Raw genomic sequence first — 72,089 nt, forward strand, 5'->3', positions numbered from 1 at the left:
GGGGGGTCACCAGGCCCCCAGGCACCTTGGTGGCGCGGCCTGCCCCCTGGCCGAGCTGGGAGGCTGCCTGGGTGGGCCCCACCCCCTCTGGTGCCCTACCTTGGCCCCTATTTTTACCACCGTGGAGGAAACCCTGTTTCCAGAACCCTTTTCTCCAGAAGCAATTTCGATCTCTGCCGCCATCGCCAACAAGTTTCGGAGGACCAGAATTCCTGTGTCCGCACCCTGCCGGGACAGGGAAGTGCCCCCGGATTCATCTCCATCGACGTTGCTTTCTCCCTCCATGAAGCGGGAGTAGTTCCTCCTCGGGGCTGAGGTCTTCTATAGTAGCTATGTGGTTATTTCTCTCTCCCATGATGTGATCTTGATTGTGATCATAGGCTATGTTAACCTAGGGTGATCCCATGATGTTTCCTCTTCTTCTATGTATTGGATTGATGTACTCACTTGATCTTATCTAGTATAATCCACGAGACCATGGTGACAGCGGTCTATTGGACATGGATTAGAAGAATATTTTCATGAGTGATTTCCTCTTTTATGAAATGATTGAATATTTAGAGTCTCTTGGTGCTTGTCTATGACTATCCTTGAGATACATTGTGGTGATTGTGGTACTCTCTTTGGATGGCCACAGTGACATTGGGAAATCCATAGATGAGAACTACGAACTGTGAGGTGTGCTTTTGTAGCCCTACATAATTCTCGTCCTCTCTTGATCACAAAGGAATGACCTCCGAGTACGTCTCCGCATGTTTTAGTGGAAATATCATGTGATTAGACTATGTTAATGTTGTTCGGAGTTGCCACTAGTGAAAGTATGAAGCCTAGGCCTTGTTTTCCACCATTGAACACCGTTTACTTTCAGTTTTTTTTTTCATGTTTGCTTGCTGCCATTTTTATTTCTGATTTACAATACCTTGTTTTACCATCCATATCACTTGCCTTTTAACATCTATTCGCTGAACTAGTGCACCTATACAACTGACAATTGTATTAGGTGTGTTGGGGACACAAGAGACTTCTTGTATCTTAATTGCAGGGTTGCTTGAGAGAGACCATCTTCAACCTCTACTTCCCTGAGTTTGATAAACCTTAGGTCGTCCACTTGAGGGAAATTGTTGTTGTCCTACAAGCCTCTGCTCTTGGAGGCCCAACATAGTCTACAAGAATAGAAGCGTGCGTAGACATCAACGGTCCAACCTGCACCTTGTATAAGCCCCCCTGCAACCTTCTTCTCCCAAGTCCAGAATCGCCTCGTATAGCCAATATCAAGCAGCCTGCAGACGCCGAGTGCCTCTCGAAAAGTTTGCATTTGGGCTCTGCCGCGTGTACCAGTACCGTGATGTTCATTCTGGTGTAAGACTTCATTAAAGTCGCCCATGCACACCCATGGTTAGTTGCTCAATGTGCTAATGTTCTTTAGAACGGTCCAAGTCTGATGTCTTAGGTGGGTCTAGGCCTCACCATAGACACATGTAAATCTCCATTTATCACACACAACTTCCTCAAAAAACACATCCACATGATAGCAAGAATAACCTAAAACATCAACTTGTTTTTCATTGTTCCAGAAGATCCCTAGACCACAACTTCTACCTTGACAATCAATAGTGAGAGAATTATCATGACCCAAAGTGCTAGCTAAAGTTTCTACCCTAGACCCTTCTATTTGTGTTTCAATGATATGCAAAAGGGTAGGGGCAAACTTCATTGCAAAACCGCGAACTTCTCGAACTGTCGTGGCATTACCCACTCCGCGACAGTTCGAGCATAAAGCACTCACTGGGCTGGGCGGCGCTCCTCGAAGGTGCCCGCCAAGTTTTCATTATGTTGTTCTACTCTAGCTTCTATTCTTCCCCAGTTTTGGTACATTTTGAGTCTGTAACACATGGAGGGATGATGTCTACTACGCAACCTTCTTCTTGTAGACGTTGTTGGGCCTCCAAGTGCAGAGGTTTGTAGGACAGTAGCAATTTTCCCTCAAGTGGGTGACCTAAGGTTTATCAATCCGCGGGAGGCGTAGGATGAAGATGGTCTCTCTCAAGCAACCCTGCAACCAAATAACAAAGAGTCTCTTGTGTCCTCAACACACCCAATACAATGGTAAGTTGTATAGGTGCACTAGTTCGGCGAAGATATGGTGAAACAAGTGCAATATGGATGGTAGATATAGGTTTTTGTAATCTGAAATTACAAAACAGCAAGGTAACAAGTAACAAAACTGAGCACAAACGGTATTGCAATGCGTGGAAACAAGGCCTAGGGTTCATACTTTAACTAGTGAAGTTCTCTCAACAAAGATAACATAATTGGATCATATAACTAGCCCTCAACATGCAACAAAGAGTCACTCCAAAGTCACTAATAGCGGAGAACAAACGAAGAAATTATTGTCGGGTACGAAACCACCATAAAGTTATTCTTTCTGATCGATCTATTCAAGAGTTCGTACTAGAATAACACCTTAAGATACATATCAACCAAGACCCTAATGTCACCTAGATACTCCATTGTCACCTCAAGTATTCGTGGGCATGATTATACGATATGCATCACACAATCTCAGAATCATCTATTCAACCAACACATAGAACTTCAAAGAGTGCCCCAAAGTTTCTACCGGAGAGTCAAAACGTGTGCCAACCCCTATGCATAGGTTCCCAATGTCACGAACCCGCAAGTTGATCACCAAAACATACATCGAGTACTCACATCAATCCACGTGTGCCAACCCATATGCATAGGTTCCCAATTGTCACAAACCCGCAAGTCGATCACAGCAGATAGACCCGTGCAAGACATACATCAAGTTTCAAGTGTTCTCAAAGACTCAATCCGATAAGATAACTTCAAAGGGGAAACTCAATTCATTACAAGAAGGGAGAGGGGGAAGAACATCATAAGATCCAACTATAGTAGCAAAGCCCACAGTACATCGAGATCAAGACATCTCAAGAACACTAGAGAGAGAGATCAAACACATAGCTACTGGTACATACCCTCAGCCCCGAGGGAGAACTACTCCCTCCTCGTCATGGAGATCGCCGGGATGATGAAGATGGCCACCGGAGATGGATTCCTCCTCCGACAGGGTGCCGGAACGGGCTCTAGATAGGTTTTTGGTGGCTATAGAGGCTTGCGGCGGCGGAACTCCCGATCTAGGTTTCTTTCTGGAGGTTTCTGTATTTATAAGAATTTATGGCGGTGGAATTGCGTCAGTTGGGCCCACGAGGAGGTCACAAGCCCGCACGGTGCGACGAGGGGCGTAGGCCACACCCCATGGGCTTGTGACTCCCTCGTGGCTCTTCTGGCCTTCTTCCAAAGCTTCTAGGGTCTCTTTTGGTCCAAAAAAATCATCGTAAAGTTTCATTCCATTTGGACTCCGTCTCAAAAAGGGTCAAAAACACGGAAAAAGCAGAAACTGGCACTTGGCACTGAGTTAATAGGTTAGTCCATAAAAGATATAAAATAGCATATTCATGCATATAAAACATCTAAAGTTGACAAGATAATAGCATGGAACCATAAAAAATTATAGATACGTTGGAGACGTATCAAGCATCCCCAAGCTTAACTCCTTGTCGTCCTCGAGTAGGGAAGTGATAAAGAATGAATTTTTGATGTGGAATGCTACCTAGCATAGTTGTCCTTTGCAACTTCTTTCACGTGGCATGAATGTTCAGATCCGTAAGATTCAAAACAATAGTTTGCTATTGACATGAAAACAATAATACTTTAAGCAAACTAGCAAAGTAATCATGAACTTTTGAAATAACAAGGCCAAAGAAAGTTATCCCTACAAAATCATATAGTCTGGCTATGCTCCATCATCCCCACACAACTAATTTAAATCATGCACAACCCCGGAATTGGCCAAGTAATTGTTTTCGCACTCTTACTTTCTCAAACTTTTTATAACTATCACGCAATACATGAGCGCGAGCCATGGATATAGCACTATAGGTGGAATAGAGTGTGGTGCTGGTTGTGAGACAAAAAGGAGTAGATGGTCACATTCACTTGGCGTATCAAAAGGCTATGGAGATGCCCATTAATAGATATCAATGTGAGTGAGTAGGGATTACCATACAAAGGATGCACTAGAGAAGTATGTGAAAGCTCAAAAGGAAAACTAGTGGGTGTGCATCCAACTTGCTTGCTCACGAAGACCTAGGGCAATTTTGATGAAGCCCATCATTAGAATATACAAGCCAAGTTATATAATGAAGATTCCCACTAGTGTATATGGTGGTGACAAAACGAGAGGCTCTCAATCATAAGAACATGGTGCTTATTATGAAGCACAAGTGTGGAAAAAGATAGTAGCATTGTCCCTTCTCTCTTTTTCTCTCTTTTTCATTTGGGCTCTTATGCCTCTTTTTTTCTTTTATTTTATTTTCTCTTTTTTGGGGGCCTCTTTGGACTCTTTTTTTCCTCACATGGGACAATGCTCTAATAATGATGATCATCACACTTTTATTTACTCACAGCTCAAAGATCACAATGATGATGACTCCATAGGAAATGACTCCGGCAATGTACCGGGATGTGCAACGATCTAACATGGCGTATGACGTTGAAACATCTCGCTAGCTACCTTACGATCATGCAATGGCAATATGAGAGTGATGGCACAAGTCATGAGACGGAACAGTGGGAGTTGCATGGCAATATATCTCGGAATGGCTATGAAAATGCCATAGTAGGTAGATATGGTGGTTGTTTTGAGGAAGGAATTTGGTGGGTTTGTGCACCGGCGAGAATTGCGCGGTACTAGAGAGGCTAGCAATGGTGGAAGGTGAAAGTGTATCTATACCATGGGCTCACATTAGTCATGAAGAACTCACATACTTATTGCGAAAGTTTTTATTAGTAATCGAAACAAAGTGCTAAACGCATACTCCGAGGGGAAGGGTTGGTAGGTGTTAACCATCGTGCGATCCCGACCTCAACACAAAGGATGACAATCAATAGATCAATTATGCTCCGACTTTCTAACATAGCGGTTCACCATACGTGCATGCTACGGGAATCACCAACTTCAACACAAGTATTTCTAGATTCACAACACCCTACTAACATAACTCTTAATATTACCGAATCCACGTCTCAAAACTAATTGAGAGGAATCAAAACTTCTCTTTCTATTCAATGCACATGAAGATAGAGGTTTTTGTATCCTCTTTGGGTACCTATCACATTTGGGACTATTTTCATAGCATAAGCCAACTACCAAGTCATGCACCGCCGTGCTCTAAAAGATATAAGTGAAGCACAAGAGCAAAAGTATCTAGCTCAAAAGATATAAGTGAAGCACTATGAGCATTCTAGCAAAATCATGATGACTGCATGTCTCTCTCTCTCTCAAAAAGGTGTGCAGCAAGGATTATTGTGACACAACAAAAATAAAAGACTCCTATAATACAAGATGCTCCAAGCAAAACACATATCATGTGGTGAATAAAAATATAGCTCCAAGTAATGTTACCGATGGATTGAAGACGAAAGAGGGGATGCCTTCCCGGGGCATCCCCAAGCTTAGGCTTTTTGGTGTCCTTGAATTTGGCTTGGGATGCCTTGGTCATCCCCAAGCTTGAGCTCTTTCCACTCCTTATCTCTTTGTCCATGAGAACATCACCAAAAACTTCAAAACTTCACAACACAAAACTTAAACAGAAACTTGTGATAACATTAGTACAAGAAAACAAACTACCACTTTTTTTGGTACTGTAGAAAACTTGAATTCTATCGATATTGATGATGGGCTACTGTATTCTCACTTTTCCATGGCTATTACCCCCTGATACTAACCATAGTTTCATCAAAACAAGCAACCAACTCAACAAAAATAGAAACTGTCAAAAACAGACCAGTCTATAGCAATCTGTATACTTCGTATACTTCTGGTACCTAAAAAATCTGAAACATTACGACGGCCTGGGAAAAAAGCATATCAATCAGAAGAAAAAATAATCAACTCAAAAGTTCTTCCTGAATAAAAATTAAAAATCATCTCGTGAGAAGAAAGTTTCTGTCTTTTTCCAGCATGATCAAACAACTATCACCCAAGCTATCATAAAGGCTTTACTTGGCACAAACGCTAATTAAAACAAGAAAAACACAATCATAATAGAATTATGATGGTGCGGAAAAAGTAAAACAGAAATAAAAAAGAAAAAATAAATTCACTGGGTTGCCTCCCAACAAGCGCTATCGTTTAACGCCCTTAGCTAGGCATTGATTCCAATGATGCTCACATAAAAGGTAAGGACTGAAACACAACGAGAGCACATGGCTAGCACATTTGAGTCTAACCCACTTCCTATGCATAGGGATTTTGTGATCAAACAATTTATTGGAACAAGAATCAACTAGCATAGGAAGGCATAACAAGCATAGCCTCAAAAATTTCAACACATGAAGAGGAAGCTTGATACTATTGCAATAAGTAGAAGCATATGATCCTCTCTCATAGTAATTTTCAGTAGCATCATGAATGAATTGAACAATATAACCAGCACCTAAAGCATTCTTTTCATGATCTACAAGCATAGAAATTTTACTACTCTCCACATAAGGAAATCTATTCTCAAGAATAGTAGTGGGAGTATCGTAAAAGACTTGAGTACTACAAACTGTGTCCACAATGAAAAAGCAAGGTTTTCGAAAGTATACCTCTTCTTTAAAGCATAAGTATCCTCACAATAATCATCATAGATAGGGGGCATGCTTTCATCAAAATGATTTTGATCATTCAAAGTGGAAGTACTAAAAAGATCATCTTCATCAAATATAGCATCCCAAGCTTGTGGCTTTGCATATCATTAGCATCATGGGTATTCAAAGAATTCATGCTAAAACTATTGCAATCATGCTCATCCGTCACATATTCTATGCCAAGCATTCTATGTAATTCTTCTTTCAGCACTTGAGCACAATTTTCCTTCCCATCATGCTCATGAAAGACATTTAAAAGATGGAGCATATGAAGCATCCTCAATTCCATTTTATTTTTGTAGTTTTCTAGCGAAATAACAAGAAACAAAAAGATTCGATTGCAAAATCTAAAGATATACCTTCAAGCGCTAACCTCCCCGGCAACGGCGCCATAAAAATGCTTCGTTGACGGGATGTTAGTGCCGCTTACCTAGCCTCCCCGGCAACGGCGCCAGAAAAATGCTTGATGTCTACTATGCAACCTTCTTCTTGTAGACGTTGTTGGGCCTCCAAGTGCAGGGGTTTATAGGACAGTAGCAATTTTCCCTCAAGTGGTTGACCTAAGGTTTATCAATCCGCAGGAGGCGTAGGATGAAGATGGTCTCTCTCAAGCAACCCTGCAACCAAATAACAAAGAGTCTCTTGTGTCCCCAACACACCCAATACAATGGTAAGTTGTATAGGTGCACTAGTTCAGCAAAGAGATGGTGAAACAAGTGCAATATGGATGGTAGATATAGGTTTTTGTAATCTGAAATTACAAAAACAGCAAGGTAACAAGTAACAAAAGTGAGCACGAACGGTATTGCAATGCGTGGAAACAAGGCCTAGGGATCATACTTTCACTAGTGAAGTTCTCTCAACAAAGATAACATAATTGGATCATATAACTAACCCTCAACATGCAACAAAGAGTCACTCCAAAGTCACTAATAGCGGAGAACAAACGAAGAGATTATTGTCGGGTACGAAACCACCATAAAGTTATTCTTTCTGATCGATCTATTCAAGAGTTCGTACTAGAATAACACCTTAAGATACATATCAACCAAGACCCTAATGTCACCTAGACACTCCATTGTCACCTCAAGTATCCATGGGCATGATTATACGATATGCGTGACACAATCTCAGAATCATCTATTCAACCAACACATAGAACTTCAAAGAGTGCCCCAAAGTTTCTACCCGAGAGTCAAAACGTGTGCCAACCCCTATGCATAGGTTCCCAACGTCACGAACCCGCAAGTTGATCACCAAAACATACATCGAGTACTCAAATGAATCCACGTGTCCCAACCCATATGCATAGGTTCCCAATTGTCACAAACCCGCAAGTTGATCACAACAGATAGACACATGCAAGACATACATCAAGTGTTCTCAAATACTCAATCCGATAAGATACCTTCAAAGGGGAAACTCAATTCATTATAAGAAGGGATAGGGGGAAGAACATCATAAGATCCAACTATAGTAGCAAAGCCCACGGTACATCGAGATCAATACATCTCAAGAACACTAGAGAGAGAGATCAAACACATAGCTACTGGTACATACCCTCAGCCCCGAGGGAGAACTACTCCCTCCTCGTCATGGAGATTGCCGGGATGATGAAGATGGCCACTGGAGATGGATTCCCCCTCCGACAGGGTGCCAGAACGGGCTCCAGATTGGTTTTTGGTGGCTACAAAGGCTTGCGGAGGCGGAACTCCCGATCTAGGTTTCTTTCTGGAGGTTTTCGTATTTATAAGAATTTATGGCGGTGGAATTGCGTCAGTTGGGCCCACGAGGAGGTCACAAGCCCGCACGGTGCGACCAGGGGGTAGGCCGCGCCCCATGGCTTGTGACTCCCCCATGGCTCTTCTGGCCTTCTTCCAAAGCTTCGGGGGTCTCTTTTGGTCCAAAAAAACTCGTCGTAAAGTTTCATTCCATTTGGACTCCGTGTGTAAAAGGGTAAAAACACGGAAAGAATAGAAACTGGCACTTGCCACTGAATTAATAGGTTTGTCCCAAAAAAGATATAAAATAGCATATTCATGCATATAAAACATCCAAAGTTGACAAGATAATAGCATGGAACCATAAAAAATTATAGATACGTTGGAGACATATCAAGGGATAACAACGCCATCACCTCCCTGGAACACAACTAGTTCATCGCCCCTTGGCTTAGTCAATTGCTTTCCTCGATCAATTTCAAAAATAGCCCCTAGGGCAAGCCTGTCCGTCATCTTCCTGCTTGGATCTTCCATGTTCATATCCTTTGGACCCGCATCTTCATCTTCCCTATAGGTCTCATAATCATAGCGATCTTCTTTACCACCTTGATCACCACTGGCTCGGCCTCCCCTTCTACCTCCACGACGCCCATGAGAACCTCCTGGACCCTGATCCTGACGCATGGAACAAGAAGCTCAGAGATCCTTGAAGACCAATGCAGTTTTTGGGTGAATCCCATTCCCATGCTCTTTAAACACATGACCGAGGTGCCCACATATTGCACACCAATCTCGAAGATGCTCGTATTTCACCTAGTAGATTTGTCTCTTCAAGTCTCCGATTAAAGAAACAACGGTTTTCAGCGGTTTATGGACATTGATTCTGACCCAGACACGGTAAAAGTTTCCCGTGAAATCAAAGGATGCAGGTTCTAAGAACAGGACTTCTCCCACCTTTGAGGCTAAGGCGGATACGAGGTGTGCGTATAGGCTTGGCACATCATGAATCTGGATCCATATGTCCAAGCTATCGAGCTTAACCTTAGATGGTTGAGTTACACCATGATATGGGGTGATTATGACTGCATTACCACGAAAGTTCCAAGGTCCTTCCTGCATGACTCGCTCCCAATCGCCCAAGCAATGGAATTGGAGTGTGTACAGGTTCTCCTCCAACGGCTTGAAGTTGACCCGCTGCAAAAGGATCCATGTCGCACACATGTTCCTAAAAAACCATCCCTATCTGTAGAGTTTATAAATGTGGACTCATGCCACCGCAAGCCATAGAGCAGCATTCTACGACACCTCAGCCTCCTCCAGTACCACGTCGTCCATGTTATCTTCCTAGATACCAAGCTCTGCCATCAATTCCTTAATCTCCGATGCGGCCGAAGAGCCGCTGGCCGCAGTCGTGCCTCCTCTTTTTCCCGCTTCCATAGCTGAGCAAACCCTAACCCGGTCTATCGCAATTGGGTATATGAAGGTGGGGAACCTAACCCATCCTGAAACCAAACAGAGAAGCTCATAACCGAGACGGAAACGAAGCCCTCATTCAGTCGGGGAAGGAATCAAGCTCTCCGACTCAACGGTGGCGAGATCGCCGCCGAGAGGAACGAAACCCTAACTAGAGGGAAAAGTCTTCCTTTTGATGGATCCCAACTTCAAAGCGGGCTTTATCACGTGACTCAATAAGTTGCTCTGGCCTACTGCGACCCAGATGGAGGCTCGTCCCTAGCTCGTTAGTTGGCCCATTTAGAAGAATCATATCAAGAGCATCGTCTTCAGCAACGCGCGTCAAAGAGCCCAGGGACGTACCCCATGTGCGTGTACGGTAAATCCGCCACCCAAAGCCCCTCTCTAGGGTTTCCCTACGTCGTCCCACACCGACGCGGTACCTTAGGGGCTCCTCCATTCCCCACCTCTCTGTATCGCCGCCATCGCCGTTTCCGTTCAACCCCACCGCGTCCCAGTTGTCTCCGCTGTTTTCTTGATTGGTTTCATCATATGGTGCTAGGATCACATCATCGCCTATGAAGTTCCATGGGACATCACGCATGACCCTCTCCCAATCCCGAGACAAGTGAGTTGAATAGTGTAGAGATTGTCCTCTAGAGGCGTGAACTTTGCTCCTTGTGCTATGTCCCATGTAGATCGCATATTCCGGTAGAACCATGTTTGTATCTTTGGCAAAGCGATCCATCTAGGCACTTTCGGCGATGCCTCCTATTCATTGAACACGACGTCGTTCAGGTCCTCCTTGCGCAGGCCGAGATCCTCCATCATCCTCCCAAGATCATTGATCATGGCCGATCCCAAAGCTTTGGTCGAAGACATCTAGATCACTAACACGGTGAGTGAACAAATCAGGCCCATTATGGAAACCCTACTTCCAATGAACCACAAGAGAATCAAACAAGAGCGGGCAATGATCCCACGATCATCCCTTATTCGCTCTGAGTCATAATCCGGGAAGGGAACCAACAGCAAGGAAACAAACAACTCGACGACGACGAAGATCGCCCCGGGAGAAGAGAGACCTATCTCGAGGGAAAAAACGTTGTTAGAAATACAACGAATTGTAGGTGACTATTGCTAACTAGGTGTTTTTTCACGTGCGCAAAATTTTGAGGGATTTTTCATAAGCATATTTTTTGAGGGGTAAAGCCAACTTTATTCATAGAAATTAACTACAAGTGGGATACAATTCAGGTCATGGGGTTGGATAAACCAAACATTATCGCCAGACCTAGATGGAGTGTATACTTGGCTATGCTATGTGCTTCATGGTTGACAACATGATCTACGAAAAAAATACAATTAAAAAGAGCCCAAGATGATTTAATATCACTAACTATAGCATCGTTCTTGCCGTGACCCCCTTACTTAGAAATGCAATGCCCTCCCGGACCCGGTAAGCTATTGTTTCTAGCACGACTGGGTCATCCACACATGTAATAACCAATGATAAGCTTCCAAGATAATTTCCTGCACTGTATTGACACACTCCAGCTGCCTACCCCTCTCCTGTTGATCTATCCGCCGCGTCAACATGGATTTTTTGCTTGCACGGGTGGTGGTGCTCTTGGGTAGCGACAAAGAGGTTGTGGCCCTGGTACTCCGGCTGTCCTTGCTATTTGTTTCTCATTGTTCACATTCAAATCCACTATGAACTTCATGATAAAAGAGTATATGGCCTGCGGAGATTGGAAGATACCTTCATGTATTGCTTTTCGCCGTGAGTGCCATATCGATCAAAGGGTATCATATAACAAGGTGAAGAGCTTGTGGGGTAGTGATTCCATCAATGTAAACAACCAGTGCTTAGCATTCGGTTCTGAAGTTGTCGCAAGAGTATGTGCTAGTTCATCATCCACGAGAGTCCAAATACATCTCAATGGCGTGCACTTCAACAACGAATGCCTTTATGAATCCAGTACCCCACACAATTCACAAAAGGCCGTCATTCGCCATGTGCCGATGAACTCTAACATCTTTCGTAGGAAGGGACTGTTTTGAAAATCTCCAAAGAAATATTGTGACTTTTCGAGGTATTCGAGCCTATCACAATGTTTTCCACGCTCCTTCTTCAATTGAAGATCGTGGATTCCCTCTAGCCATGCTTCCCTCATGTGCCTGATTGCCACAAGCATTCCATACGCACATTTAACAGTGAAATTGCCATGGTTCTCAAAGTTCCAACACCAGAAATCAGCGATATTTTGATTATTTTTTTAGGGGTATCAGCAGTATTTTCAGGAAAACACTATTTGCCGCACGTTGCCGCAAATTGCCGTGGTTTCGCACAAATAAACGCGAGCGAGGGATGATCTGGGACGACGTAGAGAAACCCTGGGGATGCCGGTTTTGGAAACCTTCTAGACTTTTCCACCCAGTTTTTTCTGATTTTTCTTTTTTTCGTTTTACTTTTACTTTTTTTTTTTGCTTCAAAAATGTTCTCATCAAGATTTTCGTACGCAGATTTGCATACGGAGAAGGATCCCAACTTCAAAGCGGGCTCTGTCGCGCGACTCAGCAAGTCGCTCTGGCCTGCTACTGCGGCCCAGATGGAGGCTCGTTAGTTGGCCCAGTTACGAGAATCATATCGAGAGCGTCGTCTTCAGCAGCACCCCGCCGTTCTTGCGCGCCGCCGGAGCTTCTATACGCGCCGCCGGAGAGCCCGGGGACGTACCCCAGGTGAGGGTACGGTAAATCCGCCACCCAAAGCCCCTCCCCAGGGTTTCTCTACAACGTCCCACACCGGCGCGGCACCTTAGGCGCTCCGCCGTGCCCTACCTCTCCGCATCGCCGCCATCGCCGTTTCCGTTCAACCCCACCGCGTCCCTCTTGTCTCCGCTGTTTTCTTGATTGGTTTCTAATAAGGTATGAGCAATTTATTACATCCATGATTTGTTAAACCCCGCTGAACCTCGAGAACTTTTGAGCGTGCACCGGCACACCGTCCAGATCCGCCTCTGAATTCTCAACCATCGTCTACGTGTTAATCTGCAGCTGCAGCAGAGACAGTGCATGGCGGCGGCACCACATCACCTGCTCTATGAATTCGCCAAGGCTGCACTTATCAAGATATTTGCATTTCCTTATGCCACGGTCTGTTACACGCTCCTCTGTTTCCTGATATCCAATTCATTCCGGTTAAACGGTTAGTGAAGAACTAAGCAGCAGAAATTTCTTTTACCCGTTGTGAAATGCTGAAGGTCTGCGACATGTACTGCAACGGCGGCGCTGATACAGAAAAGTGGGCTGATGCGCAAGCTGGTCACTACATAGGAATTGGTAGGCCGAGCTCACTATGACCTGAGCCTCTCCTTGGTTACTTTGTTGGGACTACCTGAAATCTTTTGCCTATAGTGAGTTTACTGCTTTCTGTGATAGACGCTTCTGCGTCGGCTGTCAGCAGTGATGCCCGTGAACTATGGGAGACCAAATGGAAACCTTTCACCACTGAATTCATCGAGTTGAATCCTTCTGCTGTAATCTCCTTTCGCCACCCCTTCTTAGTTACACGAAATTGAAGTGTTCAGAGCTGATGGCATGTATGGTGGTCTGTATAACAGGATGACTTTGAAGCTCAATTGCAAGAAAAGGGCATCCAAGCGGATATAGTTTGCTGCATGCAGAATTTACAGGCAAGATGGCTTTTCTCTACCTCTAGAATTCGGTATATTATTAAGCTTTGCTAATCTTCAAAGTTTATCCATGTTGAAAGATAGTTATGCTTTGAAAGTGAGGAGCACGCAAAGAAGCTTCTCAATAACGTATCATCCTTGCTCAAACCTGGAGGATATTTCATTGGCATAATTCCTGATTCATCTACATTATGGTATGCCTCCTCGTGGATTTGCTGTCACGACTTGATGAATTTTTTTCGGGTGTTGCTAGGTCTCAGTCGACTGAGATTTAATCAAGTCTCAGTCAAGTGACATAACATGGTACAGAGAAAAAGAAAAACCGATAAGAAAATTTTGCACAGATCACGATGTAAGATCTCATGGATATAGCATCGACTGAGAATTAACGAAGTCTCAGTCGACTGAGACTTAGCAAGACTGATTTTCTTTCTGGACAAAGTTTGTAAGCCCTGGGCTTGCAATTTATTTTAGTTACTGTCTAATCTTTAATATGCGCTCTTGAATTAATATTTAGCTTGAACACCTCTATTCTGACTCTTTATGACCTGCATGGTGTTTTAATTTTGTAGGACGAAATATCAAAAGAATGTTGAGGCTTCACATAATAAGGGTCTGAAGGTTGTTCCAAATAGCATCCGCTCTGAGAACTATACAATTACCTTCGAAGTCGAGGAAGAAAAGTATGAGCTCAACTTGTGTATTATTTACGTCCGAAAAGGTTTGCTATCTTGAGGTTGAGGTATTACATTTTGAATGGTGCAGGTTTCCTTTCTTCGGAAAGAAGTACCAACTTAAATTTGCAAATGAAGCAATGTTTGAAAATCATTGCCTGGTCCACTTTCCCAGCCTTATGAGGTTACAATTTCTCATTCATTTTCAACATTTTGTTTTATAGTCTTTGGTTCACGTAAACTCCAACAACTTGGGTCACAGGGTTTTCACAATATTAACATATGTTGGAGCAGATTAGCAAGGGAGGCTGGACTTGAATATGTGGAGATTCAGAATTTAACTGAGTTTTATGATGACAACAGGTGCTCGTATCTTATAAATATTTCTGTGCAGTAAATTTGTTGTTTATTTGCATAAGTTACTTCATTTTTCTCCTCTTTTCGAAAGAACTATGATGTGATTACTAACACCAGTAAATGGTAGATGTATCTGATGATTTATTTTGGTTTTGACTGACCTCCAGAACACAGTTTGCTCCAATGCTTGGTAGTTGTGGTGCTAGCTTGGTTGATCCTCGTGGGAAGCTCGTTGCTCGTTCCTATGATATATTAGGTGGTATATCTTTTTTTCTCGTGCACTGGGTTCATTGTAACATCCCAATTCGCTCAGTGCTTAATCTGATTTGTGCAGGGTTGTATTCAACTTTTGTATTCCAGAAGCCTGACCCAGATGCAATACCACCTGTTGTTACACCTGACCCAGATGAAGAGGTATGCTCTTCCTTGGCAAGCAGCACTAGATTTTTTGTTTACTGCCTCAGTGTAGAATATTAGTTAACCCCTAATTGAAACAGCAGGAGCGGCTCTGGAGGCAGCAGGCAGCAATGGATGATTTGAGGCGCCCACAGGCAGAGGTGACTCCAATTGACCCTGATCAGAAAGGGATCCTGGGCCCAGGACCTGCAGATATGAGGCTTAATTAGTTTGCCAGAAAATTCAGATGTAGATATAGACTTGGGGGAATTGTGCTCCCTCAGCTGATGGTGCATGGTCATGCTGTGACATCCCCTGTGTCACCTAAGTTGATCTGAAGCTCTTGTCAAAAAGGGAAGGAAAAAGGTTGATCTGAAGCACACGCACGTGGTTGATGCGAGTTTTGGGCATTCGTTGAATTCCACCAGGCCAATTTCCATGCGTGCTGTCATCACCAGTAGTGCAATTTCAAGCCATGTTGCATTAGGTCTTAGTAGAAGGTATTTTTTGTATGTAGATGTACACTTAATTTTCGTGCTTTGTCTAACACGACTTGTTAAAATTTTGTGGTAGTGTGACTGTGAAAGACTTTTTTTATTTGAAACAGAGGCAAAAGCTTTGCTTTTTTCACTAATTAAGAAGAAGATAGTTGCCAAGTTAATTGCTGGAAAACCAAGCGAAAACTGATACATAGAGGGCAAAGCCCATACTAGAAGGAGAAACAAAAGAACCGAGTGAAGACAGATACATAGGGACTTCAGGCTCATCTATGAAGCGCGTGATAAGAACAACCTCAACTTAAGCGCGATAAGAACAACCTCAATCTAAACCGTAGACTTATGGAGCTGTCGATGCGGCTGGACTAAAGGAGATAAAATGCAAAAATCGCCGCTACACTTGGAGCAATGAACGCCAGATCCTACGCCCTTGTCAGCATACATAAATTCTTCTGCAACCAGGCGGAATCCCTCTTCCCTTCTTTCTCGCTGATGACGGCCTCTACGGCTGCGTCCGATCACTGCCTGTTGGTCCTTGCAGACACCAACGCCTTGCCTCGCCGGGCGCTCTTGAAGTTTGAGAGTTTCTGGCCTCGCTTCCATGACACGGTGGCAAATACTCGGAACAGACCGGTGCAGTCAACGTGCGCCTTTCAGCGCCTCCACACAAAGATGACGCGTATGGTGCAAGACCCTAAAACTTGAAGCAAATCCATCTTCAGTGATGCAAAGCTCCAATTTCATATAGCAGCTGAAATTGTGCTTCGACTAGATGTAGCACAAGAAACCTGTCGCCTTACAAATGTTGAATTCAACCTCAGGAAGCTGCTAAAGCTTCACATTTTGGGCCTTGCGGCGGTTGAGCGTGCCCGCAGACGCCAAGCTTCTCGCCTCACCTGGCTCCGAGTGGGAGATGCGGGAACAAAATTCTTCCATGCAAAGATGCGATCGCGCACGCGGAAGAACTACATTCACAACCTTCAGGTGGGTGACGCCATCGCCACGGTGCACGAAGAAAAAGAGGGAGCCATCTACCAACACTTCAACGATAGTCTAGGCTCCAAAGCTGTTCGACCGCTCGGCATCAACTGACAACGACTAAATATGCCCACGGTTCAAGGAGGAGGCCTTGACAACCCTTTCTCTTAAGATGAAATCTGGGAGGCGATCAAGGCTTCCCTGTTAGAGCAGGCCCCTCGCCCGGACGGCTTTAGTGACACTTTCTTTAGAGTTTGCTAGCCGTTGATCAAGACCGATGGCCTGCAAGTTTTCAACAAATTCTACCACATGGCAAGAGGCGACTTCAACAATCTGAACACTGCCATGGTGTCTCTCATCCCCATAAAAATGACGCAGGAAAGGTACAAGACTTCAGGCCAATTAGCCTGATACACTCAGTTGCGAAACTAATAGCCAAGGTGCTCTCCATGTGGCTAGCTCCGGTGATCCACAACATCATCTCGCATGCACAATCGGCCTTCTTACGCTCGAGGTGCGCGCATGATAGTTTCCTATATGTGCAGAATGCCGTCAGATCTCTACATCGAAAAAAGACACCGGCCGTGCTGTTTAAGTTAGACATCGCCCGAGCTTTCAACAACGTCTCTTGGGAATATCTGCTGGAGCTGCTCCAAGTTCTTGGTTTCCCGACACGCTGGCGGGATTGGATCGATGCTTCTCGGCACGGCATCATCATCCTTCCTGCTTAATGGGACTGTAGGACAGCAGATTTGCCACCGCAAGGGCCTACGACAGGGAGACATGCTTTTGCCCCTCCTCTTCATCATTGCGGTCGATCCTCTCCACAGGCTGCTACAACAAGCGACAGAGCTAGCCCTCTCGCCCCTACCACGTAGAGACATCTCCCTCAGAGTTAGCCTTTATGCTGATGATGTTGTAATCTTCGCCAACCCTGATAGAGCGGAGGTCGACGCCCTGCTTGACATCCTCCATGATTTTGGACTCGCAATAGGACTACAAGTAAACCCCTCAAAATCAACTGTCACCGCTATCCGCTGCGAGGAGGTCAACTTGCATGAAGTTCTGCTATTTTTTTGGGGGGGGGGGGCAACAGTGGGTTTTCCCTTAAAATACCTAGGCCTCCCACTAACCCTCTCCAGATCGTGCTTTGTCCACATCCAGTTCATACTGGATCGGACCAGAGCAAGACTTGCGGGATGGAAGGGCAAACTCGTGTCTATCGCTGGCAGGCGGGTATTGGTCCGCAACGTGCTAAGTGCGCTGCCGACCTTTGCCTTGTGTGTGCTTTGAGCGTCGATGAAATTTCTTGCTGAAGTGGACAAGGTTCGACGAAGGTTTCTATGGACACAAGAAGAATAAATTAATGGAGGAAAGTGCAAAGTCAACTGGCTTGTGGTCTGCTCTCCAACTGAAAATGAAGGACCAGGAATATTGGACATGAATCATTTCAGTAGAGCACTCTGGCAACTGCTATGCGACGACGGCGACAGGGCCTTGTTCAGCGCCTCGACCTCGGTCACACCGGAAATGGTGAAACAACATCCTTTTGGCACTGCTCGTGGACTGGCTCGGGCAACGTGAAGACGACTTTCCTCACACTTTTTAAGCACTCTACCTGAAAGAACATATCGGTCAAAGAAGCCCCGGCAAACAATACACGGATAAAAGATCTAGCGCACGGAGACACCCATCACCTTTGGGTGGAGGCAATCTGCACAGGTGGTTTCAAACAAGAGATTTGCAGCTGCAAGACCAAGCAAGAGACACCATCAAGTGGACACATGAGGCATCAGGAATGTACACTGCCAGCTCTGCATACAAGGTCCAGTTTCAAGGTTTCATGAAATCAGATTTCATGAAACTAATTTGGAGCACTTGGGCACCTGCTCGGCTGAAGTTTTTCACATGGCTGCTTCTGAAGAACAGGCTATGGTGCAATGATCGTCTGCAAAGAAGGGGATGACCAAACGGATACTTCTGCCAGCTGCGCGTCAGAAGTTTGGAGTCCTCTGAATATTTGTTCTGGCAGTGCTGATGTCGAGTGTAGTGTGGACTGCGGCGGCGGCCGATAACAGTTGTAGCTCGCTCCATCCAAGCAAGTGACAAAACAAGACCAAACCGACGGCATCATAGCTGAAATGATCAGTGGAGCAAGCCCTGGACACAAGAAAGGCCATCAAAACCATGATCATCCTAATTATCTCTGAGCTCTGGAAGGAGAGAAACTATTGTACTTTCAGAAATAAGGTACCATCGCTGACAAGCATCAACACGGCTATCAGAAGAACTCTTAAGTTTTGGCGCCAAGTGGGAGCAACATTTTTGGAGCACCCTTTTGGGGATCCTCCATGAGATAGTGTGTTAGTTTTGCCGTTGTCTTTTCTTTTCTTCTTCTTACCTCCTTGATCTCATGATCGAAACCACCCTTTGTATTCCCATTTGCTCTTTGCTATCAATCAATCCAAGCCAGCCTTCCAGCTGGATCTTTAAAAAAAACATCTTGCAGAGTTGTCCCTCATGGCGACACATACCACCTGATTGGCATTCTTGATCTTCTCCGCTTTGAATAGAAGCGAACTAGTCCCAAAATAAAGACATATTTCAGATGATACATCTATTTGTGAAAACAGTAAGACTTTGTTTGGATCCATGACAAATGAGCGGGATTGACATGTATTGGCAGGGATTAAACCCCGTCTAGTTCAAATTTCCTCCAAATTCTCTTCAATCCACTCCAATTCACTTGAAGGGTGGTTTAACCGAACATGACCTAACCGTTGTGCTGAATTCATCAACTGTCACAACATAACATGGATGCGCGTGATAATCTACCAGGAGGTAAACAAAAGTTCTCACGAACTCAAAACATAAATATACCAGCTGATTACGCAAAGTGGGAATATGGTAAATGCCGTTGCGAGTACTATGGAAATACTCCATCGGTTCCTAAATACAGTATAAGTCTTTTAAGAGGTTCTACTATAAGATATATAAACATATTTCAGAGTATAGATTCATTCATTTTGCTTCGTATGTGCTACTCCCTCCGTCCTAAAATAAGTGTCTTAATCTTAATACAACTTTGAATTAGAGCTAGTATAAAGTTGAAACACTTATTTTGGGATGGAGTGAGTACCTTATTACTTTTAAAAAGAAACTTATATTTAGAGATGGAGGGAATATAAGCCATATATACTCAGGTTGCTGGAGAAGACGCCAGATGCAGGTTGAGGACCGCCATCCGGCACGTCGTCCAATCACCGTCGATTGGAGAGAGGGCATCTTGTATCTGCTTGAGAGTTACTACAATTTTAACAAAAGTTCAGACGAACTCGACATGAGTGTACTTAGGGGCTGTTGGTTTCCAGTCTAAGGTTGTCACGTCTAACCTTAGTCATGCCACAATACCTTAGGCATATGTTTGGTTCATTGCCACATTTATGACTTGCCACATTTTTCTAGTTATATGATCCACATGTCATATACTTAAATTTTTGACAAATTTTACCACACTTGTAGTATTCATTTTGTTAGCCACATTTTTTATGGCAGCCACACTTTCTTAAGATTAGTTATGACAAAGTTAGTCATAAATCAAACAGGCCCTGAATTACTGCCAGATTACACCAGGTGGGGCTTAGATAATGCTGTGCCAGCACCACTGGCACCAACTGCCAACTACATTTCGTTGTCATTCGAATGGGCGTTTTGTTTATCTGCGATTTTGTCGTGCAGATTGGTGGCAGGCTTAATTGCAGTCATAGTCACGTATAGGTTGTCGAGAGTAATGTATACTGCTACTCTTCAATCACTTCCTATATAAGATAGATAAAATCAGATAGGTTATACAGAGTATATGCTACGGGCAGTTACATTGGCTGCAGGCTCTCTGTGCGATACGATGTCTTCCTCCTCCTCCATGCAGATCTCTCCACCGCAAGAAGGCTACGATGCCAAAACCAACGAAGAGCTCTACCAGCGGTTCACCAACTTGGTGTCCTCCTGGCCGTGCTCCGCAGCCCTCTCCAATTACCAGCTCTACCGGCACGACAATGGCTGGCACAGCAGCCTGGCTCCAATGGTCGGCACCATGGTCGCCGACGCATGCTTCGCCGCGCGCCCCTCGGACGTCATCGTGGCCACGCTGCCCAAGTCCGGCACGACGTGGATCAAGGCGCTCCTCTACTCCACGGTGCACCGGAGGGAGCACCCCGCGGACTCCCCCGGCCACCCGTTCAACACCCACGGTCCTCACGAGTGCATCAAGTTTCTCGAGTACCAGCTCTACACGAGGAACAGGATCCCGGACCTCGACGAGCTCCCGGACCCAAGGCTCTTCGCCACGCACGTCCCATTCGTGTCGCTGCCGAGGTCAGTCATGGCGTCGGGCTGCAGGATCGTGTACGTGTGCCGCGACCCCAAGGACACCCTGATCTCGCAGTGGAACTTCGCCAACAAGTTCAGGGTCAGGGACGGACTGGAGCCGCTCACCGTCGAGGCCGCCGCCGACTACTTCTGCGACGGCGCGTCGCCGTTCGGGCCGTGCTGGGACCATGTCCTCGGGTACTGGAGGGCGCACTTGGCGAACCCGGAGCAGGTGCTCTTCTTCAGGTACGAAGAGATGAGTCGAGACCCCGCGACGCATGTGCGGAGGCTGGCGGAGTTTGTTGGATGTCCGTTCAGCGTGGAGGAGGAGGAAGACGGCGTGGTGGACGCCATCGTCAAGCTGTGCTCGTTTGAGCACATGGCCGGGCTCGAAGCGACCAAGGGCGGCAAGACAGAGCTCACGTTCGGCGTTGTGGAGAACAGCTCGTTCTTCCGGCGCGGCCAGGTCGGGGACTGGGAGAATCATCTGTCGCCGGAGACGGCGGGAAAGATCGATGCCATCACGGAGGCCAAGTTTAAGGGCTCCGGTCTCTCTGTGTAGATGGTGCATGTCACTCAATATCATTTGCAGATTTGTTTGCAAATTCACCCCTCTTGAGATTTTACCGTCAATGTACCATGAACTTATAAAGTACCAATAATCATACGTTCTGCAATAGGTTCAGTTGGAAACTGATAGTACACTGTTGAAGTTTAAGATTTTTTCCGGTAAAGCTATCTGGCAAACATTGGCAGGGACCAAATCCAGGCGAACGCCCTTAGAACCGTGTATACAGATGAAAATGATAATTCATGTATACAAACAGAAGAACTTTAAATGACATGTGTCCATGGCTACAAGCTAAATTCGACGGTGTCGTTTTCTTTTAAAACAGGCATCGGCTAAGCCCGAAATAGGGCTCGAACCTAGCCTGCCTTTGAATTAACAAAGCCATCAATCGTTCAGAATTAAAAACAAACGTTCATAGACAAAGAAAAAGACAAATATAGAGCGAGAAGATAAAATGACGTTGGAAAACAACAAACTAGGCCTCACACGTTACAAACAAAGGAAATAAAAAATGATGTATGAAGTCGTAGACACCAAAGTCCTCCTCCGTGAACAAAGCGTCGGAAAAAATAACACACCGGCTCGAGCCCTATCTAAGCCAGACACCAAAACACCAAGTCCTAAAGCGGTTAGACATGGGTCCAGTGCAACCAAAAAGACGAAATCACTATTCTGACCTTATCTGCGATCTTTGTCACAAACTAAACTTGACATGGAAGTATTTCACGATGAGACTCTTCTGGCAACGCCACAACCCGTGGTGTTTCTGACCAACATAGAAACTCTGATCTAGATAGTGTTGCTGCCCTCGAACACTGCTAGGCCGAACACGATGTCAAAGTCCTCATATTCATCTCATATATAAGATGAGTATGAGGAGTGTCCGGGCGTGTCCGTTCAATAATTCGGTATCCGTCACATATGATTAAACTCAACACAGAGTTTTTTTTCTTTATTATTTCTTTTTTTTATTTTTTTTCATCAATCACATGCATGTTACTAGACATATAAGGTAAAAAAAAATAAAAAAATGGATACATGATTGAAAAAATAAGGAGTTAAAGTAAACATGTTCGACGTTGACCGGATGCGTCCGCGAACATTTCAAAGGTTAAATTTGTCAAAAAGAAAAAAAATGCTCCATATGCATTGTGAGAGCAACTCCAATGGATCGACCTAAACGGACGACGTTTTTGTTCGTTTTTTGTTCGTTTGGGCCGGCCGGCCGTCCGGCGTCCGCCCTGTTTTAGATTTGGGTCGGTAGTGCACCCAACGCGCCGATACATTTCATGTCCGCACATAATTTTTAGAAAAGGCCCACGACCATAGATCATGCCAGCGACCATGTCTCATGCCAACACCATGCCAGCACCGGCATACAATCACCACACAGTTCATGCTGACGCACTCGTCAGCGGCCTGCATGCATGCCAGCACACAAAAAGGGGTGGGACTTGAGTTTGACCACGCCATCGCGGCCCCGTGGTCATGCTAGCACACCTGCTCGCATACAAAAAAGGCCTGCGGCCATAGATCACTCCTCGACGAACTTGAGCATGTTGGCGTGCATCTTCTCGAACCACGGTCTCTTCCTTGGCGACACGGTGTTGAGATCCACCTTCATGATCTCCACCCCCGATCACCATGCTCGCGAGAGCCACTTCTTTTGCCTCGGTCTTGACGTTAGCGGCCTCGATCTCAAGCATCTTGGCTTGTTTCTCCATCTCTATCTTAAGCATCTTGGCTTGCTTCTCCGCTTCCATCTCAAGCCTCCTCCTTTGGATCTCTATGAAGGCGTTCATTTGCTCTTGTTTGTAACGTCGGCGCTCCTCCTCCCTTGAGTCCTTCTTGTTCATCATGCCCTTCACGCTTGCGATCAAGGCGTTCAACGTCGCATCCCGCGTGTCCTCCTTATTGGAGTTGGTCTTCCCTTGCGTCCATGCGTTCTCGCCATCCCCAACCTCCTCCACGGCTTGCTTCTATTGAAATATGCCCTAGAGGCAATGATAAATAATTATTATTATATTTCCTGTTTAAATATAATCGTTTATTATCCATGCTATAATTGTATTGAATGAAAACATAGATACATACGTGGATACATAGACACAACAATGTCCCTAGCAAACCTCTAGTTGGCTAGCCACTTGATCAAGGATAGTCAAGGTTTTCTGACTATGTGCAAAGTGTTGTTGCTTGATAACTGGATCACATCATTAGGAGAATCATGTGATGGACTAGACCCAAACTATGAACGTAGCATATTGATCGTGTCGTTTTATTGCTATAGTTTTCTGCGTGTCAAGTATTTGTTCCTATGACCATGAGATCATATAACTCACTGGCACCGGAGGAATACCTTGTATGCATCAAACATCATAACGTAACTGGATGACTATAAAGGTGCTCTACAGGTATCTCCGAAGGTGTCCGTTGAGTTAGTATGGATCAAGACTGGGATTTTTCACTCCCTGTGACGGAGAGGTATCTCGGGGCCCACTCGGTGATACAACATCACACACAAGCCTTGCAAGCAATATGACTAAGTGTAAGTCACGGGATCTTGTATTACAGAATGAGTAAAGAGACTTGCCGGTAACGAGATTGAAATAGGTATGCGGATACCGACGATCGAATCTCGGGCAAGTAACATACCGAAGGACAAAGGGAATGCCATACGGGATTATATGAATCCTTGACACTGAGGTTCAACCGATAAGATCTTCGAAGAATATATAGGATGCAATATGGACATCCAGGTCCCGCTATTGGTATTGACCGAGGAGTACCTCGGGGCATGTCTACATAGTTCTCGAACCCGCAGGGTCTGCACACTTAAGGTTCGACGATGTTTTAGTATACTTGAGTTATATCTGTGGTTACCGAATGTTGTTCGGAGTCCCGTATGAGATCACAGACGTCACGAGGGTTTTCGGAATGGTCCGGAAACGAAGATTGATATATATGATGACTTCATTTGGTTACCGAAATGTTTTCGGGCATTTCCGAGATTGTACCGGGAGTGACGAATGGGTTCCGGATGTTCACCGGGAGGGGGGACAACCCACCTGGGGGAAGCCCAAAGGACCTAGGGGTGGCGCACCAGCCCTTAGTGGGCTGATGGGACAACCCAAAGGGACCTATGCGCCAAGGAAGAAAATCCAAAGAAAAGAGAAAAAAAGGAAAGGTGGGAAGGAAGAGAAGGACTCCACTTTCCAATCCTAGTTGGACTAGGATTGGAGTAGGACTCCTCCTCCTCCCTGGCCAGCGCACCCTTGAGGGCTTGGCCCTCAAGACAAGCCTCCTTACCCCCTTCTATATATAGTGGTGATTTAGGGCTGATTTGAGACAACTTTTGTCACGTGCAACTCAGATCTAGACACCATAGTTTTACCTCTAGATCGTATTTCTACGGAGCTCGGGCGGAGTCCTGCAGGAGTAGATCTTTCACCACCACCGGAGCGCCGTCACGCTGCCGGAGAACTCATCTACTTCTCCGTCTTGCTTGCCGGATCAAGAAGGTCGAGATCATCGTCGAGCTGTCTTGCTTGCCGGATCAAGAATGTCGAGATCATCGTCGAGCTGTACATGTGCTAGACGCGGAGGTGATGTTCGTTCGACACTAGATCGGAGCGGATCGTGGGACGGATCGCGGGACGGTTCGCGGGGCGAATCGAGGGACGTGATGATGTTCCACTACATGAACCGCGTTTCTTAACGCTTCCTGCTGTGCGATCTACAAGGGTACGTAGATCCAAATCTCCTCTCCTAGATGGACATCACCATGATAGGTCTTCGTGTGCGTAGGAAATTTTTTGTTTCCCATGCAACGTTCCCCAACAGCTTCCCCCCACGCGACTTGAGGGCGACATATTGCGCCTCGAACTTCTCCTCGTCTTTGATGACCCTAAAGCAATGGGAGAGGTTGAAGCACTTGCCATTGTATTGGACCTTGAATGCCTCCAAAGCTTGAAATGCCTACGAATGTATTTCATGCAAACATATCGGTATGCAAATGAACACACAAGCATAAAACTTGATGACATAAAAGAGGGCGGCTTGCTAGCATACCATGTCTTGCATGCCGATGCCACTCACGGGGCAGGCCTTGACGCTCTCAAGAGTGGCACAAAACTTATTGTACTCTTGTTGGATCACCCTCCATCGCTCCGAAATGGACACCCACCCGTGCGCGCTTACGATTTGGTACGGCAGAAACTTCTTGCGTTCATGAAACTCAAGGTGGACATGAATCCAAAACGTTGAATGCTTTTGTTCGGCGCCCGTCTTGGGGTCTTTCCCAATGTCTCTTTTCAACACTCGTAAAGAAGCTTGTCCTCGGCCGCCGTGTATGCCTTGGTCCGCTTGCTCTTGCGCTTCGGCTGCTTCGCCCAGGCGGCTTGGTTGGCGAGATCGTCCTCGAACAAAGGCTTCCCTTCGATGTCGCACTCGTCCTCTTCCTCTTGCCCGTAGTCCTTCAGAAACTCGTGGTCGGGTGGGAAGCGTCCAGGTCCATGCCGGCCTGATCACGCATGAAGGGCGCCTGATCTTGATCAAACGTGGACGACGTGAACGCCCCTCGATCGTCCGGACTTTGTGTCTCGTCGGGATCGTAGCCAGCGGCCGACGCACCACCCTCGAAGATCAAGTTCTGCATGTAGTCCTTGTCGTCGGCGGCCGGCATTTCGTCGAACAGGTTGCATGCGCCCGACAGCATGTCAGTTGGCATCTGCCGTGCACGTTTCCTCACGCCTCCGGATGACGAGCCACCGGCCAATGGTGTGGCGTTGAGGTCGATGGGCGCGGGCGTGGAAGACACCACCACGTTCACCTCTGGTGAGCACTCCCCGAAGAGGCGGGAAGCCTGCGTTGGACCGATTTTTGTGTCCTCGTCAACCTAAACGGACGCCAATGAATAAAATGAGTCCCCAAATTCATGAGTACAGTAGCGCACAAGATTTATCTTTATAAAATAATCACACAAAGAGCGAGCACGGTGAGCCACTGCCCACCATTACCACTAGGCTACAGCCTAGTCCTCGTCACTCGTCCATTATAAGATAAGATGCACCTTGTCCGGTTATCCGCCCGTACCTCAGCTGCCGTAAAATGTCCTCCCCCATCCCAGTCTTTCCGCCGCAAGAGGGCGACGCCGGAACCAACGAAGAGCTCTACGGCCAGTTCACCGAACTGGCGTCTTCCTGGCCATGCTTCCGAGGACTCTCGAGGGCGAACCAGCTCTACCGCCATGAGAACGGCTGGTACAGCACCCTGCCTCCGCTGGTCGGCGCCATGGTCGCCGACGCACGCTTCGCCGCGCGCCCCTCGGACATCGTCGTCGCCACGATGCCCAAGTCCGGCACGACGTGGATGAAGGCGCTCCTCTACTCCACGGTCCACCGGAGGGAGCACCCGGCGGCCGGCCCCGACCACCCTTTCAACTGCCTCGGGCCGCACGAGTGCATCCGCCACCTGGAGTACCAGATCTACACCCGCAACAGGGTCCCGGACCTCGACGGGCTACCTGACCCGAGGCTCTTCGCCACGCACGTCCCGTTCGCGTCGCTGCCGAGGTCCGTCGCCGCGTCGGGATGCAGGATCGTGTACGTGTGCCGGGACCCCAAGGACACGCTGATCTCGACGTGGAGCTTCGTGAACAAGTTCCGGGCCGAGGACGGGCTGGAGCCGATCTCGGTCGAGACCGCCGTCGGCTACTTCTGCGACGGCGTGTCGGCGTCCGGGCCCTACTGGGACCACGTCCTCGGGTACTGGCGCGCGCACTTGGCGAACCCCGCGCGGGTGCTCTTCTTCAGGTACGAGGAGATGAGCCGGGACCCTGCGGCGCACGTGCGGAGGCTGGCGGAGTTTGTTGGACGGCCGTTCAGCGTGGAAGAGGAGGAAGACGGCGCGGTGGACGCCATCGTCAAGCTGTGCTCGTTTGAGCACATGACTGGGCTCGAAGCGACCAAGAGCGGCAAGACGGAGCTTGTGTTGGGCGCCGTGGAGAACAGCTCGTTCTTCCGGCGCGGCCTGGTCGGGGATTGGGAGAACCATCTATCACCGGAGACAGCACGAAAGATTGACGCCATTACAGAGGCTAAGTTTAGGGGTCTCGGTCTCTCTGTCTAGGGAGCTAGGGCGTACTAGTACTCGATATCATGTGTCATTCAATATTCGCATACATACTACTGGAAGATTACACCAAGTGGGGCTTAGATAATATTGTGCCAGCATCACTGCTACCAGCCACATTTTTCCTTTGCATTCGAATAGAATAAGAATGTGTAGCATCCTGCATCCACGTGAATGTTTTGCTTATTGCACATTGTTTTGGGCACCCAATTCATTCATTATAATATAAGATATGGTAATCTAAAAAAAAGACATGGTTATATATTGTTGGGATATCCTCCTCATGTGGGCGGTAAGGAGATGACTATTTGAAGCCTCTTAGGCAGCTCAAAGAGGTACATAAGTCCACTACCCATTAAGATTATGACCTAGGGTCATTTTGGTCTTTACACATGAGTGGACGGGAATGTTTTACCCTTCATCCATCAGCCACCATAAAGTGTGACGAAAATCAGTTTAGTCTCCATTGAAGAAGAAGAGAGAAAACCAAGTGAGAAAGGGACGAAGAGGAAGATTGAAGGAAGAAGCAAAGGGAGCTCCTCCCCAAGGTTGTGTTCGTCCAGTTCCACTGCCTTGTCTCCTTCAAGCTCTGGTTCCACCATCTTTGCTGAGATTGTTTCAATCCCTAACTCTTGATCCCCAAATCATGTTGTGTTCATTCAAGATTTAGGAATCTTGATGTATGAGATCCTCTAGTGCTATCTAGAGAAGAACTTGTTGTATTCCACTTTTGATAATAGTGAAAGAGGATTTGGATGGCTTCGGCCTGTGGTTTTCCCCTCAAGTTGAGGGGCTTTTCACGTAAAAATCTGGTATCTCTTTGTTGATGCTTGTTGCTGTCTAGAAAGTTACTCCTACCCTAAGGCACTTGTTTGAGGAGGGTCTTGTTTTTGAGTAACATTTTTTCCCTTCATATATGTTGTTGCATATGTTTCCTTTCTTGCTAAGCAACAATCCTTGAGTTAGTACATGATGTGGTGATGAGATTACTTTGTTTCTGTTGTAGTTTTCAGTTAATCACAAGTGCATTTGTGTGCTAAATCCCATGAGGGGGGCATTAGAGTCTTGGTTGCTTAGAAGGTTGCCAATCCCAGTTGTTCGATTATTGCTGGAAGTGTTGCTCACAATGGCTTTGGAAGGAAGCGCCACCACAAGTGCCATGATAAAACTTGATTCTTCCAATTACTCATTATGGAAGCCCATGATGGAAGACATCCTTTATTGCAAGGATTTGTATGCGCCAATTGTGGAAGACAAGATACCCACAGATGTCACGAAAGAAGAATGGAGAGTGCTGCACAGAAAGGTAGTAGGTATGATTGGGTTGTACATCAACGACATTATATTCCACCATGTTGCAGATGACACAAATGCGTATGAGATGTGGCAGAAGTTGGAGTCTATGTATGAGAGGAAGACATCAATGAACAGGGCCTTGGTGATCAAAATACTTGCAAAGCTTGAGTATCGAGATTGCACAAGTGTGATTGAGCACTTGAATGTCTTTCAATGCCATAAAAATCAACTTTCTACCATGAATATTAACTTTGAGGATGAGGTGCAAGCATTGTTGCTGCTCAGTTCCATGTCTGATACTTGGAACATGCTTGTTTTGTCACTTAGCAATTTACCTCCAGATGAGAAGCTGACTTTGGAAATGGTGAAGAACAATATGCTGACTGAAGAAGCTGGAAACAAGGAAAAGGGTGATACCTCTTCTTCTGATGCATATGTGGCTGAAACCCATGGAAGAATGAGAGTCGTGGATGCGGCAATACCTGATTTCAGCAAGGCTGAAATAAATCGAGGGGGAGATCAAAGTCAAAACGGAGAAAATATATTACTTGCTTTCATTGGGACAATCCAGGACACATAAAAAGAGAGTGCAAGAAGTACAAAATAGAGCTTGCAGAGATCAAACTTGCAAAGAAACCGAGCAAAAGGTTGAGAGCAGCTCGACCATGACTGCAACAAATGAGGACTATCTAGTCATTGAAGATGATGAGTGCTATAGTGATGTTCATGATGATGCCATGAGTTGGGTTGTGGATTTAGGTGCGCCCTTCCACATCGCATCACACACGGAGTATTTCACATATTACGCTTGTGGTGTTACTAGCCAAGTGAGGATAGGAAATAGCGGTTTGTCAACAATTTTTGGAAGGGCTCTATATGCATTGAAACAAACACATGTTGAAGGTTGGTGCTCGATGATGTGAGGTATGTTCCCGACATAAGGCTGAATTTATTGTCAGCTTGATGATATCAAACATCCTAGTTATTTTGGTGAAGGAAAGTGGAACCTCACCAGATTCTCTTTGATCGTGGCTCGAGGAAGTATGCAAGCTAATCTTTGTATGACTAAAACCAAGTTGTGCAATGAGGTGTTGAACATTGCTGAAAAGACACTTGGGTCGAATTATGGCATAACAGGATTGTGCATATGAGTGAGAAGGGCATGCATGCTCTTGCTCGCATAGAGTATGATACGTCTCCATCATATCTACTTTCCCTAACGCTTTTGCTCTTGTTTTGGATTCTAATTTGCATGATTTGAATGAAACTAACCCGGACTCACGCTGTTTTCACCAGAACTACCATGATGTTTTTTGTGTGCAGAAATAGAAGTCCTCGGAATTGGACGAAACTTTCTGGAGATTTTTAATGGAATAAAAGAAAAATAATGGAACCAAGACCCACTGGAGGGAGGGGGTGTCAAGCGCCCACTAGGCACGAGGACGCGCCACCCCCTCCTAGCGCACCCTGGTGGGTAGTGGGGCCCTCAGGGCTCCACTGACCCTAATGTTAGCACTATAAAATCATGTTTTTGGAGAACAAAATAAGGGAGGAAGTTTCATCGCGTTTCAAGATACGAAGCCGCCGCCATCTCCTGTTCTTCATGAGGAGGCAAGATCCGGAGTCCGTTTGGGGCTCCGGAGATGGGAATCTTCATACTTCGTCATCACCAACCCTCATTCATCGCCAATTACATGATGCTCCCCACCGGGAGTGCGTAATTCCTTCATAGGCTCGCTGGTCGGTGAGGAGTTGGATGAGATTCATCATGTAATCGATTTAGTTTTGTTAGGGCTTGATCCCTAGTATCCACTATGTTCGGAGATTGATGTTGCTATGACTTTGCCATGCTTAATGCTTGTCACTAGGGCCCAAGTGTCATGATTTAAGATCTGAACCATTTATGTTTTCACTATTATATCTATGCTCTTGATCCAATCTTGAAAGGTATATGCACCTACTACGTGTTAGGGTTCGCATACCCCTAGAGTGACAATAATTGGGATTCTTTCCGGTGATTACCATATTATGAGGAGTCCATGTATTCACCATGTGTTAATTCTTTGTTCCGGTTCTCTATTAAAAGGAGGCCTTAATATCCCTTAGTTTCCTTATGGACCCCGCTGCCACGGAGGGTAGGACAAAAGATGGCACACAAGTTCTTTTCTATAAGCACGTATGGCTATTTGCGGAATACATGCCTATAGTATATCGATGAACGAGAGCTAGTTCTGTGTCGCCCTAGGTTATGACTGGTACATGATGAGTATTATCCAACAATATCATAGATCCAATGCTTACAAGTTTTCCACATATTGTTCTTGCTAAGTTACTACTGTTGCTACTCCTGTTACAACTGCTATCATTGTTACCATTACTATTGCTACTATTACCAATGCTACCAAAACTATCATATTACTATGCTACTCATCACTGTACTGCAGATACTAAATCTCCAAGTCTGGTTGGATTGACAACTCAGCTGCTAATACCTGCAAATATTCTTTGTCTCCCCTTGTGTCGAATCTATATATTTTGGTTGAATACTCTACCCCCGAAACTATTGCGATCCTATATACTTATGGGTTATCAGAGTACCTCCCCGAGTTGAAAGGTATATCCTTAAAGCTCTGTGCACATTGTATTGCTAGAAAACAACATAGGGTTGCATTTCATACACTCCCTCCACATCGTGTAGAAAATGTTCTTATATTGGGCACACTGATGTTTGCTTCATGACTGAAAAATCTCATGGTGGAGCATTATACTTTGTGACTTTTATTGATGACCATTCCATAAAGGTTTTTGTGTATGTGATGAAACACAAATACCATATGCTTGAAGCCTTCAAGGAGTTCCATGCCAAAGTTGAGATAGAAACTGATAGAAAAATGAAGCGTGTGAGATAAGATAATGGTGGTGAATACCGAAGTCCTTTTGAAAGTTATTGCAAACAACTATGGCATCAGGCTTGAGAAGAGTCCACCAAAAACAGTTGAGCTCAATGGTCTTGCACACAGAATGAATAGGACACTCACATAGAGGGTCATAGATATTCTCTCTCATGCTCATTCTCCTAATTCATTTTGGATGGAAGCATTAATGAATGCTATGTATGTGGTTAACATATCTCCCTCAGCTTCCCTTGAAGGTGATATTCCTTAGAGAGTTTGGTTAGGGAAGGAGGTATCATGCACACACTTGAAGGTTTTTGGTTAAAGGGCATTTGTACATGTCCCAAGAGACGAGAGATCCAAGCTTGATTGCAATGCAAAGCAATGCATCTACCTCAGCCAACCAAGTGAAAAGTTCGGCTAGAGGTTGTGGGATCCAACCAATAGGAAGATTATGAGAAGACGAGTTGTGGTGTTCATTGAAGATGAGACAATAAAAGATATTATGAAGCTAGAGAAGCCAAGGAACACAACTCAGATTGACATGGACCCAATCTGTCCTCCTCTCGTGCATGACAATCATGGGGGAGATGATGACAATGAATATAGTGGAGAGGAAACTGACCAAGCAGCCCAAAAGTGACGATGATGAAGAAGTTGGTAATAATGATGCCAATGAAAATCCACCTTATTCACCACCAGTGTAGCAACAAAGAATAAGTGAAAGAGGTTGCATACCTTATTCTAAGTATCCAACACATCAATATGTTATGATGACCGATGCAGGGGAGCCCTCACGCTATGAGGAGGCAATGTCTGATGAGAACAAGGATGAATGGTGAGAAGCCATGTAGTATGATATGAAATCCCTTTATGAGAATGGTAGTTTTGAGTTGGTAAATCTGCCAAAGGGCAAGAAAGCACTCAAGAACAAGTGGGTGTACAGAGTGAATACTGAAGAAAACACCTCACATCCAAGGTACAAGGCCAGGTTGGTTGTGAAAGGATTCAGTCAAAAAAGGGCATTGATTATGATGTGATATTCTCTCCGGTGGTCAAGATGTCTTTGATCTGAGTTGTGCTTAGGATGGCTGCCACCATGGACATGGAAATCGAACAACTTGATGTGAATATAACACTCTTGCATGGTGACCTAGAGGAGGAGATATACATGGAGCAGACAGAGGGATTCATGTTTGCAGGCAAGGCGCACTTAGAATGAAGAAAACCTTGTATGGCTTGAAGCAAGCTCATCGATAGTGGTACAAGAAGTTGAGTCTTTTATGACTGGGCTTGGTTACCATAAAGCACAACCTGATTATTGTGTCTTTATGAAGCGGTACGCCGAGGGTGACTTTAATATTCTCTAGTTGTATGTTGATGATATGTTGATTGTTGGAAGTGGCACAAAGAGTATTAAGTAAATCATTTTTTCATGAAGGATTTAGGACCAGCTAAGAAAATACTTGACATGAAGATCTCCTATGATAGATCAAAGAAGCTGATTTGGCTCTCACAAAAAAGATACATTGAGAAGGCATTTAAACAGTTCAACATGAAAGATGCAAAATATGTTATCTCTTTGCTTGCAGGCTATCAAAACAGTGTCCTACAAGTAAGAAGGAGAAAGAAGAAATGAAAAAAGTATGTTACCAATCTGTTGTGGGCAGTTTGATGTATGCTAGGATATGCACTAGGCCTGATATTTCCTATATGTAGTTGGAGTTGTTAGCCGGTTCATGACAAATCCACGTAAAGCTCACTAGGAAGCAGTGGACTATATTCTCGTGTCTCAAGGGAACTTCCACGTCTTGTCTATGCTTTAGAAGCGGTGATCCTGTACTGCAGGACTATATTGATGCAGATTATGCAGGTGACAAGGGTCATAGGAAGTCCACATCTCGATACCTCATGACTTATGGAGGGGGAGTAGTGTCAGGGCAATCAAGATTGCAGAAATGTGTTTCGACATTAACTACAAAATCTGAGTACATGTTTATGCTCGCAAGGAAGTTTTGTGGATGAATAATTTCTTCCAAGAGATCGACATGAAACAAGAGAAGTATGTTCTATTTTGTGAGAGTAATAGTGCTATTCATCTTGCCAAGAATTCAAGCTATCACTCTCGAACCAAGCACATTGATGTGAGGTATGATTGGATTTGAGATGTTGTGAGTTCCAAGTTGCTGAAACTTGGAAGATCCATACAAATGATAATTATTCGGATATGATGGCCAAGATATTGCCAAATGAAAAGCTACAAGCATGATACAAGGTAGCGGGCATGGTAGTGCCCCTCTCATAAGTCAGAGGGGGAGAATTGTTGGGATATCCTCCTCAGTTGACTTGTAAGCTAGGACGAGGTGGTCCTAACATGGCTCGAGGGGGCTTTCCTGCTGGACATAGCGACAACCCTAGTGCCAGCCGCGGAGACCACATGGCTAACGGCGGTCGCGGTACTGGTGTGCCTTGTGTCGCCTTTGGTGCTTGCAGGAGAGGTGGCCCTAGTGCTGGCCACACAGAGGAGATAGCCTATGACTTTCGAGATGGAGGAAACAAACGCTTTGAGTATGAATCATCCATCCATGGGGGACGTGGATACGAGGGAACCGGTGGCAGGGTTTGGATGATCGCGATTTTCACCCACCACCCAAGAATTTTCGTTGAAGGTGTGTCCGGGACGTAGTTTTGGTTTCATGCCACTGGTGGACGAGGCGGGGTAGGGAGGCACTTTGGGCGTATCCTACCTCCAAGGAAAACAACGACGGTCGATCCTAAATCTGCTGCTCCTACAGCCGAGGCTAAGGCCGTGGACAACACATCTCAGGATTCATGGGTTGCACCGGTTTGGACAATGCTACCGAAGGTAGCGGTTCCGGATGTGATGGCCTTGGATACCGTGACTATGCCCGCTACCGGTTCTATGGACAATAGGGACGCTGCGAGCAAGAAAGGAAGTGACAAAGTTGATAACGTACATGCTAGTAAGGCCGCACAAAAGAAAGAGAAAATGTGCTGCTACATATGTGGAGAACAAGGTCATTTTGCGACTGACTGCATGGCAGAATTATGTGTCATATGCGTGAAACCTAGACACAGGTATGATGAGTGCCCATTGTTGCTCGCACGTAAACCTAGTGTGACGATCTATTGATCCAGTGATAAGAGACTTATGATTTCTGAGACTCCTCATGTGGTCTCAGAGAGGCGTCACTCGACATTCTGTGTTGGAAATATGCCCTAGAGGCAATGAGAAAATAGTTATTATTATATTTCCTGTTTGAAGATAATCGTTTATTATCCATGCTATAATTGTATTGAATGAAAGCAGAAATGCATGTGTGGATATATAGACAAAACAATGTCCCTAGTAAGCCTCTAGTTAACTAGCCAGTTGATCAAGGATGGTTAAGGTTTTCTGACCATATGCAAGTGTTGTCACTTGATGACTGGATCACATCATTGGGAGAATGATGTGATGGACAAGACCCAAACTATAAACGTAGCATGTGATTGTGTCATTTTGTTGCTATTGTTTTCTGTGTGTCAAGTATTCATTCCTATGACCATGAGATCATGTAACTCACTGACACCGGAGGAATACCTTGTGTGTATCAAACGTCTCAATGTTACTGGGTGACTATAAAGGTGCTCTACAGGTATCTCTGAAGGTGTTCGTTGAGTTAGCATGGATCAAGACTGGGATTTGTCACTCCGTGTGACAGAGAGGTATCTCGGGGCCCATTCGGTAATACAACATCACATATAAGCCTTGCATGCAATGTGACTAAAGTGTTAGTCACGGGATCTTGTATTACGGAACGAGTAAAGAGACTTGCCGGTAACGAGATTGAAATAGGTATAGGGATACCGATGATCAAATCTCGGGCAAGTAACATACCGAAGGACAAAGGGAATGATATACGAGATTATATGAATCCTTGGCACAGAGGTTCAACCGATAAGATCTTCGTAGAATATGTAGGATCCAATATAGACATCCAGGTCCCATTGTTGGATATTGACCGGGGAGTGTCTCGGGTCATGTCTGCATAGTTCTCGAACCCGCAGGGTCTGCACACTTAAAGTTCAGTGACATTTTGATATAGTTGAGTTATAGGTGTTGTTGACCGAAGGTTTGTTCTGAGTCCCGGATGAGATCACAAATGTCATGAGGGTTTCCGGAATGGTCCGTAAACGAAGATTGATATATATGATTGTTTCATTTGGCATCCGAAAAGATTTCGGGCATTACTGACAGTGTACTGGGAGTGACGAATGGGTTCCGGGTTTTTACCGGGAGGGACCCACCCACCCGGGAATGAACCTAATAGCCCATGGGTGGCGCACCATCCCTTAGGGGGCTGGTGAGGCCAGCCCAAGTGGACTATTTGGGCTAAGGGAAAAAATCAAGGAGAAAAAAGGGAGGTGGGAAGGAAGGAAGGGACCCCTCCTTCCCCAAACCGAATTGGAGTTGGAGTCCCTCCTCTCCCACTTTGGCCGATGCCGTAGGGGCTCCCTTGAGCCCCAAGGCTATCCCCTCCCCCTCCTATATATACTAGAGGTTTTAGAGTTTTTGAGACACAACTTTTGCCACGTGCAACCCCAAACCTCTACTTCGTAGTTCTTCCTCTAGATCGGTTTTCTGCGGAGCTCGGGCAGAGCCCTGCAGGAATAGATCATCACCATCACCGGAGCACCGCCACGCTGCCGGAGAAATCATCTACTTCCCCGTATCACTTGCTGGATCAAGAATATGGAGATCGTCATCTAGCTGTACGTGTGCTGAACGCGGAGGTGGCGTCCGTTCGGTGCTAGATCGGGACGGATCGTGGGACGACGTTGATTTGAATCACGAAGCTGTTCCACTACATCAACCGCATTTCTTAATGCTTCCCGCTTTGCGATCTACAAGGGTATGTGGATCCGATCTCCCTCTCGTAGATGAACATCACCATGATAGGTCTTCGTGTGCGTAGGAAATTTTTTGTTTCCCATGCAACGTTCCCCAACAGTGGCATCATGAGCTAGGTTCATGCGTAGATGTAATCTCGAGTAGAACACAAAAGTTTTTGTGGGCGTTGATGTTCGACTTGCTGCCCTCCTTAGTCTTTTCTCGATTCGGCAGTATTGTTGGATTGAAGCGGCCCGGACCAACCTTACTCGTATGCTTACGAGAGACCGGTTCCATTGACTAACATGCAACTAGTTGCATAAAGATGACTGGCGGGTGTCAGTTCCTTCAACTTTAGTTGAATTGGATTTGACCGAGGCGGTCCTCGGAGAGAGGTTAAATAGAAATTTTCACATCTCCGTTGTGGTTTTGCGTAAGTAAGATGCGATCATACTAGATACCCATAGCAGCCACGTAAAACATGCAACAACAAATTAGAGGACGTCTAACTTGTTTTTGTAGGGTATATGCATGGGATGTGATATGGCCAAAGACATGATGTGATATATTGTATGTATGAGATGATCATGTTGTAATAGTTAAATATCGACTTGCACGTCGATGCTACGACAACCGGCAAGAGCCATAGGGTTGTCTTTAAACTAACCTTTATGTTTGCAGATGCGTTTACTATATTGCTAGGTTGTAGCTTTAGTAGTAATAGCATAGATAGCATGACAACCTCCATGGCGACACGATGATGGAGATCATGGTGTGGTGCCGGTGATGATGAAGATCATGCCGGTGCTTTGGTGATGGAGATCAAGAAGCACAAGACCATGGCCATATCATGTCACTTCTGAATTGCATGTGATGTTAATCCTTTTATGCACCTTATCTTGCTTAGAACGACGGTAGCATTATAAGGTGATCCCTCACTAAAATTTCAAGATAAAATTGAGTTCTCCCCGACTGTGCACCGTTGCACAGTTCGTCGTTTCGAGAAACCACGTGATGATCGGGTGTGATAGACTCAACGTTCACATACAACGGGTGCAAAGCAGTTGCACACGCGGAACACTCGGGTTAAACTTGACGAGCCTAGCATGTGCAGACATGGACTCGGAACAAAGAGACCGAAAGGTCGAGCATGAACCGTATAGTAAGATATGATTAACATAGAGATGTTTACCACTGAGACTATACTCAACTCACGTGATGACCGGACTTGAGTTAGTGAATTTGGATCATGCCACACTCAAGTAACTAGAGGGATGTCTATTTTTGTGGGAGTTTATTAGTAATTTGATTAGCTAAACTCTAATTGTCTTGAACATAGTCTAAGTCCACTTTGCAATATTTTATGTTGTAGATCAATGGCTCACGCAGTAGCAACCCTGAATTTCAATACGTTCCTAGAGAAAGCTAAGCTGAAAGTTGATGGTAGCAACTTTGTAGACTGGGCTCGTAATCTAAGTCTCATCCTACAAGATAGTAAAAAGAATTATGTCCTTGATGCAGCGCTAGGAGATGAACCACCCGCTACGTCTGATCAAGATGTTTTGAACGCTTGGCAAGCATGTAAGGAGGACTACTCAGTAGTTCAATATGCAGACTTGTATGGCTTAGAACCGGGACTTCAACGATGCTTTGAACGTCATGGAGCATATGAGATGTTCCAGGAGTTAAAGTTTATCTTTCAAAAGAATGCCTGGATCGAGAGGTATGACACCTGTGATAAATTCTATGCTTGCAAAATGGAGGAGAATTCGTCTGTCATTGAACATGTGCTCAAAATGTGTGGGTACTCAAACCGTCTAGCTGAGGTGGGGATTGAACTCCCGCAAGAGGCTATCACTGACATAATTCTTCAATCACTGCCACCTAGCTACTAGAGCTTTGCGTTGAACTATAACATGCAAGGGATGAATAAGTCAACCGACGAGTTATTTGCGATGCTGAAAGTCGCAGAGTCAGATCTCCAGGAAGAACATCGATGGTGAATAAGACCACTGGTTTCAAGAAAAGCAGCAAAAACAAGAAGGGTAACTCCAAGAAGAGTGGCAAATCTGTTGCTCCTCCGACGAAGAAACCCAAGGTTGGACCTAAGCCGGAAACCGAGTGCTATTATTGCAAGGGGATGGGTCACTGGAAGTGCAACTGCCCCAAGTATTTGGCTGATAAGAAAGCGGCCAACGCCAAACCAGGTATATGTGATATACATGTTATTGATGTGTACCTAACCAACTCTCGTAGTAGTGCCTGGGTATTTGATACAGGTTCTGTTGCTCATATTTGCAACTCGAAGCAGGAACTGCGGAATAAACGAAGGCTGGCGAAGGATCAAGTGATGATGCGCGTGGGAAATGGTTCCAAGGTTGATGCAATCACCGTCGGCATAGTCTCACTTCAGTTACCATGAGGATTAGTTATGAACTTAAATAATTGTTATTTAGTGCCTGCGTTAAACATGAACATTATATCTGGATCTTGTTTATTGCGAGACGGTTACTCATTTAAGTCAGAGAATAATGGTTGTTCTATTTTTATGAGTCATATCTTTTATGGTCATGCACCCAATGTGAGGGGTTTGTTCATATTGAACCTTGATTGTGATGACACACATATCCATAACATTGAGACCAAAAGATGTAGAATTAACAATGATAGCGCCACCTTTTTGTGGCACTGCCGCTTAGGTCATATTGGTGTAAAGCGCATGAAGAAACTCCATGCTGATGGACTTTTGGAGTCACTTGATTTCAAATCACTTGACACGTGCGAACCATGCCTCATGGGAAGATGACTAAGACTCCGCTCTCCGGAACAATGGAGCGTGCAAGTGACTTGTTGGAGATCCTACATACTGATGTGTGTGGTCCAATGAGTGTGGAGGCGCGCGGCAGATATCGTTATTTTCTCACCTTCACTGATGATTTGAGTAGGTATGGATATATCTACTTCATGAAGCACAAGTCTGAAACGTTTGAAAAGTTCAAGCAATATCAGAGTGAAGTGGAAAATCATCGTAAGAAGAAGATCAAGTTCCTACGATCTGATCGAGGGGGCAAATATCTGAGTTTCGAGTTTGGTGCTCACTTAAGACAATGCGGAATCATTTCACAGTTGACACTGCCTGGAACACCACAGTGTAATGGTGTGTCTGAACGTCGTAATCGTACTTTGTTAGATATGGTGCGATCTATGATGTCTCTTACCGACTTGCAATTATTGTTTTGGGGTTATGCATTAGAGATAGCTGCATTCACTTTAATCGGGCACCATCAAAATCCGTTAAGACGACACCATATGAGCTATGGCATGGCAAGAGGCCAAAGTTGTCATTTCTTAAAGTTTGGGGATGCGATGCTTATGTCAAAAAGCTACAGCCTGAAAAGCTGGAACCCAAAGCGGAGAAGTGCGTCTTCATAGGTTACTCAAAAGAGACGGTTGGGTATACCTTCTATCTCAGATCCGAGGGCAAAGTGTTTGTTGCTAAGAATGAAGCTTTTCTTGAGAAAGAGTTTCTCTCGAAAGAATTGACTGGGAGGAAGATACAACTTGATGAGGTTTTGGAACCTCTGCTCCCTCTAGATGGTGGCGCAGGGCAGATGTAAATCTATGTCGAGGCAACACTGGTTGAGGAGGAAGCTAATGATGATGATCATGAGGCTTCAGATCAAGTTACTATCAGACCTCGCAGGTCGACAAGATCACATACTGCTCCTGAGTGGTACGGGAATCCTATATTATCTATCATGTTGTTAGACAATAGTGAGCCTACGAATTATGAAGAAGCAATGGTGGGTCCAAATTCCAACAAATGGTTAGAGGCCATGAAGTCCGAGATAGGATCTATGTATGCAAACAAAGTGTGTACTTTGGAAGTATTACCTGAAGGTCGCAAGGTTATTTAGAACAAATGGATCTTTAAGAAGAAGACGAACGCGGACAATGTTGGGGATATTACCTGCGGTATGACGCGCCCTATTGGGCCAGGTGAGGAAAGCGACGACTCATACATACATGGTTAGTGTAAGCCTTGGCCCAGGCCTGAGGCATGTTGAGAGATCTTCGTTAGAAGGCTAACAGGGCCCACGAGCCGGATGGTGGTTCAAGAGTGATGAAGAAGATAAGTCGCCAAGGAGGTTTCCTGGCTTGGCAAACACGGCGACTTAGAGATATGGAAGGCCACGATTTGTAACGTGACCAGGACTTCTGTAAACCCTAGGGCCTCGACCTGTATATAAAGGCGAGTCTCTGGGGCAGATAGATTAAGTTAGAAATCATCGAGAGATAGGTCACGCGAGTCACGCCCTCCTTGTAATCGAATCCATCATCAATATACACAAAGCAGGACATAGGCTTTTACCTCCACACGAGGGGCCGAACCTGGGTAAATCTGAGTCTCGCTTCCGCTCACCCCCTTTGAGTCGCCACCAAGGTGCGATGGCTCCTTCACTAAGTCCTTTCACGAGGACATCTGCCGTGAAAAAACCACGACTGTTGGTGCCCACCATGGGGCTAGCGCACGGTGGAGTTGAGTTCTCAAAGGGAGCCCTTCCCGGGTCAGGAGGCTACGCGGTTGGCATCATGACGAAAAGCCGCCACGGAAAATACTACATCTACAACTCGCAGTGGGGGCCTGAAGCCGATTCAATCGAATCTGGATACATGGTCCCCTTCGGCAAGATCCATGTCTTCATCGGCAAGTTTGAGGCGCCCGTACCTGAGCCGGATACCTTCACCGACATCCTCGAGCCGGCCCGGTACGCCCATCCCATCAAACATCAGGCCAGCAGACGCCACGCTTTTGTTGGTTTTACGCAGGGAACCGACCTACCTGACGAGCCGGTAATCCAGGAGATCACCCCCGTCAACTCAGACGACGAGTCAACCATGGGCGACACAGATTCAATCCACCCTCTCTACGAGGGACAACTCGGAGGGTTATCGCAAGCAACAAAGTCGGAGGACTTCACGGGACCGCATCGACAAGTCGCCATCTAGATGGCGGGGGCGGCACAGTGATGTTTGTTGTGTACCCTTGGCAATTGTGCCAGAAATACTCCTACTACGGCACGTTGGTATTCCATCGAAGCGGAAAGGGTGATGTAGCACAGCGACGGTAAGTATTTCCCTCAGTTTGAGAACCAAGGTATCAATCCGGCGGAAGAGTATCTCACCAACCTGCACAAACACAAAACCTTGCACCCAACGCTATGAAGGGGTTGTCAATCCCTTATAGATTGTTTGCCAAGTGAGAACTGAAAGTAATAAAGTAACAAAACAAAGTAAAATCAGAGTTGTAAACGATGGATGTGAATAGACCCGGGGGTCGTAGTGTTTACTAGTGGCTTCTCTCATGAAAGCAAGTACACGGTGGGTGAACAAATTACTGCCGAGCAATTGATAGAACTATGCAGAGTCGTGACAATATCTATGCAATGATTATTTCTATAGGCATCACGTCCGAAACAAGTAGACCGATACTTTCTGCATCCACTACTATTAGTCCACACATCGACCGCTATCCAGCATGCATCTAGTGTACTAAGTCCATAAGAACAGAGTAACGCCTTAAGCAAGATGACATGATGTAGAGGGATAATTTCAAACCAATGATAAAAACCCCATCTTTTTACCCTTGATGGCAACCGCTTGATGTGTGCCTTGCTGCCCCTTCTGTCACTGGGAAAGGTCACCACATGGCAGAACCCAAAACCAAGCACTTCTCCCATTGCAAGAATCATAGATGTAGTTGGCCAAACAAAACCCAAGACTCGGAGAGACTTACAAGGATATCAAATCATGCATATAAGAAATCAGCAAAGACTCAAATATATATCATAGATAATCTGATCACAAGTCCACAATTCATTGGATCTCGACAAACACACCGCCAAAGAAGATTACATCAGATAGATCTACATGAAGATCATGGAGAACTTTGTATTGAAGATCCAAGAGAGAGAAGAAGCCATCTAGCTACTAACTACGGACCCGTAGGTCTGAAGTGAACTACTCACGAGTCATTGGAGGGGCGATGATGATGATGAAGAAGCCCTCCACCTCCAAAGTCCCCTCCGGCACGGCGCCGGGAAGGGTCTCCAGATGATATCTCGCGGAAACGGAAGCTTGTGGCGGCGGAAAAGCTACTTTTCGAGGCTCCCCTGATTTTTTGTGGAATATTTGGGAATATGTAGGCGTAAAACCTAGGTCAGGAGGTGGCTAGGGAAGCCACAAGCTTGCCCACCGCCGCCTCCCCCTGGTGGCGGAGTGGGCCCTTGTGGGCTCCCTGGGACCCACCTGGCCTGGCCCAAAGTCTCCCTGGACATCTTCCGTTTGGGAAAAAATCATTTCGGGGTTTTTCTTCCGTTTGGACTCCGTTCCAAAATAAGATCTGAAAAGAGTCAAAAGACGGAAAAACAGGAACTAGCACTTGGCACTGAATCAATAAGTTAGTCCCCAAAAAGATGTAAAAAGGTACATAAAACATACAAAGAAGACAAGATAACAACGTGAAACCATAAAAAATTATAGATACGTTTGAGACGTATCAAGCATCCCCAAGCTTAACTCCTGCTCGTCCTTGAGTAGGGAAGTGATAAGAATGAATTTTTGATGCTTTCATGCTACCTAGCATAGGTGTCCTTTCTAATTCCTCTTATGTGACGTGAATGTTCAGATCCATTAGGTTCAAAACAATAGTTTTCTATTGACGTGGAAACAATAATAATTCAAGAAAACTAGCAAAGTAATCATGAACTTTCAAAATAGCAAGGCCAAAAGAAAGTTATCCCTACAAAAGCATATAGTGTGGCTATGCTCTATCATCATTGCACAATGAATTTAAATCATGCACAACCCCGATATTGGCCAAGTAATTGTTTCACACCTTTACTTTCTCAAACATTTTCAACTCTCACACAATACATGAGCGTGAGCCATGGTTATAGCACTATAGATGGTGTGGAATGTGGTGGAGTTTGCAAGACAAAAAGGAGAAGATAGTCACATTAACTAGGCATATCAATGAGCTGTGGAGATACTCATCAATAGATATCAATGTGAATGTGTAGGGATTGCCATACAAATGATGCACTAGAGCTATAAGTACGTGAAAGCTCTTAAAGAAAACTAGTGGGTGTGCATCCAACTTGCTTGCTCACGAAGACCTAAGGCAATTTTGAGGAAGCCTATCATTGGAATATACAAGCCAAGTTGTATAATGAGAATTTCCCACTAGCTATATGGTGGTGACAAAACGAGAGACTCTCAATCATGAAGATCATGGTGCTCAAAATGCACAAGTGTGGAAAAGGTGGTAGCATTGTCCCTTCTCTCTTTTTCTCTCATTTTTTTATTTTGGTGGGCTCTTTGGCCTCTTTTTTATGGGCTTCTTTGGCCTCTTTTATTTCCTCACATGGGATAATGCTCCAATAATGATGATCATCACACTTTCAACTCAAAACTTAGAGCAATTATGACTCTATATGGAATGCCTTCGGTAGTGTACCGTGGCAACGATCTAGCATGGCATAGGCATCAATGGAAACATCATGCTAGCTATCTTACGATCGTGCAAAGGCAAGTAGACGTGGTGGCACATGTCATGGTGTTAGTTTCATGGCAATATATCTCGGAATGACTTTGAAAAAGCCATAGTAGGTAGGTATGGTGGCTGTTTTGAGGGAGGCTAATGGTGGGTTTTGTGCACCGGCGAAAGTTGTACGACACTAAGAAGATAGTGATGGTGGAAGGTGAAAGTGCATCTAAACCATGGACTCAAAATTAGTCATGAAGAACTCATATACTTGTTGCAAAAGTTTTATTAGTAATCGAAACAAAGCATTCAACGCATACTCCCAGGGGAAGGGTTGGTAGGTATAAACCATTGCGCGATCCCGACCGCCACGCAAAGGATGACAATCAATATACTAATCATGCTCAGATTTCATCACATAGTGGTTCACCATACGTGCATGCTACGGGAATCACTAACTTCAACACAAGTATTTCTAGATCGACAACACCTTACTAGCATGACTTCAATATTACCATAACCACAACTCAAAACTAATTGAGATGAATCAAACTTCTCCAACTATTCAATGCACATGAAGGAGGAAGTTTTCGTATCCCTTTGGATAACTACCCCTTTTGATACTACTTTCAAAGCATAGATCAACTACCAAGCCACGCACCGCTGCGCTCTAAAAGATATAAGTCAAGCACATAGAGCAAAAGTATCTAGCTCAAAAGATATAAGTGAAGCACATGTGAGCTGAATTGTCTACCAAAAGATATAAGTGAAGCTCGACAAAATCACGGCGTGTGCATGTCTCTCTATCTAGGTGTGCAGAAAGGATGATTGTGTCACAAAAAAATAAAAGACTCATACGATACAAGACGCTCCAAGCAAAAACACATAACATGTGGTGAATAAAAATATAGCCCCAAGTAACGTTACCGATGGATTGAAGACGAGAGAGGGGATGCCTTCCTGGGGCATCCCAAGCTTAGGATTTTACGGCATCCTTGAATCTCTTGGGGTGCCTTGGGCATCCCCAAGCTTGAGCTCTTGCCACTCTTTATCTTTTGGTCCATAAGAACTTCACCCAAAACTTGAAGACTTCACAACACGAAACTTAAACAGAAACTCGTGATAACATTAGTACAAGAAAGCAAACCACCACTTCCTTAGGTACTGTAGCAAACTTAAATTCTGCTTGTGCTGATGTTGGGTTACTGTACTTTCCATCTTCCATGGCTAATACCCCCCGATACTATCCACAGTTTCATCAAAATAAGCAACCAACACAACAAAAACAGAATCTGTTAACAGCAGACTAGTCTGTAGCAATTTGTATACTTCGTATACTTCTGGTACTTCAAAAATTCTGGAACATCTCGAAAGTCTGAAGAATTTTCTTATCAATCAGAAGCACTGTATGTTTCGTATACCTCTGGTACTTCAAAAATTCAGAAAACTTACTCCAATCTGAAGAATTTGCGTAGCAATCAGAAGCAAAAAGAATCAAATTAAAAGATCTTACAGAAACAAAATGAAAATTCTTTTCGTGAGCAGAAAGTTTCTGTCTTTCCCAACGTGACCAAACGATCATCCTCAAGACTAATCATAACGGTTTTGCTTGGCAGAAACGCAAAAAGAAACACAAAAAACAAAATCATAACAGAATTATGAAAGTGTGGAAAACACAAAACAGAAATAAAAAGGATAGATTCGTTGGGTTGCCTCCCAACAAGCGCTTTTGTTTAACGCCCTTAGCTAGGCATTCAATGATGCTCTCACAAAAGAAAAGAATTGAAGCATAACGAGAGCATCCTAAAGCATGTGAAAATCACATCTAAGTCTAACATACTTCCTATGCATAGGCATTTTATAGGAAAACAAATTGTCAAGACAACCAATAGTTGCCATATGCAAGGAAGAAGGAAGAGACAATAGCAATCTCAACATAACGAGAGGTAATTTGGTAACATGAAAGTTTCTACCAAAATATTTTCCTCTCTCATAGCTATTACATGTGGGATCATATTCGAATTCAACAATGTAACTATCACAAAGGATATTCTTTTCATGATCCACATGCATGCAAAGTTGACGCTCTTTAGAAATAGTGGGATTATCATCAAATAAAGTCATGACTTCTCCAATCCCACTTTCAGTATTGTTGCAAATTGAAAGTGCGTTATATCGACTAGAGGGGGGTGAATAGGAGATTTTTAGAATTTCATCACTGAGGAAATTCCTTTTGAGGAAATTCCTCACTGATGACTAACTTACAGCGGAAACAGTAAAGGATCAGACGTGCAAACGTTCACACCAGCAGTATTTCAGAGTGAAGAATGTGAAAACAGATTGCAGAGTAAGCAGGCACGCAGAATACAGATGATGATTAGCTATTGTGAAGAATTTGGGGTTGAGGAAATTCAGAGAAAGTCTTCAGCAAATTCTTCAAACAGTCACACTGAAAGTCATCAACACATAATACAGAGAAAGTAAAGAGTTGAGGGATTAGAACCCGATTCTCAGAGAAGACAGTCGTTGATGACCCAGTTCCAACCGTTGTGACAATTGTACATCTGGTTTGGAGCGGCTTGGTATTGAAACCAAAGGACACCCAGTCCCGGGACACACAGTCCCTACCGTATTCTCCTTGAGCTAAGGACACACAGTCCTCGCCCAACACTCGTGGTAAGTCTTCTGGGTAGACTTCCAAACCCTCACAAACTTGGTCACCCGGCGATCCACAATTGACTGCTGGATTGCTCTAGACCATGACGCCTAACCGTCTGGAGGATGCACAGTCCTCAAAGGTAAAAGGCTTCAGTCCCACACAGGAACAACTTCTTCAGTGATGCTCAATCACTAGGTTTGGTTTGTGGTTTCGGTGGGTGGTGTATTTCCTCACTGATGAATTACTCTCGAAAGCTGTGAGGAATTGGGTTGCTCTTATGACAAGTGTCAGTTTCTAACGGAGCAGCCAACCAGCTAGTGGTTGCGGGGGTGGATATTTATAGCATGGGAGCATCCCGACATGATTTGACACTAATGCCGTTAAATAATATGACCGTTGGAGTGGATAAGACCAGTGACTTGGCGTGGTTATCGAAATAGTCGGGACCCTCAACTGTGAGAGTCCTCATGTCACTCATATTCCTCACTTGAGGCTTTTGGTAGGATTAGGCTTGGGTTGAGCATCATGAGGAAACTCATTCCGAAGTATAACTTCGACCCCCTTTAACAGTACGGTGTTCCTATTACTCAAATGCGAAGAAAGTAAAACAGAAAGCGTAAATCTTCACGCTTCAATTTCTTCAGAATGATTTTCTTCACGAACCACCGGTCTTCTCAATATCAGTATCTTCATGAGGAATATCAATTTCATCGCAGATTCCTCGCGATTCATTTCTTCAGCTTCAGACCAATTTCTTCAACTGAAGATATACATTTTTAGGGGTCGATATTCTTCAAATATCTCAAACTCCTCAATGACTTATAGATCCTGTGTACACTCACAAACACATTAGATACTTAACCTATAAGTCTTCAAACCACCAAAATCACTAAGGGGCACTAGATGCACTTACAATCTCCCCCTTTTTGGTGGTTGATGACAATTAGGTTAAGTCTTCAACAGGGATAAAAAATATGAAGTGTAAATACTCATTTCAAGAATTTGAGAACAAGATTTAGAGAGACTCCCCCTGAAGATGTGCATACCTTGAGGATTCTGCTTTTATAGCAGATACACATTGATGATTTATATCATGGAGATCTCCCCCTGAGTCTTGTAAATCATGCATACATATAACATATCATATGAAGAAAATGAAGATGCATGATGGCAAATGGTATCTGACGAATTCCAGCATGCATGCATTAAAACTTTGAGGAATAAGCATGCGAAGAAAAACGTTCAAAAGCGTCAGAGTACCATCGGGCTTAAGTTACAACTCATTACATAAAAACTTCAGAAGAGCCAAGAGTTTCTAACTTAATATAGGTTATAAGCCCCAAAAATATCCCGCTTGAAGACTAACGGTCGAGTTTCTCCCCCTTTGTCATCAAGTGACAAAAAGGGACAAACTAAGGACTAACGCCCGTGAAGACTTCATTTCTTGGCGGTTGAGGAAGAGCCGCGATGCTTCTTGGGAGTAGTCTTCTTCCTTGGGCCGGTTGCTGTGTCGAGTTGTTCCTCATCAGATTCAGTAGTGCGGAATGAAGAAAAGGAGCTGTCTTCAAGGTCTGGCACTGGAATGGGCCTGAACTTCCTCTTGGGAGGCCACGACCAGTCAAAGTCCTGCTCAAAGTTCATTTCTTCAAGCTCAGTCTGAGTCTTCAGATGTGCAAGTGTAGCCCGGGTGCAATCGAAAACCTCATGCAGTTAGTGATGATTAATCTTCACAGAGTTCTAAGTTTCAGTGAGGGTTTTCACAATGGCACCAAACTGGCATTTGACCCATTTGTGGTTGTGATCCACCTTCTGGTGAAGACTGAGGAGGAGCTCTCTGGTGTTTAGCACGCGAGGAGGAACATGGCTTGCTGGACGAGTCTTAGTATCATCCCATGAAGAATATGCTTCTGGCTCTGTGAACTGGCCATCAAGGGGCCTGCTGCCTTCTTCAATCACAGATTTTCCTTTTCCTTCAATGGGCTCAAAAGTCTTCTTGTTGGCCCGGATAGGAGGCATATACCCAACATGGTTTTGACAATCAGCATGAAAGTTGATGCCTGTCCTTGTCGTGATGAATCTCATGATCCACGGGGCATAAATCTTGTGATCATAGGGGCACATGGCATTGTCGGCCAAAGTCCTCAAGAAGAAATCATGGATATTAATAGGAATACCGTGAATGATGTTGAAGAGGATATTCTTCATGAGGCCTACAACATCTTCTTCATCGTCATGGCCTTTGATTGGGGCGAGCACACTGCAGAGGATTCTGTAGACAGACCGGGGTGTGTACTTGAGCTCATGGACGATGAATGTTGTTCTTGAGGGTTTTCCTGCAGCCAAAGGCTTCATGAGGACTTCCATCATTCCATTTGGCAGCTCACGCTCACCATAAAGCTTCACTGCCCCATCTGAGGGAATTGGTACGGGCAGTTCTCTGAGGAGTTCAGAAGCAGGAGCTTTGTAGTGAGTATTTTGGGACATCCTGTCAAACACCCAAGTGTTGATGTCATCAGCGTTGCCAGATATGTGCCGAGTGGCATAGAACTGAAGAATGAGCTCGCTATTCCAGTCTAATATGTCTGAGCACATAGGGAGCAAACCTGCATCGTGGAGTACATTGAGGACTGTTCCAGGCAGGGTATTGCTTCAAGCTCAACATGAGGAATGTGCCTGTGCTGGAATATCTTGTTGCGACCACAGAGCGCAGAGGAATAGTAGTTCATCTGAGTCCTTGTCCTAAACTTCAGATGCCTCATTTGAGGCTTGTCATAAGGGTTCTCTCTGATGAAATACATGCGTTCTTCAAAGAAATCTTCTTTCTGAAACTTTGGACGCTTGGAGAATGGTTGGCGTTGAACTGGCTTGAGATTTTGCTAAGGAATGTGGGAGGAGACAACCATGGCAGTCTTTGGGTTGAGCACAATGAATTCATTGTCTTGGGCGGGTACATTTTCTTCAGCATTTTCCTCAAGTTGAGGAATTTGATCAGCTCGTACTTCTTGCTGGGGAGATGATGCTTGCTCTGGCTGAGCTTCAGGCTGAGGAATTTCTGCTTCTTTCTCAGTATGAGGAGTTGGGTCAGCCTGTTCAGAATGAGGAGTCTGCTCAGAATGTGCATTTTCCTCAGCTTGTTTTTCTTCAGCTGGCTTTGTGGCAGAAGCAGTTTCATCAGCTGGTGCAGCTGATGCTTGAGCAGTCTCTGTCTGAGGAATAAGAGGTTGAGGACTGTCATCAATCTGGATTTCCTCATCAGTATGTTCCTCAGAGGCGGCATCCTTCATTTTCTCATTTGCCCTTGTAGCTGGGTCATCAATGACGACCATCTCATATGAAGGGGCGACATTTAGAGGCACTGGGTCCAGAGGAGCAGTTTTTTGAGGCGCTTAGCCTCTGTCTCTTCTATTGTTGAGGAGGATTTTCTCTTCTTTGCTTCCTTTTCAGCAGCCCTTGTTTTCTTCACGTCTGATGCAGACGGAATTATCTTCTTCACCTTTGAAGCTTTAGGTGAAGGTGTTCTTTCTGCAGATTCTTCAGCTGGTAGTGAGGAAGCAGCTGGATCAGGAGCAGTCTCATGAGTGGTTGCTATTTCATCAGTTGCAGTTTCCGTGATGATTTCTTCAATGGCCGGTTCATCAACACGGCGCTCTTGGTGTTCTTCCTCAGCTTGAGGAGTATCCTCCTCATCAGGAGATGCATCTGCTGGCTGCTCAACCAAGGGCTGAGGAGTGGTGCTGGTGGTGCGGTTCTCTTGTTGTAGTCATCAACAGCACTAGTGGCTAGCTTGATGAAATTGCTCTTGATGCTTTTGCGATCTGACAGCTTGTCATACTTGTCAGTCAATACTTGCAGCTCTTCCTGGGTTGACACCAGTGCATCAGGAGTCAGCTTGAGGAGATTCTGCCTGAGGAATTTCTCCTTTTTGGCCTTTGCAACCTTTGCCTGCCGGGCCTGCTGTTCTTTCCACTTGGCTTCATTTATGAAGGTGGCCACCATGTGGCTGATGCCAGGAGGAAGTTTCAAATCATCAATGGGAGTGTTTGGATCCTCATACCAGATATTGATGTAGTCAAGGAGGACCTTGGGGTCCATGGCCAGAGGAATAGCACTGCCTGATGCTTGAGCAACCCTTTCTTGCTTGTTTCTGATGATGGCTTGCAGGGTTTCATCATCATATTCATCACTCCCCTCTGATGCAGACGGGACTGCGATGATTTTGCTGGGGCTGGATAGAGGTGCATGTTCAGCAGTTGTCAAAGTCTTCATAAGTGGTGTTGAAGACTTTGTCTCCGAGCTAGTTGCAGCTGGGAGTGAGGAGCTGGAGCTGGCGGTCGTAGGTTTCACGACATGCTTCTGTATTGGTTTTTCTTGAGGCTTTGGAGGTGGAGCTAAGGATTTTGGTGCTGAGGAGATTGGTGCAGAGGGTTTTGGTGCTGATGGTTTTGGTGTTGAAGGTTTTGGTAATGAGGGTTTTGGAGCTGAGGGTTTTGGAGCTGAGGATTTTGTGACAGAAGCCTGATCAGACTTCTCTTGAGGCTTTGGAGCCCTTTGCTTTGATGGCACAGACTGCGTGTGAGGAATTTCTAAGCCTGAGGTTTCTGCCGCTGAGGAATTAGCAGCACCGGAGGCAGCAGCTGAGGATTCATTAAATTTCCTCACTGCAACTTCTGCTTGCTTCTTTAGCTTGGCCAGATGTTTTTCTTTCTCATCTGGGTAATCATCAATGGTCTTGAGGCTTGATGGATGAGCTACTTGATGATCCTCAAGTGGGGCCCTTCTGCCAGGAGGCTTCAAAGCGAATTTCTTCGCATATTTGGGAGTCACAAACCTGTACTCCTTCCATTCCTTCGCCCATCGGCGTTCAATCTTCTGCAGCCTTATCTTTCTCTTGGCCATTGTCTCATGTTCATCAGGCGTACAATAGTCCAAGTATATGTCCTCAGGGATATCAGCAGCTGTGTTCTGCTCCAGTTTCTTTCCTCCCTTTTGTTTTCTCTCTTCCTCCATTTTCTTCAGTTGAGGAATTTGCTGATGATTTTGAACTCTTGAGGATTCTGATGAGCCTTGAAGAGTTTCTTCCAGAAACGCTGCAAATGAGTTAATGTGATGAGAACCGAGAGATTCATCAGCTGACATGTGTGTACCTGTGAACAGAGTATAGTTGCGAGGAATTTGGAGAGGTCATATGCGTTCTCAGATTTGAAGAAAATTGAAAAGTTTGTCAGTTTGAGCAATATAACCAGTGGTTGAGGAATTTGCCTAAGCATACTGTTCTTGGGTTCCAGAGCTGTACAGATCCAAAAATTCGCACAATTGAGGAATCTCGTGAAAATCTTAGATGCTTAGCTAGTTCATCAATGATTGCGGTGATAGGTAGTGTTTGAGGAATCATGTGCGCATCGTATCTTGAGGAAAAACAGATTTCACATAGAAGATGTAAAATTTCAGATCTAATCTGCTGTAAAAATGGGATATATTTACCCTGGAAGGTGCGTACGAAGAACACAGAAAGTAGTGTTGGAGAGGCTCTTCGTTCGAGTGTCTAGTGCACCCTAACTTGGCGGCAGAGGACGTCTACGGCGGTGGCGGACGAAGATGGTCCGACTCCGGCGTGATTCTGGCGACGAAAAGGTCGAGGCAGTGAAGCTTTTCCTCACCGGCGACAAGACTACCAGCGGTGGTGCTAGGGTTTGGTGGAGTGTGCTTTGGCAGGAGAGCGATGAGGCGAAGAAGAGGATACCGAGGGGGATAAGGACATATTTATAGCCCAAAAGTTACTGTTTGGCGTGAAAGTTTCGGACCAAATAGCCCCTGCCTCTGTTGGGGAACGTCGCATGGGAAACAAAAATTCTCCTACGCGCACGAAGACCTATCATGGTGATGTCCATCTACGAGAGGGGATTTCCGATCTACGTACCCTTGTAGATCACACAACAGAAGCGTTAAGAAACACGGTTGATGTAGTGGAACGTCCTCACGTCCCTCGATCCGCCCCGCGAACGGTCCCACGAACCGTCCCGTAATCCGTCCCACGATCCGCTCCGATCTAGTGCCGAACGGATGGCGCCTCCGCGTTCAGCACACGTACAGCTCGACGATGAACTCGGACTTCTTGATCCAGCAAGAGAGATGGAGAGGTAGATGAGTTCTCTGACAGCGTGACGGTGCTCCGGAGGTTGGTGGTGATCTAATCTCACCAGGGCTCCGCCCGAGCTCCGCAGAAACGTGATCTAGAGGTAAAACCGTGGAGGTATGTGGTCGGGCTGCCGTGGCAAAAGTTGTCTCAAATCAGCCCTAAAACCCCACTATATATAGGAGGGAGGGAGGGGAGGAGGCAGCCTCAAAACCTAAAGGTTTGGCCGAAATTGGAGGTGGAGGAGTCCTACTCCAATCCTACTTGAAGTAGGATTCCACCTTCCCACTTGGAAACTCTTTCCACCTTGTGTTTTTTCCTTCTCAAACCTTATGGGCCTTAGTGGGAACTTATTCCAGCCCACTAGGGGCTAGTTTATCTCTTCCCATAGCCCATGAGACCCCTTGGGGCGTGACACCCCTCCTGATGGTCCCCGGCACCCCTCCCGGCACTCCCAGTACACTACCGATGAGCCCAAAACTTTTCCGGTAATGCACGAAAACCTTCCGGTAACCAAATGAGGTCATCCTATATATCAATCTTCGTTTCCGGACCATTCCGGAAACCCTCGTGACGTCTGTGATCTCATCCGGGACTCCGAACAACATTCGGTAACCAACCATATAACTCAAATGCGCATAAAACAACGTCGATCCTTAAGTGTGCAGACCCTACCGGTTCGAGAACTATGTAGACATGACCCGAGAGACTCCTCGGTCAATATCAAATAGAGGGACCTGGATGCCCATATTGGATCCTACATATTCTATGAAGATCTTATCATTTGAACCTCAGTGCCAAGGATTCATATAATCCCGTATGTCATTCCCTTTGTCCTTCGGTATGTTACTTGCCTGAGATTCGATCGTCAGTATCCGCGTACCTATTTCAATCTCGTTTACTGGCAAGTCTCTTTACTCGTTCCGTAATACAAGATCCCGCAACTTACACTAAGTCACATTGCTTGCAAGGCTTGTGTGTGATGTTGTATTACCGAGTGGGCCCCGAGATACCTCTCCGTCATACGGAGTGACAAATCCCAGTCTTGATCCATACTAACTCAACGAACACCTTCGAAGATACCTGTAGAGCATATTTATAGTCACCCAGTTACGTTGTGATGTTTGATACACACAAAGCATTCCTCCGGTGTTAGTGAGTTATATGATCTCATGGTCATAGGAACAAATACTTGACACGCAGAAAACAGTAGCAACAAAATGACACGATCAACATGCTACGTCTATTAGTTTGGGTCTAGTCCATCACATGATTCTCCTAATGATGTGATCTCATTATCAAGTAACAACACTTGCCTATGGCCAGGAAACCTTGACCATCTTTGATCAACGAGCTAGTCAACTAGAGGCTTACTAGGGACAGTGTTTTGTCTATGTATCCACACAAGTATTGTGTTTCCAATCAATACAATTATAGCATGGATAATAAACGATTATCATGAACAAAGAAATATAATAATAACTAATTACTATTGCCTCTAGGGCATATTTCCAACAGTCTCCCACTTGCACTAGAGTCAATAATCTAGTTCACATCACCATGTGATTCCAACGAATCCAACACCCATATAGTTATGGGGTGTGATCACGTTTTGCTCGTGAGAGAGGTTTTAGTCAATGGTTATGAAACTTTCAGATCCGTGTGTTCTTTACAAATCTTTATGCCATCTTATAGATGCTCCTACTATGTGCTATTCAGAAATACTCCAAAATCTACTGTACTATACGAATCCGTTTCACTACTCATAGTTATTCGGATTAGTGTCAAAGCTTGCATCGACGTAACCCTTTACGACGAACTCTTTAACCACCTCCATAATCGAGAAAAATTCCTTAGTCTATTTAGTTACTAAGGATAACTTTGACCGCTGATCAGTGATTCAATCCTGGATCACTCTGTGTACCTCTTAACAGACTTGCTGCAAGGCACACATCAGGTGCGGTACTCAGCATGGCATACTTTAGAGTCTACGGCTAAGGCATAGAAGACGACCTTCGTCTATTCTCTTTATTCTGCCGTGGTCGGGTTTTGAGTCTTACTCAAATTCACACCTTACAACACAGTCAAAAACTCCTTCTTTGCTGATCTATTTCGAATTCCTTCAAAAACTTGTCAAGGCATGCATCTTGTTGAAACTTCTATTAAGCGTTTTGATCTATCTCCATAGATCTTGATGCTCAACGTTCAAGTAGCTCAATCCAGGTATTCCTTTGAAAAACTCCTTTCAAACAACCTTTTATGCTTCACAGAAATTCTACATTACTTCTGATCAACAATATGTCAACCACATATACTTATCAGAAATTCTATAGTGCTGCCACTCACTTCTTTGGAAATGCAAGTTTCTCATAAACCTTGTACAAACCCAAAATCTTTGATCATCTCATCAAAGTGTATATTCGAACTCCGAGATGCTTGCACCAGTCCATTGAAGGATTGCTGGAGCTTGCATACTTGCTAGTATCTTTAGGATCGACAAAACCTCCTGGTTGTATCACATACAATGTTTGCTCAAGGAAACCGTCGAGGAAACAATGTTTTGACATCCTATGTGCAATATTTCATGAATAATGCAGCTATTACTAACATAATTCTAACAGACTTTTAGCATCGCTACGAGTGAGAAAGTCTCATCATAGTCAACTGTTTGATCTTGTCGGAAACATCTTTGCGACAAGTCAAGCTTTTCTTAATAGTGACTTATCACCATCATCGTCTGTCTTCCTTTTAAAGATCCATATTTAATCAATAGTCCTATGACCATCAAGTAGTTCTTCCAAAGTCTATACTTTGTTTTCATACATGGATCCTCTCTTGGATTTCATGGCCTCCAGCCATTGGTCGGAATCCGGGCCCACCATTGCTTTCTCCATAACTCAACAACATGACCTCCAAGACAGGGTTACCGTACCACTCTGCAGTAGTACGCGACCTTGTCAACCTACGAGGTTTGTAGTAACTTGATCCGATGCTCGATGATCACCATCATCAGCTTTCACTTCAATTGGTGTAGGCGCCACAGGAACAACTTCCTGCGCCCTGCTACACACTGGTTGAAGTGATGGTTCAATAACCTCATCAAGTTCTACCACCCTCCCACTCAATTCTTTCGAGAGAAACCTTTCCTCGAGAAAGGATCTGTTTCTAGAAACAAACACTTTGCTTTAGGATCTGAGATAGGAGATGTACCCAACTGTTTTGGATATCCTATGAAGATGCATTTATCTGCTTTGGTTCGAGCTTATCAGACTGAAACTTTTTCACATAAGTGTCGAAGCCCCAAACTTTCAAGAAACGACAGTTTAGATTTCTCTAAACCTCATGTTGGAAATATGCCCTAGAGGCAATAATAAAATGGTTATTATCATATTTCCTTGTTCATGATAATCGTCTATCGTTCATGCTATAATTGTATTAACAGGAAACAGTAATACATGTGTGAATGAATAGATCACAATGTGTCCCTAGCAAGCCTCTAGTTGGCTAGCTCGTTAGTCAATAGATGATCATGGTTTCCTGATCATGGACATTGGATGTCATTGATAACGGGATCACATAATTGGGAGAATGATGTGGTGGACAAGACCCAATCCTAAGCATAGCACTAGATCGTATTGTTCGTATGCTAATGCTTTTCTAATGTCAAGTATCTTTTCCTTCGACCGTGAGATTGTGCAACTCCCGGATACCGTAGGAGTGCTTTGGGTGTATCAAACGTCACAACATAACTGGGTGACTATAAAGGTGCACTACGGGTACCTCCGAAAGTGTCTGTTGGGTTGGCGTGAATCGAGATCGGGATTTGTCACTCCGTGTGACGGAGAGGTATCTCTGGGCCCACTCAGTAGAACATCATCATGAGCTCAATGTGACTAAGGAGTTGGTCACACGATGACGTGCTACGGAACGAGTAAAGAGACTTACCGGTAACGAGATTGAACAAGGTATAGGTATACCGACGATCGAATCTCGGGCAAGTTCTATACCGACAGACAAAGGGAATCGTATACGGGATTGATTGAATCCTTGACATCGTGGTTCATCCGATGAGATCATCGTGGAGCTAGTGGGAGCCACCATGGGTATCCAGACCCCACTGATGGTTATTGGCCAGAGAGGTGTCTCGGTCATGTCTGCCTGTCTCTCGAACCCGTAGGGTCTACACACTTAAGGTTCGATGACGCTAGGGTTATAGGGAATTGTTGTACGAGGTTATCGAAAGTTGTTCGGAGTCCCGGATGAGATCCCGGACGTCACGAGGAGCTCCAGAATGGTCCGGAGGTAAAGATTGATATATTGGACGGATGGTTTCGGACACCGGAAGTGTTTCGGGCATCACCGGTAACATACCGGGACCACCGGAGGTGGTCCCGGGGGACCACCGAAGGGGGGCAACGACCCCGGGAAGCTAGATGGGCTAAGTGGGGAAGGGAACCAGCCCCTAAGTGGGCTGGTGCACCTCCCACCCAGCCCATGTGCACCAGAAAAAAGGGGAAGGGGGGGAACCCTAACTTAGGTGGGCCTTAGGCCCACCACAGGGGTGCGCCACCCCTCCTCCTTGCCCTGGCCGCCACTCCCCCCATCTGGGAGGGCTGCAGCACCCCCTAGGGTGGGAACCCTAGGGGTGGCACCCCCTCTCCCCTTCCCCTATATATAGTGGGCACTTTTGGCCTTTGGAGGACACGGTTTTCCCTCTCCCTCGGCGCAGCCCTGCACTTCTTCCTCCTCCTCTCTGCCGGCGATTGGCGAAGCCCTGCCGGGAGACCTCGTCTCTCCACCAACACCATGCCGTCGTGTTGCTGGACTTCTTCCCCAACCTCTCCCTCCTCCTTGCTGGATCAAGGTGCGGGAGACGTCATCGGGCTGCACGTGTGTTGAACGCGGAGGTGCCGTTGTTCGGCACTAGATCGGAATCGCCGCGAGTACGACTCCATCAACCGTGTTCTAGCAACGCTTCCGCTTAGCGATCTTCAAAGGTATGAAGATGCTCTTACCCCTCTCCCGTTGCTGGTCTCTCCATAGGAAGATCTGAACATGCATAGGAATTTTTTTGAATTTATGCTACGTTACCCAACACCTCAGTCTATACTGTGTCATCTCAACGGAAATAGGCGATGCCCTATTTAAAGTGAACGCGGTTGTCTCTCATGGATAACCCATAAACAATAGTGGTAATTCGATAAGAGACATCATAACATTCACCATACCAAATAGTGCGTGGCTATGACGTTCAGACACATCATCACACTATGATGTTCCCGGTGGCATGAACTGCGAAACAATTTCCACATTGTCTTAACTGCATACCAAAACTCGTAACTCAGATATTCATTTCTATGATCATATCGTAGACAGTTTATCCTCTTGTTACGACGAACTTCACTCCGAAACAGAATTAAACTTTTCAATATTTCAGACTTGTGATTCATTAAGTAAATACTCTTGTATCTACTCAAATCATCATTGAAGTAAGAACATAATGATATCCACTGCGTGCCTCAGCACCCATTGGACTGCATACATCAAAGTGTATCACTTCCAACAAGTTACTATCTTGTTTAATCTCAATGAAAACAAGGCCTTGCTCATGTGGTATGATTTGCATGTCACTAGTGATTCAAAATCAAGTGAGTATAAAGATCCATCAGCATGTAGCCTCTTCATGCAATTTATACCAACATGACTCAAGCGGCAGTGCCACAAGTAAGTGGTACTATCATCATTACCTCGTATCTTTTGGCACCAATATCATGAACATGTGTAACACTACGATCGAGATTCAATAAACCATTGAAGGTGATTATTCAAGCAAATAGAGTAACCATTATTCTCTTTAAATGAATAATCGTATTGCAATAAACACGATCCAATCATGTTCATGCTTAACGCAAGCACGAAATAACAATTATTTAGGTTCAACACCAATCCCGATGGTAGAGAGACCGTGCGATGTTTGATCATATCAACCTTGGAAACACTTCCAACACGTATCGTCACCTCGCCTTTAGCTAGTCTCCGTTTATGCCGTAGCTTTCATTTCGTGTTACTAATCACTTAGCAACCGAACCGGTATCCAATACCCTCGTGCTACTAGGAGTACTAGTAAAGTACACATCAACATTATGTATATCGAATATACTTCTTTCGACTTTTGCCAGCCTTCTTATCTACCAAGTGTCTAGAGTTGCTCCGCCTCAGTGACCGTTCCCCTTGTAACAGAATCACTTAGTCCTGGGCTTGGGCTTAATCTGGGGTCTCTTCATTAGTGCAGCAACTACTTTGCCGTTTCACGAAGTATCCCTTCTAGCCCTTGCCTTTCTCGAAACTTAGTGGTTTTACTAACCATCAACTATTGATGCTCCTTCTTAATTTCTACTTTCGCAGTGTCAAACATCGCGGATCGCTCAAGGATCATTGTGTCTATCCTTGATATGTTATAGTTCATCACGAAGCTCTCACAGCTTGGTGCCAGTGACTTTGGAGAACCATCACTATCTTATCTGGAAGATCAACTCCCACGTGATTCAAGCGGTTGTCGTACTCAGATAATCTGAGCACACGCTCAACGATTGAGCTTTTCTCCTTTACTTTGTGGACAAAGAATCTTGTCGGAGGTCTCATACCTCTTAACAAGGGCACAAGCATGAAATCACAATTTCATCTCTTTAGAACATCTCTTATGTTCTATGACGTTTGAAAACGTCTTCGGCGCCTTGCTTCTAAGCCATTAAGTATTTTGTACTGAACTATCGTGTAGTCATCAGAAACTTGTATGTCGGATGTTCACAACATCTACAGGCGACGCTCGAGGTGCAACACACCGAGTGGTGCATTAAGGACATAAGCCTTCTGCGTAGCAACGAGGACAATCCTCGGTTTTACAAACTCAGTCTGCAAAGTTTGCTACTATCAATTTTCAACTAAATTTTCTCTAGGAACATATAAAAACAGTAGAGCTATAGCGCAAGCTACATCGTAATTCGCAAAGACCATTAGACTATGTTCATGACAATTAGTTCAATTAATCATATTACTTAAGAACTCCCACTCAAAAAGTACATCTCTCTAGTCATTTGAGTGGTACATGATCCAAATCCACTATCTCAAGTCCGATCATCACGTGAGTCGAGAATAGTTTCAGTGGTAAGCATCTTTATGCTAATCATATCAACTATACGATTCATGCTCGACCTTTCGGTCTCATGTGTTCCGAGGCCATGTCTGCACATGCTAGGCTCGTTAAGCTTAACCCGAGTGTTCCGCGTGTGCAACTGTTTTGCACCCGTTGTATGTGAACGTTGAGTCTATCACACCCGATCACCACGTGGTGTCTCAAAACGAAGAACTGTCGCAACGGTGCACAGTCGGGGAGAACACAATTTCGTCTTGAAATTTTAGTGACATGATATGGTGTCTCAAAACGAAGAACTGTCGCAACGGTGCACATGTCATAGATCACCTCATAATGCTACCGTCGTTCTAAGCAAGATAAGGTGCATAAAGGATTAACATCACATGCAATTCATAAGTGACATGATATGGCCATCATCATGTGCTTCTTGATCTCCATCACCAAAGCACCGGCACGATCTTCTTGTCACCAGCGTCACACCATGATCTCCATCATCATGATCTCCATCAACGTGTCGCCATCGGGATTGTCGTGCTACTCATGTTATTACTACTAAAGCTACGTCCTAGCAATATAGTAAACGCATCTGCAAGCACAAATGTTAGTTTAAAGACAACCCTATGGCTCCTGCCGGTTGTCGTACCATCGACGTGCATGTCGATATTAACTATTACAACATGATCATCTCATACATCCAATATATCACATCACATCATTGGCCATATCACATCACAAGCATACCCTGCAAAAACAAGTTAGACGTCCTCTAATTGTTGTTGCATGTTTTATGTGGTGACCATGTGTATCTAGTAGGATCGCATCTTACTTACGCAAACACCACAACAGAGATATATGAATTGCTATTTAACCTCATCCAAGGACCTCCTCGGTCAATTCTGATTCAACTAAAGTTGGAGAAACCGACACCCGCCAGTCATCTTTGAGCAACGGAGTTACTCGTAGCGATGAAACCAGTCTCTCGTAAGCGTACGAGTAATGTCGGTCCGAGCCGCTTCGATCCAACAATACCGCGGAATCAAGAAAAGACTAAGGAGGGCAGCAATACGAACATCACCGCCCACAAAAACTTTTGTGTTCTACTCGAGATTACATCTACGCATGAACCTAGCTCATGATGCCACTGTTGGGGAACGTCGCATGGGAAACAAAAATTTTCCTACGCGCACGAAGACCTATCATGGTGATTTCCATCTACGAGAGGGGATTTCCGATCTACGTACCCTTGTAGATCTCACAACAGAAGCGTTAAGAAATGCGGTTGATGTAGTGGAACGTCCTCACGTCCCTCGATCCGCCCCGCGAACCGTCCCACGAACCGTCCCGCGATCCGTCCCACGATCCGCTCCGATCTAGTGTCGAACGGACGGCACCTCCGCGTTCAGCACACGTACAACTCGACGATGAACTCGGTCTTCTTGATCCAGCAAGAGAGACGGAGAGGTAGATGAGTTCTCCGGCAGCGTTACGGCGCTCCGGAGGTTGGTGGTGATCTAATCTCAGCAGGGCTCCGCCCGAGCTCCGCAGAAACGCGATCTAGAGGTAAAACCGTGGAGGTATGTGGTCGGGTTGCCGTGGCAAAAGTTGTCTCAAATCAGCCCTAAAACCCCACTATATATAAGAGGGAGGGAGGGGAGGAGGCAGCCTCAAAACCTAAAGGTTTGGACGAAATTGGAGGTGGAGGAGTCTTACTCCAATCCTACTTGGAGTAGGATTCCACCTTCCCACTTGGAAACTCTTTCCACCTTGTGTTTTTTCCTTCTCAAACCTTATGGGCCTTAGTGGGAACTTATTCCAGCCCACTAGGGGCTGGTTTATCTCTTCCCACAGACCATGAGACCCCTTGGGGCGTGACACCCCTCCTGATGGTCCCCGGCACCCCTCCCGGCACTCCCAGTACACTACTGATGAGCCCGAAACTTTTCCGGTAATGCACGAAAACCTTCCGGTAACCAAATGAGGTCATCCTATATATCAATCTTCGTTTCCGGACCATTCCGGAAACCCTCGTGACGTTTGTGATCTCATCCGGGACTCCGAACAACATTCGGTAACCAACCATATAACTCAAATGCGCATAAAACAACGTCGAACCTTAAGTGTGCAGATCCTGCCGGTTCGAGAACTATGTAGACATGACCCAAGAGACTCCTCGGTCAATATCCAATAGCGGGACCTGGATGCCCATATTGGATCCTACATATTCTACGAAGATCTTATCGTTTGAACCTCAGTGCCAAGGATTCATATAATCCCGTATGTCATTCCCTTTGTCCTTCGGTATGTTACTTGCGTGAGATTCGAGCGTCAGTATCCGCATACCTATTTCAATCTCGTTTACCGGCAAGTCTCTTTACTTGTTCCGTAATACAAGATCCCGCAACTTACACTAAGTCACATTCCTTGCAAGGCTTGTGTGTGATGTTGTATTACCGAGTGGGCCCCGAGATACCTCTCCGTCATACGGAGTGACAAATCCCAGTCTTGATCCATACTAACTCAACGAACACCTTCGGAGATACCTGTAGAGCATCTTTATAGTCACCCAGTTACGTTGCGACGTTTGATACACACAAAGCATTCCTCCGGTGTCAGTGAGTTATATGATCTCATGGTCATAGGAACAAATACTTGACACGCAGAAAACAGTAGCAACAAAATGACACAATCAACATGCTACGTCTATTAGTTTGGGTCTAGTCCATCACATGATTCTCCTAATGATGTGATCCCATTATTAAGTAACAACACTTGCCTATGGCCAGGAAACCTTGACCATATTTGATCAACGAGCTAGTCAACTAGAGGCTTACTAGGGACAGTGTTTTGTCTATGTATCCACACAAGTATTGTGTTTCCAATCAATAAAATTATAGCATGGATAATAAACGATTATCATGAACAAAGAAATATAATAATAACTAATTATTATTGCCTCTAGGGCATATTTCCAACAGCCTCTACGTCTCCGCAGGACACGTGTAGCTCCCGTACGATGCGGTGGAGATAGTGGAGATCGTGGTTATCCGATCGTGGGAAGTGGGGGTTCAGTTACTGTGCCTTTAAAGAAAACAATTTTTGAAGATTTGAGGATTTTTGTTACAAAATCATCAGCTGACAAGGATGGAGTGAGGATTTTGAACAAAGTTTCAAGTAGAACGCATATGAAGAATTGAATAGACTGGATAAGTATAGCATAGAGGGAAAGTAGGGTCCTATCACATTCACTTAGCAGAAACATCAACTTGAAGAAATAGAAATAAGTGAATGTTGTTGAGGACTAGAAATCACAGTCTACCTAGGCAAATGAAAGTCATCAAGTGTTTGTGAAGATTTTGTAATAGATCATCGCAATGAAGCACAGCTGTTTTTGAAGAAAAATGCATTATGAGGAAATTGATCATTTGAAGAAAATCAACTTGAGGAATTTCACATTGGGCGGTGGCGTTACCCACCATATAATAATGTTGATTACAGACGCCGCGTACAATTGTCGTAGGGCCCTGAGAATCAATTTCTTCATTAATTTATTCACATTCAGAGTGACTTTCTTCATCAGTTGAAGAAAATCGTTTCATCATGTGTTGCACATCTAAGTCATCAACTTTGCATAAGTGTTAGGATGTGTGCATGTTTTTACAAAAAATTTGAAGACTCTAAGATATTTAGCTCACACCGCAACTTGCAAAACCTTTTCTCATCCAAGGGCTTAGTGAAGATATCTGCCAGTTGATCATCAGTCTTCACATGGTCGATGATGATATTGCCCTTGAGGACATGGTCCCGAAGAAAATGATGACGAATCTGGATGTGCTTGGTCTTCGAGTGCTGTACTGGGTTGTATGCAATCTTGATAGCACTCTCATTGTCACAGTAGAGAGGCACATTCTTCATGTTGATGGTGTAGTCCTTGAGGGTTTGCTTCATCCACAACAATTGAGCACAACAAGAACCAGCAGCAATGTACTCAGCTTCGGCAGTGGAGAGTGATACGCAGTTCTGCTTCTTTGAGGACCAGCAAACTAGTGATCTTCCAAGGAAATGGCATGTGCCAGAAGTTGACTTGCGATCCACACGGTCACCAGCATAGTCTGAATCAGAATACCCTACAGATAAAGATTGGAGCCCTTGGGATACCATAATCCTAGTGTTGGTGTGTGAGCTAAGTATCAAAGAATATGTTTCACAGCCTTATGTTGTGATTCCTTCGGTTTTGCTTGAAAACGTGCACACATGCAAACACTAAGCATTATATCTGGCCTAGATGCACATAGATACAATAAGGAGCCAATCATAGAATGGTATACCTGCTGATCGAAATCTTTACCATTTTCATCAGTGCCTAGGTGGCCGTTGGTAGACATTGGAGTCTTGGCACCTTTACATTTGTGCATGTCGAATTTCCTCAGAACATCCTTGAGGTATTTCTCCTGTGATATGAAGATTCCATTGCTTTGTTGACGAATTTGAAGACCTAAGAAGAATTTCAGCTCCCCCATCATGGACATCTGATATTCTTCACTCATCATGTAGTCAAATTTATCACTGTATCTTTTGTCAGTACAGCCAAATATGATATCATCAACATATATTTGACATACAAACAGCTCATTATCATAGGATTTTGTGAAAAGAGTTGGATCGAGTGAACCAGGTTTGAAGCCTTTCTTCATGAGGAATTCCTTCAATGTATCATACCATGCCCGAGGGGCTTGCTTGAGACCATACAAAGCCTTTTTGAGTCTGAAGACTTTGTCTGGATTCTTTGGATCCTCAAAACCTGGGGGCTGAGCAGCATATACTTCTTCCTCAAGCTTACCATTGAGGAATGCACTTTTCACATCCATTTGATATAAGGTGATGTTATGATGATTAGCATAAGCAAGTAGTATTCGAATAGCTTCAAGTCTAGCAACATGTGCAAAAGTTTCATCGAAATCTATTCCTTCAACCTGGGTGTAGCCTTGGGCTACAAGTCGTGCCTTGTTCCTCACCACTTGACCGTCCTCATCTGGCTTGTTTCGGAAAATCCACTTGGTGCCGATGATGTTGTGCTTGCGAGGATCTGGTCGTTTGACGAGCTCCCATACGTCATTCAGCTTGAATTGAAGAAGTTCGTCTTGCATAGCTTGGATCCACTCTGGTTCTAGAAAAGCCTCAGCAACTTTTGAGGGTTCTGTGATGGATACAAAGGAAAAATGCCCACAAAAGTTAACCAAGTGTGAAGCTTTTGAGCAAGTGAGAGGACCTGGCGTGTTGATGTCGTTGAGGATTTTGTCAAGTTCTACTTCGTTTGCAATCCTCGGATGAGCTGGTTGAGGATTTTGTCTGGGCTGAGGAAGTGGTGTTGTTGCAATTTCCTCACGAGCATCTTCTTGGTTTTTATTAGCGATGGGGATCGTTTCTTCACCAATTTCCTTAGTTGGGACAATGTCTTCAGTAGGCTTAAGCTTTATTGCTTCCTCAGGAGACAGCTTATCTGGATCAGAAGGCAATTGCTCTCTTTGCGAGCCATTAGTTTCATCAAACCGCACATCTACAGTCTCAACAACTTTGTTGTGATAGTTGTTGAAGACTCTATAAGTGTGCGAGTCCTTTCCATAAACGAGCATAAAACCTTCATGTGCCTTAGGTGCAAATTTTGAGCTATGGCGAGGATCTCTAATCCAGCATTTTGCACCGAAGACTTTGAAATAAATTACATTGGGTTTCTTGTCAGTGAGGAGTTCATATGAGGTTTTCTTGAGGAATTTGTGAAGATATACCCTCTTGATGATATGACATGCAGTGTTGATTGCTTCAGGCCAGAAGCGACGAGGAGTCTGATATTATTCAAGCGTAGTTCTTGCCATTTCAACTAGAGTCCCGTTCTTCCTTTCGATGACACCATTCTGCTGAGGAGTATAAGGAGCAGACAATTCGTGAGTAATACCAAGTTCATCAAGATAATCATCAAGACCAGTGTTTTTGAACTCAGTTCCATTATCACTCCTGATGTGTTTGATCTTGATGCCAAAGTTCGTCGAGGCCCTTGAAGAAAATCGTTTGAAGATTTCCTGCACTTCAGTTTTATACACTATGATATGCACCCAAGTATATCTGGAATAATCATCAACTATGACGAAGCCATATAAAGATGTTGCATTGGTTAGTGTGGCATAGTGAGTAGGTCCAAATAAATCCATATGAAGCAATTCGAATGGACGTGTAGTGGTCATGATGGTTTTAGAGGGATGCTTGGATCTGGTCATTTTCCCAGATTCACAAGCACCGCAGAGATGATCCTTGAGGAATTTGACTGATTCGATGCCGATGACATGCTTCTTCTTTGCAAGCGTGTGCAAATTCCTCATGCCTGCATGACCTAGTCTTCGGTGCCACAGCCATCCTTATGAGGTTTTTGCTAGTAAGCAAGTGGCTGGTTGAGGACCTGTAGAGAAATCAAGAATGTACAAATCCCCTCTTCTTACACCTTCGAAGACTTTGGATCTGTCAGATTCCATGATGACTACACATCTATATCTACCAAAGATAACAATCATATCAAGATCACAAAGCATCGAGACTGACATGAGGTTAAAACCAAGGGATTCAACAAGCATCACTTTGTCCATATGCCTATACTTGGAAATAGCTACTTTGCCAAGTCCCAATACCTTGCTTTTTCCTTTGTCAGCATATGTGATTTGCTTCAGAGGTGATGGAGTTAGTGGCATATTCATCAGTAAGCTTTTATCACCAGTCATGTGATGTGTGCAGCCACTATCGACAACCCACTTAGTATTTTTGGGTTTGTAATCCTGCAGATGAATTAGTACAGCTTACCATCTCATATGCTTTAGATTTGAAGAATATGATACTAATTTCATCAGTAATTTCATCATAACAGAAATGTAAGGACGTGTGAAATATTTCTATTTCATCAATTATTAGCTTGCGTCCTATCAAGCATTTCCTCAGGTCTCCAGCAAATTCTTCAGATGATGATTTTCATCTCGAGACCTGACCTGCAGAAGTGATTAGTTCGATTTATTCACCACCCACATCTGAAGGTGTGGCAAAGCGTTCATCATCCTGCGAGCACCATGAAAGGTGGCATTGAAGCTAATGCACTTCTCTTAACAGTAGGGGGATTAAAGTACTCATATGAATATGCAGAGAACTGGTTTGAGGATTTATGAACATAATGATTTGAGGAGTAACGCTCATATTCATATTCCTTGTAGTTTCCATGCATGTTACATGCATAAGCACGGGTACGAGCATAGTTTTGACCAGTTGAGGACTTTGATCCTCTTGAAGACTTTGGTCCTCCTGAGGAATTTGATCTCGGGTTCAGATTCTTCAGTGGTGGTGTCATGAGGACATTCACCTAAAGATTTTCAAGACAACTTTTGGGAACCCAGATTTTCCTCAGAGGAGGGCCATTCCTGCACTTAGTTCCAACATATCGAGCAAATACTTCACCAGATTGATTTTTGAACAGTTTATAGTTGGAATCAAATGACTCATCCGAGGAATAGGATAATTCACATGAGAAACCAGTTAGATTAGATGGATCAAAAGGAGGCCCAGTAGCAGCAACCCACGAGGTTTTGGGATACTGCTCAGGTTTCCAATAAGATCCATCAGCATTTAATTTCCTCTCAAAGGCAATTCCTTCTTTCCTCAGGTTCCTGTTCAAGATCTTCTTTCTGAGCACATCACAAAGGGTTTGATGTCCTTTGAGGCTTTTGTACATGCCTGTTACGTACAATTCCTTCAACCCTGCATTTTCATGAGTAACATTTGTGTTTTCCTCAAGTGAGGAAATAGACACAACAGGTGCAGTTGAAGAATTTGTAGCAATGGTAGCATTTGATGATTCTGGTGAGGAATTAGTAGTTTCGTGTTCAATGCATTTAAGACATGGAGGAATAAATTCAACTTGACTAGCGCTGATCTGTTGAGCTAGTAATGAATCATTTTCCATACGAAGATCATCATGAGACATCCTCAGCTTCTCAAGATCAAGCTTCCTTTGAAGAAATTCATAGGAAAGCTTCTCATGATCAGTGAGGAGTGTATCATAACGATCCTGAAGATTGTCAAATCTAGACTGAAGACTTTTCATGTCATCAGTGAGGATTTCGTTAAGGTTCATTTCATCATTCAATAGATCATCACTTTTGTCTAGCAGTTTTTGAAGCTTTTCGAGAGCAGTTTGTTGTTTGGTGGCAATGATAGCAAGTTTACTGTAACTGGGTTTCTTATAATCATTATGTTCACAGTCACTTGAATCAGAGGAGGAGGCATTATTTGATACCTTTGAACCTTTTTCCATGAAGCAATAGGTTGGAGAAAAGTCATCAGTATGGTCATCAGTATGGATGGTGTAATCATTTTCTTCAAGATTGAAGATTGACTTGCTCACGAATGTGGTTGCTAGTGCAAGACTAGCCTGTCCAGATTCTGAGTCTTCTCCAGAGCCTTCTTCTTCATCACATTCCTCTGATTCTGCCTCGGAGTCCATTTCCTTACCAATAAGTGTCCGAGCCTTTCTGAAACTAGTCTTCTTGTGTGATGAGGGCTTTGAAGATGAGGATTTCGAAGATTTATTCTTCTTCTTCGAGTCATCAGAACTGTCATCCTTGTATTTCTTCTTCTTTGATTCCTTTCCCCAGCGGGGACAATCAGCAATGTAATGACCTGATTTCTTGCACTTGTGACAGGTTCGTTTCTTGTAGTCCTCAGATGCAGATTCTGATTTCCTCATGTCTCTTCTTGATGATTTACCGAACTAGCCTCGTCGTGTAAATCTCTGGAATTTCCTCACAAGCATTGCAAGCTCCTGTCCAAATTCTTCAGGGTCACAACTGCTGTCATCTGTGTCTTCTTCTTCAGATGAGGAAATTGCTCTAGCCTTCAGTGCACGTGGTCTGGAATAGCTTTGTCCATATAGATCTCTCTTTTCTTCTAGCTGGAATTCATGAGTATTTAGCCTTTCAAGGATATCAGCTGGATCCAGCATCTTGTAGTCTGGTCTTTCTTGAATCATCAGAACTAGAGTGTCAAATGAAGAATCCAAAGATCTCAGCAGTTTCTTCACAACTTCGTGATCAGTGATGTCTCGAGCTCCCAGTGCTTGCAGTTCATTTGATATGTCAGTGAGGCGATCAAAGGTGTCTTGGCAGCATTCATTGTCATGTCTCTTGAAGCGATTGAAGAGATTGCGAAGAATATCAACACGAGAGTCACGCTGGGTTGATACTCCTTCGTTTACCTTGCACAGTCTCTCCCAGATCAGTGTTGCAGAGCCCAAAGCACTTACTCTTCCAAACTGGCCAGGGCTCAGATGGCCACAGATGATGTTCTTCGCTTGAGAATCAAGTTGCCTGAATTTCTTCACATCAGCTGCAGTGACACTGGCAGAAATGATGGGGACGCCATTTTCCACAATATACCAGAGATCATTACCAATAGCTTGTAGATGCATTTGCATTTTGTTCTTCCAGAAGGGAAAGTTCTTCCCTTCGTAGGTAGGACATGCTGCAGTCACCTTAAACATGACTGCAGTCGACATAACTAAAACTCCAGGTGGTTAAACCAAAATCACACAGAACAAGGGAGTACCTTGCTCTGATACCAATTGAAAGTGCGTTATATCGACTAGAGGGGGTGAATAGGAGATTTTTAGAATTTCATCACTGAGGAAATTCCTTTTGAGGAAATTCCTCACTGATGACTAACTTACAGCGGAAACAGTAAAGGATCAGACGTGCAAACGTTCACACCAGCAGTATTTCAGAGTGAAGAATGTGAAAACAGATTGCACAGTAAGCAGGCACGCAGAATACAGATGATGATTAGCTATTGTGAAGAATTTGGGGTTGAGGAAATTCAGTGAAAGTCTTCAGCAAATTCTTCAAACAGTCACAGTGAAAGTCATCAACACATAATACAGAGAAAGTAAAGAGTTGAGGAATTAGAACCCGATTCTCAAAGAAGATAGTCGTTGATGACCCAGTTCCAACTGCTGTGACAGTTGTACATCTGGTTTGGAGCGGCTTGGTATTGAAACCAAAGGACACCCAATCCTGGGACACACAATCCCTACCGTATTCTCCTTGAGCTAAGGACACACAGTCCTCGCCCAACACTCGTGGTAAGTCTTCAGGGCAGACTTCCAAACCCTCACAAACTTGGTCACCCGACGATCCACAATTGACTGCTGGATTGCTCTAGACCATGATGCCTAACCGTCTGGAGGATGCACAGTCCTCAAAGGTAAAAGGCTTCAGTCCCACACAGGAACAACTTCTTCAGTGATGCTCAATCACTAGGTTTGGTTTGTGGTTTCGGTGGGTGGTGTATTTTCTCACTGATGAATTACTCTCGAAAGCTTTGAGGAATTGGGTTGCTCTTATGACAAGTGTCAGTTTCTAACGGAGCAGCCAACCAGCTAATGGTTGTGGGGGGTGGCTATTTATAGCCTGGGAGCATCCCGACATGATTTGACACTAATGCCCTTAAATAATATGACCGTTGGAGTGGATAAGACCAGTGACTTGGCGTGGTTATCGAAACGGTCGGGACCCTCAACTGTGAGAGTCCTCATGTCACTCATATTCCTCACTTGAGGCTTTTGGTAGGATTAGGCTTGGGTTGAGCATCATGAGGAAATTCATTCCGAAGTGTAATTCGACCCCCTTTAACAGTACGGTGTTCCTATTACTCAAATGCGCAGAAAGTAAAACAGAAAGCGTAAATCTTCACGCTTCAATTTCTTCAGAATGATTTTCTTCAGGAACCACCGGTCTTCTAAATATCAGTATCTTCATGAGGAATATCAATTTCATCGCAGGTTCCTCGCGATTCATTTCTTCAGCTTCAGACCAATTTCTTCAACAGAAGATATACATTTTTAGGGGTCGATATTCTTCAAATATCTCAAACTCCTCAATGACTTATAGATCCTGTGTACACTCACAAACACATTAGATACTTAACCTATAAGTCTTCAAACCACCAAAATCACTAAGGGGCACTAGATGCACGTACACAAATATCATATTCATCATGCGGTTTGAACAAATTTTCAAGATCATAAGAAAGATCTTCACCCCAATCATGATTATTGCAATAAGTAGTAGTCAAAGCAAAACTAGCATCCCCAAGCTTAGGGTTTTGCATATTTTTAGCATGATTATCACTAATAGGATTTATAGTGCAATCATTGCAATCATGCTTTTCATCCAAGGAGCCCTCGTGAATCACTTCAGGAATTTCTTCCTCACAATTTTCAGATTCACGCATCTTACGCAAAACTCCAAAGACATAGGCAATTTCCCTCAATTCAATAGCAATTTTTTCCACATGAGTGGGTCTCTTAAAGAGACTTGCAAGTGGATGAGGATCCATATCACTAAATTTTCAGCAAGCGAAGATGCAAGCATATTGAGGGCACATGGCACACAAGCGAACAGAAAGCAAGCGAGAGAAAAAGGGCGAAAGAAAAAGGCAAAAGGCAAAAGAAAACGGCAAATGTGAAGTGGGGGAGAGGAAAACGAGAGGCAACTGGCAACAAAAGTAAATGCAAGAGAAGAGTTTGTGAGACCTACTTGGATAGATCTTGATTTCTCCTCCCCGGCAACGACGCCAGAAATAGGCGTGTTGTCGGGAGAATAATCTTCACGATCCTCCTCGGCAAGCGATCCTCTTCTCCGACAACGGCGCCAGAAATACTTCTGATGTTTGCTGTGTACCCCTGGCAATTGTGCCAGAAATACTCCTACTACGGCACGTTGGTATTCCCTCAAAGCGGAAAGGGTGATGTAGCACAGCGACAATAAGTATTTCCCTCAGTTTGAGAACCAAGGTATCAATCCAGCGGAAGAGTATCTCACCAACCTGCACAAACACAAAAGCTTGCACCCAACGCTACGAAGGGGTTGTC

General features: G+C 44.7%; 3 protein-coding genes across 4 annotated transcripts; all 3 read left to right on the top strand.

Annotated features, from left to right (window-relative positions):
* Positions 1–12,520: 12,520 nt before the first annotated feature.
* On the top strand, positions 12,521–15,649 carry LOC123427294 (mRNA cap guanine-N7 methyltransferase 2). Of its 2 annotated transcripts, none has more exons than XM_045111298.1 (12): positions 12,521–12,821; positions 12,951–13,049; positions 13,157–13,235; positions 13,335–13,432; positions 13,517–13,588; positions 13,673–13,782; positions 14,161–14,271; positions 14,354–14,446; positions 14,557–14,625; positions 14,787–14,875; positions 14,954–15,033; positions 15,117–15,649. In XM_045111298.1, exons 2-12 carry the CDS (start codon positions 12,969–12,971, stop codon positions 15,243–15,245), a joined length of 1,011 nt encoding a protein of 336 aa, XP_044967233.1. In that variant the 5' UTR covers positions 12,521–12,821; positions 12,951–12,968; the 3' UTR covers positions 15,246–15,649. The 2 variants fall into 2 exon arrangements, with proteins under 2 accessions (XP_044967233.1, XP_044967235.1); XM_045111300.1 differs by having other exon boundaries at positions 15,120–15,649.
* Positions 15,650–20,345: 4,696 nt separating this feature from the next.
* LOC123427295 (cytosolic sulfotransferase 8-like) lies at positions 20,346–21,551 on the top strand. The gene has a single exon (XM_045111301.1). The coding sequence runs from the start codon at positions 20,350–20,352 to the stop codon at positions 21,418–21,420; it is 1,071 nt and encodes a 356-aa protein (XP_044967236.1). The 5' UTR covers positions 20,346–20,349; the 3' UTR covers positions 21,421–21,551.
* Positions 21,552–26,444: 4,893 nt separating this feature from the next.
* On the top strand, positions 26,445–27,752 carry LOC123427296 (cytosolic sulfotransferase 8-like). The gene has a single exon (XM_045111302.1). It carries the CDS (start codon positions 26,539–26,541, stop codon positions 27,556–27,558), a length of 1,020 nt encoding a protein of 339 aa, XP_044967237.1. The 5' UTR covers positions 26,445–26,538; the 3' UTR covers positions 27,559–27,752.
* The last annotated feature ends 44,337 nt before the right edge of the window (positions 27,753–72,089 follow it).

This window comes from Hordeum vulgare, chromosome 2H (assembly GCF_904849725.1).
Source record: "Hordeum vulgare subsp. vulgare chromosome 2H, MorexV3_pseudomolecules_assembly, whole genome shotgun sequence".
In the NCBI taxonomy this organism is placed as follows: Eukaryota; Viridiplantae; Streptophyta; class Magnoliopsida; order Poales; family Poaceae; genus Hordeum; species Hordeum vulgare.

Bases quoted from the DNA above. Each gene is read 5' to 3' on its own strand.
- LOC123427294 (XM_045111298.1), top strand. From the start codon at position 12,969: ATGGCGGCGGCACCACATCACCTGCTCTATGAATTCGCCAAGGCTGCA. The intron at 13,236-13,334 runs GTAGGCCGAGCT...TTTCTGTGATAG, and splicing joins TGGTCACTACATAGGAATTG to ACGCTTCTGCGTCGGCTGTC. The intron at 14,447-14,556 runs GTTACAATTTCT...ATGTTGGAGCAG, and splicing joins CACTTTCCCAGCCTTATGAG to ATTAGCAAGGGAGGCTGGAC.
- LOC123427295 (XM_045111301.1), top strand. From the start codon at position 20,350: ATGCTACGGGCAGTTACATTGGCTGCAGGCTCTCTGTGCGATACGATG.
- LOC123427296 (XM_045111302.1), top strand. From the start codon at position 26,539: ATGTCCTCCCCCATCCCAGTCTTTCCGCCGCAAGAGGGCGACGCCGGA.